The 70767-nt window shown below is 35.0% G+C and overlaps 8 protein-coding genes across 8 annotated transcripts in view; 5 read left to right on the plus strand and 3 right to left on the minus strand.

Moving 5' to 3' along the window:
• Positions 1 to 2769: 2769 nt before the first annotated feature.
• Positions 2770 to 5474, minus strand: LOC117922638 (ankyrin repeat-containing protein NPR4-like). The gene is made up of 3 exons (XM_034840813.1): positions 5001 to 5474; positions 4430 to 4845; positions 2770 to 4184 (listed from the first exon to the last, which is right to left on the minus strand). The coding sequence occupies exons 1-3, from the start codon at positions 5446 to 5448 to the stop codon at positions 2895 to 2897; spliced, it is 2154 nt and encodes a 717-aa protein (XP_034696704.1). The 5' UTR covers positions 5449 to 5474; the 3' UTR covers positions 2770 to 2894.
• Positions 5475 to 16353: 10879 nt separating this feature from the next.
• On the minus strand, positions 16354 to 19436 carry LOC117921978. The gene is given in 2 exon segments (XM_034839927.1): positions 16354 to 16955; positions 16958 to 19436. Coding segments are annotated over 2 exon segments (3081 nt in total).
• Positions 19437 to 25530: 6094 nt separating this feature from the next.
• Positions 25531 to 30935, plus strand: LOC117922560 (ruBisCO large subunit-binding protein subunit beta, chloroplastic-like). The gene is given in 17 exon segments (XM_034840706.1): positions 25531 to 25629; positions 26744 to 27000; positions 27095 to 27220; positions 27573 to 27606; positions 27609 to 27709; positions 27810 to 27905; positions 28143 to 28271; positions 28273 to 28386; positions 28526 to 28760; positions 28855 to 29024; positions 29102 to 29179; positions 29287 to 29358; positions 29485 to 29589; positions 29719 to 29811; positions 29957 to 30049; positions 30359 to 30482; positions 30577 to 30935. Coding segments are annotated over 16 exon segments (1827 nt in total). The 5' UTR covers positions 25531 to 25629; positions 26744 to 26757; the 3' UTR covers positions 30591 to 30935.
• A 14616-nt stretch (positions 30936 to 45551) lies between these two features.
• On the minus strand, positions 45552 to 46650 carry LOC117921669 (dehydration-responsive element-binding protein 3-like). The gene has a single exon (XM_034839619.1). It carries the CDS (start codon positions 46372 to 46374, stop codon positions 45679 to 45681), a length of 696 nt encoding a protein of 231 aa, XP_034695510.1. The 5' UTR covers positions 46375 to 46650; the 3' UTR covers positions 45552 to 45678.
• Positions 46651 to 53986: 7336 nt separating this feature from the next.
• On the plus strand, positions 53987 to 57620 carry LOC117922487. The gene is made up of 9 exons (XM_034840617.1): positions 53987 to 54178; positions 54832 to 54908; positions 55136 to 55364; positions 55515 to 55669; positions 55765 to 55810; positions 55910 to 56001; positions 56151 to 56247; positions 56825 to 56881; positions 57137 to 57620. The coding sequence occupies exons 1-9, from the start codon at positions 54029 to 54031 to the stop codon at positions 57308 to 57310; spliced, it is 1077 nt and encodes a 358-aa protein (XP_034696508.1). The 5' UTR covers positions 53987 to 54028; the 3' UTR covers positions 57311 to 57620.
• Positions 57621 to 59023: 1403 nt separating this feature from the next.
• Positions 59024 to 61865, plus strand: LOC117921632 (cytochrome c oxidase assembly protein COX19-like). The gene is made up of 4 exons (XM_034839581.1): positions 59024 to 59108; positions 59782 to 59870; positions 60067 to 60164; positions 61431 to 61865. Exons 1-4 carry the CDS (start codon positions 59099 to 59101, stop codon positions 61528 to 61530), a joined length of 297 nt encoding a protein of 98 aa, XP_034695472.1. The 5' UTR covers positions 59024 to 59098; the 3' UTR covers positions 61531 to 61865.
• Positions 61866 to 62351: 486 nt separating this feature from the next.
• Positions 62352 to 66858, plus strand: LOC117921982. Its single transcript, XM_034839929.1, has 13 exons — positions 62352 to 62394; positions 63077 to 63455; positions 63601 to 63692; positions 63950 to 64108; positions 64242 to 64578; positions 64852 to 64973; positions 65064 to 65136; positions 65213 to 65436; positions 65522 to 65774; positions 65903 to 66025; positions 66120 to 66290; positions 66513 to 66572; positions 66659 to 66858. Exons 1-13 carry the CDS (start codon positions 62354 to 62356, stop codon positions 66770 to 66772), a joined length of 2148 nt encoding a protein of 715 aa, XP_034695820.1. The 5' UTR covers positions 62352 to 62353; the 3' UTR covers positions 66773 to 66858.
• A 2758-nt stretch (positions 66859 to 69616) lies between these two features.
• LOC117922421 (probable disease resistance protein At1g52660) overlaps positions 69617 to 70767 on the plus strand; it is a 1959-nt gene continuing 808 nt past the window's right edge. The window contains exon 1 of the mRNA XM_034840558.1: positions 69617 to 70767. This exon is cut by the window's right edge and continues 808 nt beyond it. Within this exon, the coding sequence (XP_034696449.1) occupies positions 69617 to 70767 (1151 nt within the window).

Here is a 70767-nt window from a genome sequence, read left to right on the forward strand (position 1 = left end):
CATTTTCGATATTACTAGATCATAGAGAGAGAAAAAGAATTATGTCATGTTAAAAAATAAAATAATGTCATGTTCAATTTTATTTGTCTTCTACTATTTTTTAAAAATTTTCTAGGTTTTCCTTTTGTTTTTAAAAACTTGTAAAAACAACTTATATATACTTGTTCTCTAAGAATTGTTTCTTATTCTACTTTGTTTTTAAAAACTAAAAATAAAGAATAACGGCCAAAACAGGGTTATGAACTTTTAAAAACAAGTTTTTGTTTTTAAAAATAAAAAGTTATTTTTTAATCACACTTCAAACATACTCTAAATAGCTTGTTTTCTGCATTGTTGTTATTTTCTACATCGTCTTGAATTCAAGTTTGTATTTTCTTCAAAGAGTGGGTTATGTGATGCAATGTGCATAATTGGCATAGGGAATACGCAAAATGATTACACACATCCCACCTTAGTACTTTATCAACAAATTCAGTACTATAAAACTTGTCAAAATAATGTTATCTTCTTTATCTTTTGATGCATCTTTATATATTGTAGACTAAATTAAGCATTTTTTTTATCATTTATAATAATATTCATTTGCAGTTATTTATTATTTATCCAAAGTGATTGGCTCAAGTCCATCGCATGTGGACACTTACTAGTGAATCTAATCCGAGTGATCTTGCCCACTGCTAAAAACCATAAACAGATGAGAGGTGCAAATATACCATACCCAAATAAACATAGAAGGAATCGATCCTATTAATTTTGATTTTAGGTGGAGTTAGGGTAAAAACTGGTTGGTTGTGGATATGTTAAAGCAATTGCTGGAGTCGAGATTTTGTCAGTATTAAAAATCAAGACATCGACCACATTGTAATATATATATGCTGTATAGATGAGGTTGTGGATATGGACGAATGAAAACCTAAAACAGTAGAAAGATGATGAATGGGGCACTTAGAAAAGTTGTCTATCACATTCTGCTTGAAATTGTTAAAGAACATGATATACCTATTGAGCTTAAATTCTACAAGTTAAAGTTTTCAAGAAAATTGGTGGTTCAATATGGTATAATTTAGTTTGGCGTGCGAGAGGTAATGGGTTCAAGTCGCCTCTCCGCAATGCATGTTTATTTCCTCCATTTGTGTTTCCTCTCCCATTTTCCAATTCTTTAATATCTTTCCCGCTAATTTGTAATTCTTATAAGTGTTAAGGAGTATAATATACATATTGAGCCCAAATACTACAAGTTTAAACTTAAAAATAAAAAAAAATGGCAATTCAACATGTTGAGGAACATAATAAGAATATTGAGCCTAAATCCTATAAGCTTAAACTTTTAGGAAAATTGGTAGTTTAACATAGTATCAGAACTCGGTTTGGTGGGAGGTCATGCTTCAGAGCCACACCCCTCCATGATTTGCATATTTGCTTCCCCATTTGTTTCTCATCTCCTCTAATTTGCACTTCTTTACCTATGTATCTGTCACCTCAATTTGTAGTTCTTTGTCTGTGTTTGCTCTTCACCTGTCCATGTGTGGGTATGAAGCCACATGTGAAGGAGGTTGTTAAAGACCATGATATGCATATTGAGTCCAAATTCTATAAGTTTAAGCTTTTAGTAAAATTGGTAGTTAAACATAAATGATTGCTCACTTGAGCTTTTATAAGAGAGCAAGAAACTCCTACAAAAATCTGTAGACATCCACACATCTCCACACATGAACAAGAGATATTGAAAAAGCATGAAAGATTTTAAGGAGCATGATATGCATATTGAACCTAAATCCTACAAGTTTAAACTTTTAGAAAAATTAGTAGTTCAACATGTTAAGGAACATAATATGCATATTGAGTCCAAATCCTACAAGTTTAAACTTTTAAGAAAGTTGGTAGTTCAATATGATGTCAAAGTTTGGTTTGGCAGGAGGTCATGCATCATAGTCACCTCCCTGTAATTTGCAAGTTTGATTCCCCATTTGTTCTCCTCTCCTCCAATTTGCACTTCTTTACCTATGTATCTCTCACCTCAATTTGTAGTTCTTTGTTTGTGTTTTCTCCACATGTCCAAGTGCAGGTATGGAGCCGCATGTGAGGGAGGTTGTTAAAGAGCACGATATGCATATTGAGTCTAAATTCGGCAAGCTTAAACTTTTAGGAAATTTGGTAGTTAAACATAAATGACCCCTCACTTGAGCTTTGATAAGAGAGCAAGAATCCCTTAGACAGTAGACATCCACACATCTTCACACATGAACAAGAAATAGTGGAAAAGTATGAAAGATTTTACGATGAGAACTCTTGTTCATAACATGTACATAGCACTTATGTAGGAATTTATAGTAAATTCTAGAGATGTAATAAACCTTTGAGGATTATAAAGAATTATCTTAGAGCCCTATAAATAGGTGGTGACCTTATTTGGTCAAGGCACCAAGCCCTTGAGCTTCCAAAAGCATTATAAGGTCTTTGAGCAATAAAAGCTTTCATTCTTCAAGGATGCTTCCTTTGTTCTTCTCAAGTTTCTGAGTCATGTAGTTTAGTAAGATCAGAATGAGAGGAAGGCTGACTTAAAAACTTCAAGCAAGTTGAGTGTAAGTACCATTCGTAAGATTGCTTATGAAACACAAGTCTGTGGCATGCCACTGCCCTTTGTAGCAGGTAGAAGTGCTAAGGAGATATTTACTCACCCAGCAAAAGTAATGGAACAGTGATTTGGATGAAAAAATAGAGACCTTGAGAAGATGTTAAAATTAAAAGGTAGTCACTTGAAGTCTTGGACAATTTTTTAACTCTTACAAGAAGCAAGCATAAGGGATTTCCTTGAACTAGCAACATGTTTATGACCCCACAAATTAGGCACCAAATCAACTTCTTTTGGACCATCTGTTTTTTATGCATATTTTTTAGTACACATGATATCCTAGTCCTAGGCGCCTGGCACTATCAACATCAGAGTAACTGGATAATGTGACATCTTCAGATTTGTCATCAGCAGCCGCCCCTGCCTCTTCTATTTCTTTCATTGCTTTCCATTTGGTATGTTTTTCTCTCCAGTACTGACCGGATGATGTGATAACTTCAAATTTGTCAGCAGCAGCCGCTGCCTCTTCTATTTCTTTCTTCCCTTTTGATTTTGTATGTTTTTCTCTCCTCGTCTTCAACTTCATTAACCAGTGTCTTACCAACACTAGGCCTAGATAAACAAAAATAGTTCCCACTGTTCCAACAGAGAAACAGAATACAACTTCAAGTGTCCATGTGGTTCCCCTATCATGTGGTATAATCACCCATGTCGCTGCAACATAAGCTGTAGCCATGGATGATACTGCCACCCACATGATTTTGTGAGCAACCACCAGAAGCCTTACCAATGGTTTTCTCTGGAAGGGGATGATGCTGACTAGGACTATGACAATGCAGAGGGATGAGAACAATGCAATGTTGTTGCTTATCATGAAGACCTTAAAAGATGTTGTTCTGCCTACCGTGGACTTCCCTTTCATTGGTCCTTCCTGGTAGACACCGCCAGGAGGGCTTATGCCTGCTGTGAAAGTAACCGTGGCGATCAAAACTGCGACTAGTATAATTGTGTTCCTGGCATTTTGAAGCGCTTCTTTGTATATTTCATTTTGCCTATTCTGGCGAACTTTGTGAAGCTCAAGTAGATCTCTCCTGTGTCTTTGACTGAGATGCTTGTGTCTACACAAACAGTTTGAGGAATACCTTGTTCTATTCGACAAGGCTGGCCGCAGTTCAGACTGATTATCATCCTGAATTTCAGATTTCTCTTCAACTTGATGGTTGAGAAAATCAACCCCAGAATTCATTTCAATGTATAATGCAGGCAAGTGCCCTGTTGTGTGATTGTCAAGTTTGTCATCTGTAGACAATTCGAATCGGCTTTCTGAGTGTGTCCCAGATTCCAAAGGAATTTTGAGTTCTTCATCACGTACATCTTCAGGTCTTTCATCATGTGCCAGAGGCTGGGGACTTGTTCGCTCAATCACTGGCACTGGCATAAGAGACGATAATTCAATGCTCCTTTCACCATTGGCTTTCTCTATGATCATGTCTTTAAGATGCTTGTTTTTTGAACTGCTTCCAGCCTGGTCGAGGATGTCAAGAACGGTATGCCCTCCAGAGTTCCTGAAATTGATCTCCACCCTTGTTTTATTGATGATGTAGTCTGCTAGCTGGAATAAAATTGAGACAAAAGAGTTCTTAGAATATGTCCACGCATAATGAAATGGTCCAAGATGTATTCCAGCAGTGAATCAAATAGGCAGCATCGAATATTTTGTTATTATATGATTTGTAATTCTTGAGACTTGATAACACAGAAATCTGAAATAGTCATGGAAATCACTTGTCTTTGATCAGTCTGCAGTAAAACATTTGTGTATATGTGCATATGTTTGGCTATATGAAAGATCTTTACCCGATGGCGCCCTGCAGAGGCTGCGAGATGTAAGATGGTGTTACCACTTTTGTCAGGTTGGTGAAAGAGATCCGTGTCACCAAAATTCTGTGCCAACCATACAAGGGCATTGAATCGGTTGAATCTTACTGTAAGGTGAAAGACGGTCTCTCCCTCCCTTGTGAGAAGTTGAAAAGAAGTGGGAACCATCGCTAGGAATTCCTCAAGGATTGCATCTTTGGCATTCATGGCCGCCAAGTGCAGTGGTGTATAACCATTGTTATCAAATTTCACTGCAAGACCCGGGTCAAGCCCTAGAAGCATTTTTGTTATCTCCAGATTGTTCCCACTACAAGCATAGTGCAATGCTGAAAGTCCCATGTCGTCAGTCTTTGGAGCAAAAGTCGGGCATACCTCCAATATTCTTATAGCAACATCTGCAATATAGCTTCTGAATTTAATACTATATATATACATGTAGATTTTGGTTGAGCAATAGAAACTATTCACTGAAATGAGTTCTTCAAATGATTTAAACAGAAATCTCAGGAAACAAATTAAGATCTTGATGTAATGAAAGTTTGGAACCTACATGTGTGCCCTCTTGATACAGCGACATGAAGACAATTCATATCCGGATTGTCTTCCTCGAATTCCACCATCCAGGGTTGTTTCAAAATGAGCTCCACTACGTGAGGATGCCCGTTGTGGCAAGCTAAGAAAAGTGGGCTCTGGTCTTCATTGTTGAGCGCGCAACCAAGCCAGGGATTGGCGTCTAATAGCAGCATGACCACCTTGGGGTATCCATTCCGGCAAGCTTCATGCAATGGAGTCTCTCCCTTTTTATTACGGGCCTCAACCATTCTGGGATGCAGCCTGATAATTTCCAGCACTAATTCGCCATGTCCAAACCTTGAAGCCAGGTGTAACACGGTGCTCTTAGATTTAGCCGTTGTCTCAAAGGCATATCCTTCATTGATTAGCTGAATGAAGGCGGGCTTGTCGTTGGTTGCAATAGCCTTGAAAAGCGAGGTTCTCATTTTCTTGATTAGCGCTCTTGCTTCCTGGTGGATTCTCAGAGGAACGTCAGGAAGGAATATGAGAGCTGATGATACTCTCTGCACCTTCACTAGTCCTCCAAAACTGGAAGTAAATAGGGAAACTGCGTGTGAAGTGGGGATAACTAGTCAAAAGTCTTCTTCCTAGTGTCTTCTCGGATTGCATCTATCGACTGCTTATCATCTTCAAGGAAATCATCCATCGACTTCTCAGCATCCTCTTGGAAGATCATTGCTCTTGCTTCAGGATGAAGTTTACATTTATACAAGAAGGGTTACATTTTATGCCTAGGAAAAAAAATGTCCGGTTCTAAGAAGTACCACCCAAATAAAAAAAAATGTTGAGAAAAAATATTTTCTTGTCCTTGGTTTTACTATAAAAATTAAAATTAATTAGAAACTTATATATTTTAAAATTATTTAATTTTTATATAAATAATTTTAAATAAGTGAAGAATTTTTAGCATTGTATAAAACTAATTTATCGGTTTTAAATTTATTTTTATTTTTATTTTTATATTTTTATATTTTTCCTTTCTTTTACTTCTAGGTTATCTTTCTACCTCATTTCCTTCCATTTTCTTTAAATTTTCTAGAACCAAATATAATCAAGATTTGACTCTAACGTAATAGATGATGATCCCCTCGAAGATACAAGGAAGTTAAAAGATGCGTTCATAATAGATATAAAGAAATTGAGTAGAACCTAACATCTTAAATTCGAAATTGAGTGGAACCTATCATCTTAAATTCTTTATACCAAAAACAAGGAAGAATTTGCTTGTGAAGAACAGTCAAAGAAGAGAGGGAGAGCATGGAAATGGATTGTTGGTCCCATGAAATATCAATAATCTTCTTTGTATATGCAAAGGATTTGACTAGTCTAAAAATGATCCACTTGGGTCCCCTACGTAGCATCTTTTGTTACTTTTTCTTAGTGATCGTCCTTATTTTTATAGGTTGTTAACGCTATGTTTGGTTCTAAAAAAGTACTAATAAAAAAAATTAAAATATATATTTTTTTCTTGTCTAGTTTTATCATAAAAAATAAAAATAAAAGAGAATAAAATATAGTTAAAATTAGTTAAAAACTTGTACATTTTCAAATTATTTTCCTTTGAATAAGATAATCCCTAATTTGAAAAAATAACACCATTTTGATATGGTTGCCAAATACTTTTTTTGTAAAATGTGTGGACGTATAACTGAGAAAAAAATATTGATAAATTCTATTTTGTATAAAAAGGATATATTTCATGTTTTAAAAATAGAGATTTTTGTAACAATATTGAGATTATTTTATCTCATTTAATCAAATAACCCTTAGGTCATGTTTGGGACCTAGAATCGAAAATGAAAACAAGAAATTCATTCCATTTCTATTAATTCAATAATGTCTTTGGATCATTTTTTATAATAAGAATAAGAATAAAAAATTCATTGTTATGAAACCAAATTTCAATCTCATTAAGAATTTGTGTAAAACATTATATACTTTTGTGCTATTAGGACAAACTTGAATGTGATGAACGTATAAATTGTGTGTTTGTATGCATATACAAAAGGAAATGCACGGGTACATGAAAACAAGCAAAAAAAAAAATGTTAATTTACCAAGAAAAACTAATTTTGGAAATCATAGATCAAGACAAATTATTATATCAAAGAAAATCTTTATAGAAATTAAATACAAAAGTAAAAGTTCAAAGCATTACACTGTATTTGATTTCAAGAAAGTATTATAGAAAGAAAAAAATACGAAGAAAATTGATTTTTTTATATTTTGTTTTACTATGAAAAATAGTAAAAAAAAATGAAAATAATTAAAATTAATTAAAAATTTACACATTTTCAAATTATTTAATCTTCTTATAAAAGGGTTAAAATATAAAAAATAAGTTTAAAGTAGGGCTAAAACTTGAGAGGGTTGATCCGGTTTATGGCTAACCTAAACATAACTCAAATTAAGAAACAATCAACCCAAACTCAATTCAACTCAATCTTTAACCTAAAGTATTCAACCTTATTTTTCTAAACTCGAGTTGAACTCCGATTGGTTGAACTAAATTCAGGTCGTATGACTTAAAGTCCATACATAATGATTTTTAAAAAACTTGTTTATATATATATATATATATATACCAAAATTTAAATGATAAATAACATAAAATTTCAAAGTAATAATAAAAATAAACTTAAAAATAAATTTATAGATCTTTTTTAAAAAAAATGAAAAAGTGTATGATATAAAAGTAAAAGTACACTTGTATATCTTTTTTTTAAAATGATAAAAAAAATATGATATAATTATAATTTAGTATTTTTTTCTTTAAAATATAAAAAGAAAATGAATATTATCATACAAGATAATAAACATTATAAATATTATAAAAATATTAAATCAAGTTCAAGTTAGACTCAAGTTGTTTAAACCTTAATCCGAATCCAATCCAAATTAAGTTCAAGTTGAGAAAACTTAAACTCAAACTCAACTTAAGTAATAAAAATGTTTATTGAAACGCACTCAAATATCGAATTGAGTTTGGATCGGGTCAAACCAACTTGTTCAAGTTGCACTCCCAGTTTAAAGTATTATATAAAAATAATTTATTATTTTTTTCTATTTTTTTTTAAATATGTTAAATGAGTTTAAAGTATCATATAAAAATAATTTATTGATTTTATCTTTCTATTTTCTTTTCTTCATATTTCCTTTCAAATTTTCTAAAATGAAAGAGCTTAACATCATAGACAACAATGCTGCATGAAGATATTGGGAAGTTGAAATATGTATTCATAAGAGATACATGAAAATTCATGGGAACCTACTCTGAAGTTCTTTGTATTAAAGATAGAAAAGAGATGAAAAAAAGTTGACTAATCTACATGGTATTCCAAAGAGGCATCTTCTCATTCTGACATTAGTTTTCTGTAAATTAAATCATGTCAGCACCACTTGTTACTTTTTCTTGGCAATCTTCCTTCCTTTTATCATTTATTGATGCTATATTTGATTCTAAGAAAATATTAAAAAACAATTAAGGACAATGATTTTTTTTTTTATTATAAAAAAATTATCAGAAAAAAACATATAATTTATAGATTTTCAAATTATTTAATTTTTATATAGAAAAAAAAATAAATAAAATGCATTTGAAGTAGCATAAAAATAAATAAATAAATAAAAATTATTGAAGGATATTTTTGTAATTTCTTATTTTCAAAAGAGGAGGTCATTTGAATTTTATGTTTTCAATAATTTTTTTAATCAAATAATCCTTTAAAAAAAGATATAAATATTTCACCAATATTTTGGTATGATAACCTGTATTATTTTCTTTAAAAAAACTTAGTTTATATATATATATATACATATATTATTAATTATTTTATCATGCGTTATACTTCCTCCATTATTTTAATTTTTTTTTTTATGTTTATCAAAATTTTCATCGATAATAATATTCTTTCAAAGTTTCATGAAATGAAATCATCCATATTTCCATCGCTACTAATATTATCATTATTGGTATTAATTGACCAGTCTGCCCACTGTACAACCCTTTCGCCACAATTTACAGCGTAAGATAGGCCTGTGGCTGGCCCAACTAAAAGAACAAGAGCCCAGGACTACCAAGCTGAAGCCCACATTTTCAATGGCCCAACCCAAAATTCAAGATGCTGAGGCTAATTTGTTTTAAATATAGGCACCTGTCATGTGATTTTGTGCTTGGATTGCGTTTCGTTTAATTCATTTCGAGTTGGGTTTGCTGCGAATATTACCTAAAATTTTCCATCTACCCTCTGTTTGGTTGCTGAGAGAGTTCAGGGAAATAAAGGAAATTTTGAAAATTGAACTACAAGTGGGTTCAAATCATTATGTGAAACATGGTTGAATGAAGCTGTTTCCTAATAAATGCACTTCAGAGATTCTTGTTTGGAAGACTTGGTGGATATGTTGTCCATGTTTTGGACAAAGAGGTATAAATTATCATTGAGAAATGAATACTTCTACTTCTGTTATTGGACCTATTGGAGCATTAAAGAAAATATGAGTTATGATAATTTATTTACTACATATTTTCTATTCTCTTTTCATTTCATTATTTTGCTTTTATTCATGTAAGTTGAAAATTTAATATATCATATGTTTAATGTGTTTTGTCAATTTCTTTTACAAAAATTTCAAACATGTTTTGCTTTTAAAGCCTTTGGTATCTTGGTTTATTTAAGTGGGCATTTATTTTACTTGAGATGCATGCATTCATATTGCTAATGTGGTGAAGTATTCATTCATTGTCGTTGTTATGTCGGTGGAGCTTTAATATAAACAATGTTAGTTCAAGAACATAAAGATACACAAGATTTTAATATGGTTCAACCAAACATACGTACATCCACATATAAAAGAAAATTATTTCACTATATCGTAAAGAATATTGTAAATGAAAGAAATTAGATGCAACTATTGAGTTTTCGAACCATCCTATATTTCCTCACTCGTTATATCTATACCTTGAAATATGAGTTTCTCACTCTGTCGAGTATCTTCCATTCTTCCTCACATTTCCATTCACCACATATAATCTTTATAATCTCATCTCCATTTCATAATCTTTCCTCTCATAAACTAAAATATTTATACAAATATTTATAATAATTTTCTTTATTCTATAAAGAAATCTAAGACTACAATAACATATCAACTTAGAAAATATTCTATTTAATATTATTTTGTCTTTTTTAACTTTTGATTATATTTATTATTTTTGTATCCCCTGAATATGTCTCGCTTATTGTTACCATTAATGATAAAACTATCATCATCCCATTATACAATTGAATCAAAATTTTGACAACTTTGATACCTTCATCTTGGAAAGGGTGGTTCATCTTTTGGTTGATGAATAGATGAAGGATGTGCATGAATGAATATTTGTATGTATGATGAATTTAAAGTCAACAATTATTTACTGTTCCCTTTTAGTGTTGTCAAACCTCATTTGGGAAGAGAATATTGCTGCCTAAACCACCACCTCCCATATCTAAACATCCTTACTCCCATATAATCTTTAAGTCTATAGGAATTATTTTTTGTGCGCTTTTTTGTTATACACGATTGCATTGTTTAGTTAGCTTGTATATGCAATGTCTTGATACCTTTGCATATTTTAAATGAGTTTTGTATGTTCAAGGATTTTCTTTTTACATCATAGGTACAATTCGAAGAAGTAAACCTACGAGGAAAGGAAAGCTAAATTGATCGAAAGATAAATTAAATGCTTAACATAGCGGTCATTGATGATATGTATGTATGTATGTATGTATGTATGTATGTATGTATGTCATAAGACTATTGAAATTACACTCCCTCGATCTAATAGCTATGTGATGCAGTGTGCATGATTAATTGGCATAATGACTATGAAATGATTATGCACATCCAATAGTTGTACTCTGTCAACAAATTCAGTTCTATAAAACTAGTAGAGAAAACGATTTTATCGGTGCAAATGTTTAGTATACATGAAATCCTTGTCCTAGAAACAGAGCACTATCAACATCAGAGTAGCTGGATTGTGTGATATTGTTACATTTGTCAGCAGCAGGCCCTGCCTCTTCTATTTGCTTCGTATGTTTTTCTCTCCTCGTCTTCAACTTCGTTAGTAGGTGTCTTACCAACTTCACACCTAGATAAACAAAAACACTTCCTACTGTTCCAATAGACAAAGAAAGTAGAAGCTCAAGTGTCCATTTGGTTCCCCTGTCATGTGGTATAATCACCCATGTTGCTGCAACATAAGTTGTAGCCATGAACGATACTGCCACCCACATGACCTTGTAAGCAACCACCAGTAGCCTTACCAGTGATTTTCTCTGGAAGGGGATGATGCTGACTAGGACTATGACGATGCAGAGAAATGAAAACAATGCGATGTTGTTGCTTATCATGAAGATCTTGAAAGCTATTGTTCTGCCTACTGTGGATTTGCCTTTCAGTGGTCCATCTTGGTAGACACCACCAGGAGGGCTTATGCCTGCTGTGAAAGTAACCGTGGCGATCAAAATTGCGATTAGTATAATTGTGTTCCTGCCATGTTGAAGGGCTTCTTTGTATAATTCATTTTGCCTATTCTGACGAATTTGGTGAAGCTCAAGTAGGTCTCTCCTGTGTCTTTGACTGAGATGCTTGTGTCTTCGCAAACTGCTTGAGGAACTCTTGGTTCTATTTGTCAAGGCCGTCCTTGGTTCAGACTGATTATCATCCTGAATTTCAGATTTCTCTTCAACTTGATGGTTGAGTAAATCAACCCCAAAATTCTTTTCAATGTCTAATGCAGGCAAGTGCTCTGTTGTGTGATTGCCTAGTTCATCTTCTGTAGGCAATTCCAACCGGCTTTCAGAGTGTGTCCCGAAGTCCATAGGAATTTTGAGTTCTTCGCCATGTACATCTTCGGGTCTTTCATCATGTGCCAGAGGCTGGGGACTTGTTCCCTCAATCAATGGCATAAGGGACGACAATTCAATGCTCCTTTTACCACCAGCTTTCTTTATCATGTCTTCAAGATGCATGTTTTTGGAAGTGCTTCCAGCCTGATTGAGGATGTCAAGCACTGTTTGCCCTCTAGAGTTCCTGAAATTGATCTCCACCCCTGTTTTATTGATGATGTAATTTGCTAACTGGAATAAAATTAAGATAAAAGAGTTAGTTGTTAGAATAGCCATGAAAATGACTCGTCTTTGTTCAATCTGCAATAAAATATGTGTATATGAGCGTGTTTGGCTATATGAGAGATCCCTACCCGATGGCGCCCTGCAGAAACTGCAAGATGTAAGATGGTGTTGTTGAGGCCTCGTATTCTCCGCAATCCACGTAGTTGCCAAATGGATAAATATACGATCTCAACGAATACAAATTCCTGATTCAGCTGTTCCTGCAAAAGGCGTCCGGACAGGTGTCCGGACACACCCTCCGATGGTTTTGTCAGCCATGGAAAGAGAGATAAAAGCAAATGGCACAGTTGGCCTTTTTCTAGGTATTGAGAAGATTACCTTCTTCTTTGTGCGAAGGTTCATATATATACCATTCAGAAACTCTCTCTCCTCCATAAATGATGGAAGGCTTTTTGGTTTACCATGATTGCCACTAGGTGGTGGCAGGGACATCCTCATCCTACGAACGGCTGTCAGAGATCGCGGGAAGTGACTAGCTGTCACTTCCGTCTTTTCGCTCTGCAGGTATCGGAATATGATTTGTGACAGGATGTCAGAATGACGTAGTGAGGCACGCTTAGTTTGGCCAGTGATCCGGATGAACATATCCGGGTGGAATATGAAAGGTCGCCGGGTGAGTAATGGCGGTGGTCCGGGATGGACATATCCGGGTGGGATAGGAAAGGTCGCCGGATGAGTGATGGCGGTGGTCCGGATAGGAAAGCGCGCCACGTGTACTCTTGGGGAAATCCGGATGTGGATACTCCGGGTAGGATCACGTGCCACGTGTCGTCAGGGGACGTGTGCCACGTGTCATCAGGGATGGGTCCCTACAATGCCCCCCTTTTTAACTTGTCGATTTTGCCCTAGCAAAATGGGCGGGTTAAAAAAGAATGATTGCCTTTTGAAACCGAAGTTTACTTTTTGTTCTCATTGGGCCACGTGGCGAGCGGGGGCAAAGAGACAGGAGAGCATTTATGGCGAGCCGCCGTTTCTGGGTATTCCCTAGGCAATGTGTCGGTTTAATGATAGCGTTTTACTGAACGCTTGGAATACCGAGGAGCTGTCTGTTATAAATAGCAGCCTGTGGCCTCCCTTTGCATTTTTCTTACTGCGTTTTCTTTGCTATCGCTTCATTTGCCTGCTGTTTGTCTTCGCTTGTGAGTGTACCGGCAGCATTCAGGTGGTGACGGTGACTGTATTTGCGATTTCTGACCCTGCTTTCGAGTTTACATTTGGTACGCAACTCTATTCTTATTTCTTTCCTTCTCATTTCCTCTTTTCTTGGTTTGCCTTTGATTTGGTTGGGGAAGCTTTTTGGGCGAGTGACTGTTTGATGCTAGCTTTTCTGTGTTTTGGATATGTTTGGGGTTTCTGTTGCCCCCCTGCGCTTTTTGCTTTTTGGTGGGGTATCGAATCTCCTGTGGGGTAGGGTTTGAGGTTTTGTGGGGTCGATTCTGTTTGTTTGACTTGTTGGATTCCTTTCATGCAGATTCTGCTTCGTCTTTGGGCTAGAAAATGTCTGCTAACAAGGAAATTACCTCATCTCGCCCGTCTGGTGACGCTCGTGCTGAAAAGTCTGTGGAAAAGTTGAACGCGAAGGAATTTTGCGACCGGTTTTGCGTTCCCAATGGTGTGTCTGTGGAACTGTTTGATGGAGAAGGCGTGTTGCCTAAAAAACTAGAAAATAACGCGATACTTTTTACCAAGGAGCAGTTTAATGCTGGGCTCCGGTTCCCTCTCCCGCCTCTGCTCAAGGAATTTCTGCACTTCACCCAGATTCCTCCAGTGTATATACATCCCAACATGATTCGGGTGCTGATGGGGTGCAGCATCCTGAGTATGTTGTTTAATTTGGACCTCTCACTACTGGAGGTTCTCTTCGTTTACTCGATCAAGAAGGTGAAGAGTAATATCTTTAGCTTCATCGCCAGCCTGCCATCTCTGCAACTGGTGACAAACCTACCGGATTCGAATAAAAAGGCCGCCAAGGGACAGGTGCTGGTCAAGGGTGTATGGGCAGGTTTGTCTGAGCATCCGGATAGGCCCTTTGCTCCCAATCAATCACTGGAGATTCCAGGTATAGCTAAGCTACTTTCTGTCTTTGCATAGTTTGTAAGTCAGCATTGTTTTTTTTTTTTTTAGGCGGCTGACATATTTTGCTTGCTTGGGTGCAGACCAGGATAAGAGAGGAAAACTGGTGGAGTGGGTGGAGAAGGCTTCGTTCGACCGTTTGAACAAGCTCTTTGAGATAACCTCGGCCGAGCGGAGATGCGAACTGCTTCTTTCTGCGCAGAACCTCCGCTTGGTCGTCCAGCAGCCTCAGTCATATGTGCTGAACATACTTCCCAGGCGGCTGCCTGAAGAAGTGGTAGTTGGGGAGCATTTCATTCTGGAAGATCTTCCCTTCTACGAGGGGGTGCGAAAGGCGGATGCCCGGACACGCAAGGCCCGTCTCAACAAGCGGGAGAAGAAGAGACAAGAAGGGCTTCTGCGGAAGGCTCCGGGTGGGAAACGGTCCGCATCCTCTCCACCTGCTGGTGCTCCAGCGAAGAAGAAGAAGAAGCAGAGTAAGAAAAGTAAGGGTAAGGCAGTCAAAATCCCAACTCCCCCAAAGGAGTTTGTACCGCCTTCCATTGGTTATGAAAAGGAATGCTATATTCAAGAGCCGGAAAATCCTCTCCCGGCCTCTGTCTCAACCACTTTTGAATTTATTAGGGGCCTTAATCTTTCAGGGCCTTCGGTGGCACCAGACGTCCGGGTGGCTCTCCTGGCCGAGGAAGCGGCTTCAATAAATCAACCCGGATCAGCCCACCCGGATGAGGGTGAAGCCCGGGCCCCTGGTGTTGCTAATTTGCCTCCTGTGACACCCCCAACAGGAGAAATGGGGGCAGATAGTCAGGAGTTGCCTTTGCCTGATCCAAGCCCTCGTGCCTTTGTGCCTGTGAGGGGGCCAACTAGAAGAAGGTTGCGTCTGGTACGCGACTTGAAGTCTGGCCTCGCTGGGCGGCTTCAGGACCGGTTCGTAGAAGGCATCGAAGTCAGCTGTTCATCCGTCCCGGAGGGTCATCCGGAAGGCGATGCAGTGGAGATGGCGGAAGAGAGCCCAGCCATCCCAGTGCTGGTGCCGGCTGAGGTTCCGATGCTGGCGCCGGCTGAGGCTCCACCCAAAGAGGCCCAGCCGGTTGAGAATGCTGAAGGTGCGGCTCCAGAGGAGGAATCACTCTCCAATGCTTCCTTGGGAGAGGGTCCTGTTGATGATGCCACTTTCATCCCTGCTAGCCCTTTCAGCTATGCGGAGATGGAAGAGAAGCTAAATCAGATTCCTCCTGGCTCAAACGCTGGAGTACCTTCAGCCCTTATGTTCGAGACAGTAGAGACGGTATAATTTGCGTTTTGATTCCTTTGTCATACTGATGTGCTTGTGACATGATTTGTAACTTGATTTTTCTTTGTTTGAGTATTTTCCTGCAGCTGGTGAGTGGCCTTCGCGGTATGGCTCTTCAACGCAACCTTCTTTCTCACCTGTTGGAGACTGCTGAGTATACAAAATCCTTCGTGTCTCAGCGAAAAGGTGATGAAGAGAAGTTGCGTTTGAGGCTAGAGCAGGCTGAAGCCAGTTCATCTACTGCCCGAGAGGAGAACAAGGTTCTTCGAGAGGAGAACGAGGTTCTTCGAGAGGAGGTTGCTGAGGCAAAGAGCCGGGAGGATTCTATGGAAGTGCGCCTGTTTGAGGCGGAGGATGAGATGGCTCTTTTGAGGAGGGAGGTGAGGCACCTCCGGACAGAGGTGTCGATTGAGAGACGTCAGAGAGAAGAGTTACAGTTGCGCTTGTCAACGCAAAAGGAAGAGCTGGAGGGTGAGTTTGCTGCGGAGAGGGGGGAACTTGAAGCGAAGTACCAGAAGCAAGTTGATGAAATGTACTTGTTCGGCTACCGCTGCTGTATGAAAAAACATGGCATCAAACGGGACGTTCCTTCAATTCCTCCGGGTGAATTGGAGAAGCTGCACAGCAAACCTGCTCAATGATAGCCTTTTCCTTTTGTAAAAGAGAATCTGCTATCTTCTTTCTATGCTTTTGTAGTCCGGAGGCCTTTTTGTATATGATTTGTTCCACAAATATCAATAAAAATACACTTGTTCATTTTGCATTTCTATCTTTTGCCTCATCTTTCATTGGTAATACTGCTTTAAGTTAGATACATTCCATGGTCGCTGCACTGGGGTTCCATCTAACTTCTGTAGATGATAGGCTCCACTTTCACTTGTTTTAGATACTATGTAGGGGCCTTCCCAATTGGCTTGGAACTTTCCTGCCCCTATGTCAGCAGTATTTTCAAAAACTTTTCTAAGGACTAGCGTACCATTTTTGAAGCTTCTGGGCTTTACTTTGCGATTGTAGTGAGCCGATGCCCTTTGCTGATAGTCTGCCATCCGGATGGCTGCAGTTTCTCTTATTTCGTCCGCCCAGTCTAAATTTCTTCCTAATTCTGCATTTGCATCATCCTGCCTTCCTGCTTCAGTTCGGATAGTGGGTAGGCCAATTTCGGTGGGAATGATTGCGTCCATTCCGTATGCGAGGGCGAAGGGAGTATTTCCTGTTGGACGTCCGGGCGTGGTTCGATAAGCCCATAGGACGCCGGGTAGCTCCTCCACCCATTTCCCTTTGGCTTGCTCGAGTCTTTTCTTCAAGGCAGTGACTAGAGTCTTGTTTGTGGCCTCTGCTTGCCCATTGCTTTGAGGATAGCGTGGTGTAGAATATGAGTTCCGGATTTGAGTTCTGAACAGAAATTGCGGAAAATCTTGCTATCAAATTGTGGACCGTTGTCTGCTATGATTGTTTGGGGAATTCCGAAGCGACAAATGATGTTCTTCCATACGAATTTGGTGACATCTTTGTCTTTGATGCTAGCATATGTTTCGGCTTCCACCCACTTACTGAAATAGTCTGTGGCGACAAGCAGGAATTTCTTCTGGGCAGGTGCGGCTGGTAGAGGTCCTACTATGTCCATGCCCCACTGTGCAAAGGGCCATGGTCCCGAGATCGTTTTCAACTGTCCCGACGGCACGTGTGGTATGGGGGCGTGCCTTTGACATTTGTCACATTTTTTGACGTATGCTGCCGCGTCTTTTTTCATCGTAGGCCAGTAATAACCTTGCGAATGGGCTCTGTGTGCCAGTGATCGCCCTCCAGTATGATTTCCACATATTCCCTCATGTAATTCAGCTAATACATAAAGTACTTCTGAATGTTTCAGGCATCTGAGGTAGGGGCCTGTAAAGGATCGCTTGTACAGGTGCCCTTCGACCAGGGTGAAGCGGACGGCTTGCACCCGGATCTTGTGCGCTTGCTTAGATTCTTCAGGCAGGGTGCCTGTCCGGAGGTATTTAATGATATCTTTCATCCATCCTTCGTCATCCGTTTCATCTGCCTTAATGGCGTTGCAAGTGGAGGCTTCCGTGATGGAAGGTTTGGCTTGCACGTATATAGGCAATAGTATTGCTTCCTTGGTGGGAAGGGAAGCAGTTATACCTGCCAGGGCGTCAGCACGCGAATTTTCGGTCCGCCTGATTTTTTCAATTGTCCACTCGGTGAACCGCTGCAAAGTGTCTTTTACTTTGTTTAAGTATTGTGCCATACGCTCATCTTTGGCTTCGTATTCGTTTTGAACGTGTCTTACCACAAGTTGAGAATCACTATAGATTCGAAGTTTGGAGACGGATAAAGCCAGGGCGAGATCCAATCCGGATAGGATGGCCTCATACTCCGCTTCATTGTTAGAGGCTTGGAACCCCAGCCGGATGGCTTGCTCCAGCTGCTCTCCGGTTGGGGATTGCAGCAGGAGCCCTACTCCGGAGCCGGATAACCGTGAGGCTCCATCAACCCGCAATGTCCACCATTGTTTTTCACTTGGTTCGTCATGTTGGACGGGTCTTCGAGAATATTCCAACACGAAGTCAGCCATTACTTGGCCTTTGATGGATAATCTGGGCTGAAACTCGATTCCAAATTCACTCAATTCTATGGCCCATTGAAGCATCCTTCCGGTTAGGTCCGGCTTGTGTAAGATATTGCGAAGGGGTTGGTCAGTTAATACGACCACTGGGTGTGCTTGGAAATAGGGGCGGAGTTTCTGGGCGGCACTTCGAAGAGCTAAGGCCGTTAACTCCATCTTTGAATATCTGGTTTCTACATCTGCTAACGCTCTGCTGATGTAGTAGATGGGTTTCTGCTCCTTGGGCGATGGGCAGCGGAATAAGACAGCGCTAATTGCCCACTCTGAGACAGCCAGGTACATATACAATTTTTCTCTGGGGATGGGGCTGCTTAGGATGGGTGGTTGCATGAGGCGCTGTTTGATTTTTTCAAAAGCGTTTTGACAGCTGTCTGTCCATCCGCTTGGTCCTGCTTTGCGGATTGCCAGGAAGAAGGGTTGTAGCTCATCGGTGAAACGGGCTATGAAACGCCCTAGAGCGACAAGCTTGCCTGTGAGGCGTTGTAATTCCTTTTTGTTCCTGGGGGGTGACGTTTCTACGACTGCCTTGACTTGTTCTGGGCTCACCTCTATTCCCCTTTGACTGACCATAAAGCCTAGGAATTTCCCAGCACTCACGCCGAAGGCGTATTTGGAAGGATTCAACTTCATGTCGAACTTCCTTAAGAGGTGAAAAACTTCTCGTAAGTGGAGAACATGCTCTTCACGATTTTTGCTTTTAACCACGATGTCATCAATATATACCTCTACTGTGCGGCCAATTAGAGGTTTGAATATCTTTGTCATCAGTCTTTGATAAGTGGCGCCAGCGTTTTTGAGACCAAATGGCATGACTTTGTAACAGTAAAGTCCGTGTGGCGTTATGAAGGCTGTTTTTTCTTGATCATCTGGGGCCATGGGGATTTGGTGATATCCGGAGAAAGCGTCCAGGAAGGAGAGCATCCCTTGCCCAGCAGTGGAATCCACAATCTGATCTATTCGTGGCAAAGGGAAACTGTCTTTTGGGCATGCTTTATTGAGGTTGGTATAGTCGACGCAGACCCGCCATTTGCCTTCTTTCTTGGGTACGACTACTACATTTGCCAACCAGTCTGGATATTCCACTTCTTTGATGAATCCGGCTTCCAGCAGTTTGTCAATCTCCGTCCGGATGACTTTTTGCCTATCCGGGTGAAAACGTCTAACCCTTTGCCGGATGGGTTTTGCCATTGGTAAAACGTTAAGCTTATGCGAGACTATCGAGGGGTGAATTCCCCTCATATCAGAATGTGCCCATGCGAAAACGTCGTGGTTTTGCCGGAGGACGTCTTGAATGTTCTGGGTTTCTTCGGGCGTTAGAAGGGAACTGATATAAGTAAGATGAGAATCTTCTTCTGAAATTTGGATTGTTTGTAAGGGATCTGCTACCGGGGGATCTCTGTCCGCCGGACACAGTGACTGCTATTGGTCGAGTGCATGGGTGGACTCGGGGAGGGGTTCATTCTCCCGACTGGTCCCTGCTTCTCTTGCTATTTGATAGCATTGACGAGCGGCTAGCTGGCTGCCATACAGGTTGATTTGGCCATCTTCAGTGAGAAAGCTTACCATCTGATGATATGTGGAGGGGATGGCTTTCATGCAGTGTAGCCATGTGCGCCCCAAGATAACATTGAAGGGTGATAGGTCTTGTACTACCGAAAATTGAACGTTGAGAGTGACTGGGCCAGCTTGGACTGGCAGCACAATGTCTCCTAATGAGATAGTTGATGCCCCGTTGAATCCGGATAAAACCCTTCCAGGGTTTTCGAGACCGACTAAGTTGTGTCCCATGTGGCTTACGACTGATGCCTGCACCAGATCAGCTGAGCTGCCTGGGTCAATCAGGATGCGTCTTACGTCGAATTTGTCTATCCCCAAGGATAGAATGAGGGCATCACGGTGCGGGCGTAATATCCGCGTGGGGTCTACTGGAGGAAAAGTGATTGTCCCGTCTATGGGATGAGGGCCCCCTTCGGTTATCCCAGGCCGGATGGAATTGATACGCTCACGCACCATCGCTTCCCGTAACAACCTCTGCCTTTTTCGCTTGGAATTGAGCTCTTCATCCGACGGGCCTCCATTAATGTAGTTTATGACGGCTTTGGGGGCGGCTGGAGCCATGGGGGCCCCAGAGTCGCGGCCCCGGGAGGCATCTCCTCTCTAGCACCTGAACGGAGGTATTGCCTTAAATGACCCGCCTTTATAAGCCTTTCCACCAAATATTGGAGGCTTCTGCACGTCTCCGTTGTATGGCCATGCTCCTTATGGTAAGCGCATTTTTTGCTATGATCTCTCCTGGATGGATCCGATCCGAGGGGTCTGGGCCACCTGAAATCGGACATGTTCTGGATCATAGGGAGAAGCTTCTCATAAGTTATAGAGAGTGGTGTGAGGGGTGGCATTTCCGGGCGGCTTGGCCCTTCTTGCCTTCGATCGGATGGCCTTGGCCTGTCTGGAGGTTTAGTGCTCCCCTCTGTGCTACCCTTGGACGATTGTCCGGCAACCAATACTTGCTGGGTGGCTGCCCGTACGTCATCTTCAAGCATTGAGTATTTGTTTGCACGTCGAAACAAGTCGTCCATCGTCATGGGAGGCTTTTTAGCTAGTGACTCAAAAAATGGAGTGCCTGGACAGATGCACCGCTTGAAGATCTGTAGGACAGCATCCATGCTGCAAGCTTCCACTTGTAGGACAGCTTGGCCAAATCGCTTCACGAATTCCCTCAAGGATTCATTATCCTTCATTTTTATATTTTGCAAGGTGCTGATGTTTTGCTTATGCCGAGCGGAACATAGGTATTGTCCCACGAAAGCCTCTGAAAGGTCTCTGAAATTATCCACCGAGTTAGGAGGTAGGCGATGGAACCATGAAAGAGCTTGTCCTTGTAGACTGGCAGGGAATACTTTGCACAGCAGCGGGTCGTTGCCTATATCAAGGGTCACGAGTTGTCGATAGTGCATGATATGGTCGAAGGGGTCACTGCACCCATCGTATGTGGAGAACTTTGGTACGAGAAACCCCCTTGGGGGGGGGGGCTCGTAATGAATGATATGAGAGCAGAAAGGTGTGGAGAGCATGTCATCCAGCCTTTTGCTAATGGAGCCCATGGGTGGCTCGCTCAGGAGATTTTTCCCAATGGTTCGTACCGCTTGGTGCGGTGGAACGTTCTGCATCATGGGGGTGACCAAGGGGTCACGGTGCAAGAGAACGTTCTGTGGTATGGGGGTGACCGTAGGGTCATGGTGCACTCCCCCTGTGGTGGTCAGCGGTGGCTTGGGCCTGCCAGTTTGCTGGGGACCCAGTCTCGCACGCATGGCGCCCGACAACTGGGATCTTCTGTCACGTCGTCTTTTTGACGAGAAGTGGGTGGAATCTGAGCTCTCTTCACGGGGAGCTCGAGGCATAGGTGTGTGTGGCTCATGCGGCCTAGCGCTGCGTGTTTCAGGGATTGCTCCCGCTGTTCCCGGGTAGATTGACTCCAGATGAGGCCTTGAGTTGGCCACTTGGCCTCTGGAGTGCTGATGACGGGGAATTCCTGTCGACGATGCCTGGATACGTAATATTGCGTTTTCTTCTCTTAACCTCGTCGTCTCCTGGAGGAGAGTTTGTAGTTGTCGCTCGCTTGCTAACTGCCTTCTTTCGATGGCCTGGCGCCATTCAGAATTATCTTCCTCTCTTCTATCAGATGAATGGCTTTGGGAAGGTGTAGCCATTTTTGCTAGTTACTAAATCAGCGAAAAACTTTCCCACAGACGGCGCCAATGTTGAGGCCTCGTATTCTCCGCAATCCACGTAGTTGCCAAATGGATAAATATACGATCTCAACGAATACAAATTCCTGATTCAGCTGTTCCTGCAAAAGGCGTCCGGACAGGTGTCCGGACACACCCTCCGATGGTTTTGTCAGCCATGGAAAGAGAGATAAAAGCAAATGGCACAGTTGGCCTTTTTCTAGGTATTGAGAAGATTACCTTCTTCTTTGTGCGAAGGTTCATATATATACCATTCAGAAACTCTCTCTCCTCCATAAATGATGGAAGGCTTTTTGGTTTACCATGATTGCCACTAGGTGGTGGCAGGGACATCCTCATCCTACGAACGGCTGTCAGAGATCGCGGGAAGTGACTAGCTGTCACTTCCGTCTTTTCGCTCTGCAGGTATCGGAATATGATTTGTGACAGGATGTCAGAATGACGTAGTGAGGCACGCTTAGTTTGGCCAGTGATCCGGATGAACATATCCGGGTGGAATATGAAAGGTCGCCGGGTGAGTAATGGCGGTGGTCCGGGATGGACATATCCGGGTGGGATAGGAAAGGTCGTCGGATGAGTGATGGCGGTGGTCCGGATAGGAAAGCGCGCCACGTGTACTCTTGGGGAAATCCGGATGTGGATACTCCGGGTAGGATCACGTGCCACGTGTCGTCAGGGGACGTGTGCCACGTGTTATCAGGGATGGGTCCCTACAGGTGTTACCATTTCTGTCTGGTCACTGGAAGAGAAGTGTATCACCAAAAACCTGTGCCAGGCATACAAAGGCATTGTATTGGTTGAATCTTACGATGAGATGAAATACCGTCTCTCCCTCAGATGTGAGAAACTGAAAAGAAGTGGGAACTATGGCCAGGAATTCCTCCAAGACTGCACCTTTCCCTTTCATGGCTGCCAAGTGCAATGCAGTACAACCGCTGTTATCAAATTTCATAGCAAGACCTGGGTCAAGCCGAAGAAGCATTTTTACTATCTCCAAATTGTCCCCACAACAAGCATAGTGCAATGCTGAAAATCCCTTTTTGTCAGTCTTTGGAGCAAAGTTGGGGCATACCTCTAATATCTTCCTGACTACATCTGCAATATGGTATCTGAATTTGGTTAAGCAGCAGAACATTTTCACTTTATTGATTTCATCAAATGATTTAAATGCGGGAATATCAGGAGATCCCCATAAAATCAAAGAAAAACAGCAGCTGATCAAAGTTTGCAACTTACCTGTGTGCCCTCTTGATACAGCGACATGAAGACAAGTCAGATCAGACCCTTCTTCCTCAAATTCCATTAACCAAGGCTGGTTCAAAATGAGCTTCACCACCTCCAGGTGCCCGTTGCTGCAAGCCAAGAACATTGCACTCTGGTCTTCATGGTTAAGCACGCAACCAACCCAGGGATTGGTCTCTAATAGCATCATTACAACATTGGCATGCCCATGCCGACAGGCCTCATGCAATGGGGTCTCCCCCTTCTTATTACAATCTTCAGTCGTTCCAGGATCCAACTTTATAATTTTGGAGACCATTTCATGGTGTCCGAACCTCGAAGCCAGGTGTAACACCGTGTTCCTAGATTTGGCCGTCCTGGCACTGAGACAATCTTTGTCTTGAACTAGTTGGAAGAAAGTGAACATGTCATTGGTTGCAATCGCCTTGAAAAGGGATGATTCCATTTTCTTAGCTTTTGCTCCCTGTCCCTGATGAATTTTCAGAGGAGTTTCAGCAAAGATGAGAGCCGATGCTTCACAACCCTTCCAGAAACTGGGAATAAATAGAGAAATTGAGTGTTAAAGGTGGGGATGACAAGACCAAGTTTCTTCCCGGAGGGAAAGCATCTAACAGCTTCTCAGCATTTTCTAGGAAATCATCCATCAACTATTCAGCATCTTCTTAGCCATTGACCAAACTTCTACTTCATTAGCCCTTGTAGATACAATGACATACATGTTGACTTGGTCAATTGTTCAAGCTTAACCTATGACTTTGGTTTTAGATTTTACATAAATTAAATAGGTTGGTGGAATGATGATAAGAACTTGAACTATTGCATGGACCAACAATTCCCCTTCAACATTTTTTTTTTGTCTTCCTTTTTGTGTCCATGACAACCTCCTCTTAAAAAATAGATTTTGAAAAACAATTATGTTATGTTTTCTTTAAAAGAAAATTTTATTTGAGAATTTGTATTAATTTTTTAGAATAAATGTTTACTTGTGTTTTTAATCTTTATGTTTTCAAATATTTTTTAACAATAACTTTCAGATTTAGCGTTTTATTTCTAATCATATTTTATGTTTATATAATTATCTTTTAAAATTATTCTTAAAAATAAATAAAAATATTTAAAATATGTTTTCAAAATTATTTTATCTTCCAAATAAGTTTTTAAACAATCATTTTTATTAGAAAATTTATTAAACGAATTTTTCTGAAATTTCGATTTATTTTTAAGAACAATTAAAAAAAATGTCACAAACATTATCTTTTTTCATTTTTTTAAGAAAGATCCTTTAGCTATGTTTGGTTCTCGGAAAATTGAGGGAAAATGCAAAGAAAAGAAAATAAAGAGGAAAAGTAAAAGGAAAAAAAAAGTGAAAAAAAATAAAAAATAAAGTTAAAGATGATAAATTATTTTTATTTATTACTTCAAACTCATTTTATTTATTTTAACTCATCAATATAAAGATTAAATAATTTTAAAATGTATAAGTTTCTAACTAATTTTAATTATATTTAATTTTCTTTAAAATATTTTATAGGAGAACAAAAAATGAAAAAATCATTTTCCTTAACTTTTTTTTCCTTTCCTTTGTTCTTTCCGAAACCAAACATAACCTTAAGTCAATTTTAGTTTGATTTTCTTTCGGATCTTCATTATTTCAAAAGTTCTTTTAAGTTAATTTCAATTCAACTTTGCATTAAATCTTTGTTATTTATTTTTATGGATCGATAATTCTAATATTGATTTTATTTTTAAATATTTCTTGATAACTATTTTAAAATTTAATTTATATATAATTAATGATATTATCATACTTTAAAAGTAATAATATTAAATAAAATAAAAAGTGGTCAATATATTTATTAATTTCCACGAATTTTCAATATTTACAATAATATATTATACACAATACTTTCTAATATTGCTAAAAAAATAGTATATTATTATGACAAGAATACTTCTATAATTTCATTTGCATCTCCCCTCAAATTACAAATTTCATAAATAATAAAAATTTCACATTTTTAAAAATTAATTTTTTAAAAATTATTATATATTTAATGTAACTCATTAAATTTGTATATTTTATGTAGAATTTCCTGCTATCCAAACCCACGGTTGGTTAACACCAAATCAATTAGTTGCTATGAGTTTGATTAGTTGGATTTCTCTACCCCTTTTTAATCATCACCGCAAATCAAAATTATTCCTTTGCAAGTCAACAACATAGTCATACTTTGAACGGCTCACATCGTTCCAAGATATTAGTAGGAGCAGGTCCACCAAAACAACCCTATGCCATGAATCCAGGCAACATTTTCCCGCCCACTATATATACAAGATCCAGCATTTCTCTCCCTTCACTTGCCGGAGTTCCCAACGTGGATAGCGCCACACGGCTCACACCCTTATCCTCCCAAACCCTAAAATTAAAGCGCCGTTTTCAGGTAATTTTCCAGTAACTGGGTTTATCTTGTCTTCTGTTTTTTCCGTTTGGTTCCCTAGAAAATGTAGGGGGAAAAGTTGTTGAATGTTTCAACCTTTCATGTTTCATTGTGTGGTGGTTAGTTTGCCTAACAGAGCTGTAAATTCTGGCTTTCTAGAAGCTCCGCTATATTTGCCGTAGTTTCTTCTGTAACCAGACAGAAGGTTTGAGTTTCCTTTAGGTTTCTTATTCATTGAGTGAGATTTTGAGATTTTCAATGTTGACATATTCTCTGGCATTTTTTATATCTGTGATTTTGTGTTTGCATTGCGTTTAGTTTAATTCATTTCGAGTTGTGTTTGCTGCGAATATTACTTAAAATTTTTCATTTAGTGCTGAGAGAGTTAAGGGAAATAAATAAAGGAAATTTTGAAAATTGAACTACAAGTTGGGGTTGGTGCATTTTATATGTGGAACACTTGTTTTACCTTTGGAATTTCAATAAGAAGCTTGATTTCTGATTCATCATTATCATTTGGATGATTCCGGTGATGGCTCCATTTACATGACTGACTTGTGGGTTCAAATCATTATGTAAAACATAGTTGAATGAAGTTGTTTCCTTTGGCTTTTTCACATCCCCTAATAAATGAACTTTAGAGATTCTTGTTTGGAAGACTAGGTGGACATGTTGTCCATGTTTTGGACAAAGGGCTTGAAGTCCTTGACTGGTGTATGTGTGTTTTGTGATTTCCTGTCTTGTTTCTTGTGTGCAAGATAGTATACATGTATTTGCTGGTTAGTTGTTTCTGTTCTTTGATGAAACCCTTAGAGTTGTACTGTCTAATTAGAGCTTCTAATCGACTAAGAGAGGATTTGAAATCTGGGTAACATCCTAATGGCATAATGCCTACATATAACAAGATTTTAGGACTTGGGTTTTGAGATGGAAAATGACTAAATGGCATGTTTGACTGCGATTGACTGTAGATGAGGATGTTACATCATGTTATTGAGGAATCAAGGTCATTGTTGCTAAATAACATTGCTTATCTGCTCTTCCCTGTTCTTTTCTCTTTTAAATTATGTCGGTTATTCTTTTGGTTGGGATTTGAAGAGAAAATGATGTTTTTCAGGTTCTTGAAAGAAAATGGCATCATCTTTTGCCACCATGTCTTCTATTGGGTATTTCACATCGTTCAGCAGTCATACAATGGATAAGAAGTTTCTGGGTTCTTCCAGAAGATTGTCTTCATTTGCTTCCATATCTGCGAATTCTTTTGAAGGCAGGAAACAGAGTATGGTTTTGCAGAAGAGATGTTCTCCAAAGGTTAGGGCAATGGCCAAGGAGTTGTATTTCAACAAGGATGGCTCTGCTATTAAGAAGCTTCAAGTGAGTTTGCAACTGATAACATGTCAATTTGATTTCTCTTTGAAGTGATGTATTGGTGTGATTTATTGGTAGCTTATGTTTCCTTCCATTTCAGACGGGTGTTAATAAGCTTGCTGATCTAGTGGGGGTTACTCTTGGTCCAAAAGGGAGGAATGTTGTTCTGGAGAGCAAGTATGGGTCCCCGAAAATTGTTAATGATGGTGTTACTGTGGCAAGAGAGGTATAAATTATCATTGAATAATGAATATTTCTACTTCTGGTGGTGGGCCGACTAGAGCATTAAAGAAAATATGGGTTATGATAATTTATTTACGTATATATTTTCCATTCTCTTATCATTTCATTATTTTGCTGTTATTCATGTAAGTTGAAAATTTAATATCTCATATGCCTTATGTTTTCCTTTTGTAAAAATTTCAACATGTTTTACTTTTAGAGCCTTCAATATCTTGGTTTATTTAAGTGGGCATTTATTTTACTTGAGACGCACATATTCATATCGCTAAGGCGGTGAAGAGTTCATTCATTGTTGTTATCATTTCATAGTAACAAGGTTCCTGAACTCTTCATAGGTAGAGTTGGAGGACCCTGTTGAGAACATAGGTGCTAGTTGGTGAGACAAGCTGCTTCAAAAACCAATGATTTGGCTGGTGATGGGACAACTACTTCTGTTGTTCTGGCTCAAGGCTTGATTACTGAAGGTGTTAAGGTTTGTAAAGGTTTTGTCACTTGCTTTTCTTTAGGAACACAAATTAGCGTGAATGCTTGGGCCAATGCTTGTAATACTCACATGGCACTGATTCGTTCAGGTGGTAGCAGCTGGTGCCAACCCTGTTCAAATCACTAGGGGTATTGAGAACACCACTAAAGCCCTGGTGGCTGAGCTGAAGTTGATGTCAAAGGAGGTAAGCTAGGATCTTGTTGAGCCTGGTAGTACTGGCTTTTGAGTTCAGCTTCTTCTTTTTTTTCTATTTATAGATTTATTTATTTACATACTTGTTCCTACTCCCTAGTTATTATTTTGACTTTCATTACAAGCCTAGAACTGATTTTAGCTTCTAAGCTGAGTATTGAAAATTTTGCATTTGGGCTTTCCATGTGGATTTTGGAATGTATTTTTTGTCATAAATATAACTTTGCAGGTTGAAGACAGTGAACTAGCAGATGTGGCTGCAGTTAGTGCAGGAAACAACTATGAAGTAGGATATATGATAGCTGAAGCCATGGGTCAAGTGGGCAGAAAGGGTGTTGTGACTCTCGAAGAAGGAAAGAAGTGCTGAGAACAACTTGTATGTTGTGGAAGGAATGCAGTTTGATCGTGGTTATATCTCTCCTTACTTCGTCACAGACAGTGAGAAAATGGCTGTTGAATATGAAAATTGCAAGGTAAGAGGCCAAGACTTCAGCATTTTTTTTCCATATAGTCTCCAAGGAAATATGACCCTAAGTGTTACTTGTTACTGACTCTGGTTTTATCTCCCTTCGTTTTATTATATTGATTTTTTTGGGACATCTGTCTATGCAGCTGCTTTTGGTTGACAAAAAGATCACAAATGCAAGGGATCTCATTAATGTTTTGGAAGATGCCATCAAAGGGGGATATCCAATCTTGATAATTGCGGAAGATATTGAGCAGGAAGCTCTTGCAACTCTTGTTGTGAATAAGCTCAGGGGGGCATTAAAGATTGCTGCACTGAAAGCTCCTGGATTTGGAGAGCGCAAAAGCCAATATCTTGATGATATTGCTATCCTCACTGGAGGTTAGTCTATTTAGTGATGATTGTTTTGCATCTGCTATTGAGTGTTTCTTGTTAAAACTCATGTATAATACATTATTTTTACTTGGGTATTCAGGAACCGTGATTAGAGAGGAGGTTGGGTTATCATTGGACAAAGCTGAAAAGGAGGTCTTGGGGCATGCTGCTAAAGTGGTGCTCACCAAGGATACAACTACAATTGTTGGTGATGGCAGTACACAGGAAGCAGTAAATAAGCGAGTTGCACAGATCAGAAACCTTGTTGAGGTGCATATCTATATAGTCACTTTTTTCGACTGTCTATTGTGTTGCTACTCTCTTGTGATGGATGTATGAATATGCAGGCAGCAGATCAGGACTATGAAAAAGAGAAGCTTAATGAAAGAATTGCAAAACTTTCAGGTGGTGTTGCTGTCATTCAGGTAATTTTTTTTTTCTTAAATACAATGTAGCTGTTGGTTGATAGATGGAATTCTGAAAGTATTGTTCTTTTCTACCCACTATTTTAATTTTTGTGTTGCACATTCAGGTCGGAGCACAAACTGAAACAGAACTTAAAGAAAAGAAACTGAGAGTGGAGGATGCCCTTAATGCAACAAAGGTACTGTTTAATTAAACATGACCATCAATTTAGAAATACTCTGCTTTCTCCATTTGTTGCCTCACTGCCCTTTGCTCTTGCATTTAAGTTAAGGTGTAACTGGTTCAAAATTTTCAATATTGTTAGGCAGCTGTTGAGGAAGGTATTGTGGTTGGTGGCGGGTGCACATTGTTGCGTCTAGCAGCAAAAGTTGATGCTATCAAAGACACTCTTGATAGTGATGAGCAAAAGGTGATGCATTTAAACTTATACATATGATTATATTGTTTTTATCTTTTGGAAGGGGTATAAAAGTGCTTACACTTTTGCTTCTAACCTGATTCTTGATCTAATGCTTGGTTTACTGGGAATGATTGGCAGGTTGGAGCAGATATTGTTAAGAGGGCACTAAGCTACCCAATGAAGTTAATCGCCAAGAATGCAGGGGTCAACGGAAGTGTTGTGATCGAAAAGGTGTGCCGTCAGTTTAGATTACATTGTTTACAGAAGTTAAAAACTCATTATGTGCTGTCAGTTTATGGTTACATTTATTTCCTGAAGTTAAAAATTGTTTATCCATGAGCCTGGATCTTTAGCTGATGTTATATTCTTTATCTAGGTGTTGTCCAGTGACAATCCAAAATATGGTTACAATGCTGCAACTGGAAAATACGAGGATTTGATGGCTGCTGGTATAATTGATCCCACGAAAGTAAGTTTTTCTTGGATGGTGCTTTGACATGTAGCTGCAAATTATGTAACCTGTGGAATTCAAATTTCAAGCCTATATACTCAACTCCAGACCCTCTGATTATAGGCTTAGTAGTGGGCTAACAATGTGCCTTTTTTACTTCATCCTGATGTGCGTGTATCACTAAGCTTAAATCTTAACATATTCTATTTGGTTCATTTTTTCCTGGTCATTCCATGTGGGGCCTGTTAGATCAAAGATGTATGTGTGGGTGCATGTATATGTTTTGTTAATTTTTTTTTTTCCATTTTTTTGTTTTTGGAAAATCAGGTGGTGAGATGTTGTTTGGAGCATGCAGCTTCGGTTGCAAGAACCTTCCTCACATCTGATGCTGTGGTGGTTGACATCAAGGAGCCTGAACCCATTCCTGCTGGAAATCCAATGGATAATTCAGGTTTTTGTAATTCTAATATCAGTTTTTTCTGCTCGTCTTTTTAAATTTTTCTGTTTAATTGGTTCATTCAATGTATGCTGTTGTCTGTAATCAGGTTATGGATACTGAGCTGCTGCATCACATTACGGCAAACGATGACTGCAGTTTGTTGCTGCATCATATTCGGTTTATTGATGAATATGAAAGTTTGAGTTCTCTTCGAGGTTTAACATCGAAATGTTTATTTTAGAAGCAGTCCAGTGAGAGATCTCGGATCAATTTTATTTGTAATAAATTGAGCATTATTGGAGTTGATAGGGTTAATATTTATTCCACCAGAAGCAGTCTGGTGGAATTTGGAGTTGTATTGTGTACACCTTCGAGTGCCAACTTATAGATTTTGTGACATTGTATATGCGATTTTGTTACACTAGTCTCATGAGTAGTTGATACTTCATGCTGTTGTATGTTTTACTGATCCGTTAAATATTCTGCCCAACTGTTGGAACTTTAACATCTAGCAGTTGTTAAGACTAAACAGCGGTTGCTGAAGCTAGCCTGCAAAACCTAAGTCTCTATTTGAAATTATGCACTTTTGAAATCTAATGCTTAATATCACAGCCTTAGAAAAACCTTGTGTTTCCAGGCAAACATTAGGCATGTTACCCTTAGAATCTTCCTAGGTAGCTACAAGGAAGAGAAAAGCCATAACTTGGTAGAATGAAATCAGAACCCATTGCCTACATCAAAGGACATGGTCAGTCGGACTGGACATTTGAAACCAGCTAGAAATAACACTTCCAACGGTTATTAAGATGATCTCAATAAACTATTGAAGCAAATAACTTTTTTGTAGTTGTTTACTGTAGGCAATATGCAGTTTGCCAGTTCTTTGTACATAAACCTTTGTGATGATTTCGTGCAGTTTCAGTAGTTCTTCTGCTTCCATGACAAATTCTTCTGCTTGTGCCTCATAAAAAGCGGCAGCCGGTTGATGGATCATTACCCTGATGATATAACATAATAAATGATTTCTCTATTTCGTATGATGAGTTGAAGAGAAGAGATAAAGAATAACAAGAAAAAAAGATAGAATAGAACAACCGTACAGGCATCTTTTGCGAATTGCATAAGCTCTACAATGGAATTGACTTTTACCTGCCATCGAAAAATGTAGGATCTGTCAGATCTAGATCGGTAAACATGCTTATGATCTCAACAGGCCATGCATTATATTACACAGTCAACTTTTGTTAATACCCTTCTTCTTGTGCTGATTTCTGGGTCTTACAACCTCTTGCCCTTTTTATCCCCTTGTGCCAATCTGGGCCTTGGTTGGCTAAATTTCTAGCTTGGTTTTGTGGTAACCCTTTATCATATTTGTTTTACTCATTGAACATTGTAAAGATGTAATTTCCCTTATTTCATTTTCTAACAACACTTGGCTCATTCTAGAAGTTACTTTCCATGTGAAAGTAACTTGTTACTTGCTGAATCTTATACAATATCATCTAACAACACCTGGCTCATACTAGAAGTTACTTTCCATGTGAAAGTAACTTCTTACTTGCTGAAGCTTATACATTATCAAAGCGACTGCTAGTTAGTCTACTAACTTGTGCAATTTGTTTTCACTGCTTCCATGTTGTAGTTTCTAGTAGTAAATTCTGGAGTTTTAAGTCTTAATTGCCTGAGTTTCTATTGTTCACTCTTACCTGCAGCAGATAGTAATTTTCTTTTTCCAAAAGACTCATTTTGGTGGATGAATAAAACTTGGATTCATGTGGTCTTTAGTGATGAACATGACTTATCAAATACTCTTGTTTATTGATTCCTCCACATCAAACTTTTGTCCCCCAAGCAGGTTTTGGCACTGCCATTTTTGTCTATACAACATGTGAACTTTTCATGGCCATGGATTGAATGCTTTCTTATTTTAGATAAACAGACAATGATATCATGAAAATAACCCTCCCCTGTGAAAATTTGAATCATGTTGCATGCATCACATTGTTGGATTTAGATTTGATTGGTTGATTCCCCTAGTTAAAGTCGAAAAACTAGTGAAGATTTTTGAAGCAATAATTGTGATGGTGGGTCAACAATATAGACAATTAAAAGCCCCTGTTTAATATGAATAGACTCTAGAACAAACCCATTGATGTTGCCCTTTGACAATTGTATTTCAAATTTTCTCTACTCTATGTGCTATACTATATATGCTATTGCAATCCTTACAATGATGTGAGTATCCTGTGGCTGAAAATCTTACACAAGTGCTTCTCATTAATATCCTTAGAAATTTAGTTTTCTTTGTCTTTATACACCTCTTATGTATTTCAGCATGACATCACTCCAAAAAAATATAGTCTAAGATATCACATGTTTTTCTACTAAAATCATGTTTAGTTAAATAATGAGAAGAACCCACTACTTTAGGTCACTATCTCCCTATATTACAAACAACCCCCTCTATATAGATGAACTTGGAAAAAAAAAAAAGGTTGAATTGACTCCATGCATTGCCATCATCCATTATGGCATTATTTAGTGGAGAATCATGAGATAATGAAAAGGGGACACCCAAAATTGTCTTGTAATGGCACGTACACCTCTGCAAATTTTGTTTTGGTTCCTTTCCTTGGATAGTGCCCATAGGCCGCTATAGATTTCTGTTATTTGTGAGCAAAACAATATAATGATTCCTCATGTTTGTTTGCCTTTCTTTTCTTTGCTCCCTCAGAAATTTAGAAGAAAAAGGTCATGATCATGAAACCACTTATGTTATGGAATCTATGGAAGTGTGTCTTCTTGTGCAAGTGGTTTAGAGGGAAATGAGTATTAAACACAATTAATTGTTGCAAAAGACTACCTTATCATGATGGCTTGCAGCACAAAATGGGGTCATCTTCTTCGAATCATTTCTAGTAAAGTATCTTCATGACTGTCACATTTTTCTAAGCCGGACCCACTTTCACAAAGTCACATACTTGTCCACAAGAAAATATCTCTCCCCCTCTCTTCCTCTCCACACACATACATGATCTTAACACCTTACCAACTTCTTAATAGTAGGCTATGCTTGCTTTTGCTTTGAAGCAAACGTGCTTAAGAATTCTTGGACAATGCTTCTCATTTGTACCGTTGTTTATTGCTCAAAAGAACGCCTTGATAGGAAATGTGTGATTGGATTAAAGATAGATGTCATGATTATTCTGTTTGTTTAATGAATTTTATCCACTTAATCATGATAGTTGTTCGTTTTGGATTGGTGAGTCAATGCCTAGTCTAAAGTTTTAAAGTTTAAATCACAGGAAGGATTATTATAAAACTTGTTTGCCTCCAGGATGTGTCTTTCTTGACAAGGGGAATGCATGAAAAAAAGAAAGTGGTATACTGTTTGGAGGGGGAAAGTTGTTAAAAATGATTTTCCAAGAAAATATAGATGTTTAATGCACAGGTAGAAACTTACGTTTGGTGAATGGGTTTTCTGAATTTTCATTAATATTCTAAGTTAAGTAAAGAACAGTACAATATGAAGAAAAAACGATACTTGTTCTGATGGAAGTTTTTCAATTATTGTTTTCTGAGCACTGGTTTTTCTTTCTGAAGTATTCTGAAATGACTTACTGGTTCTGGACCCATGTGTGTTCTAACTTTTTGCTACAAGATATGGATCCACAGGATGATTCTAGGGATACCCACTTCCCAATTCTTGTTTATAATCCCTTTTTCATCTTCCAAAAATCAATAGAGGACCTCGACTGTATGAAACTTGTGTGTTCAGTACAGAACATGAATGGGTACTGCACTTGACTTATTGCCATCTCTTTGGACATTAATTCATCCAAACAAAGCCTTATGTAGATGGCCTCTCTGGACTCCATTATCATCTTAGGATCACTTTGATTAATCATCTTAACCACCAAATCACCTACATTCTATTTGGATTTTAGTAGGACAATAGAAACTGGCCATAGCAGATGGGGGAGTGTCCCATTTGCTGAAACACCTAATTGATTGACTATACATATGTGGTTCTGATCCCAATGCCTAATTATTTGAATTAAAAGACTTGCTGAGTCTTAATCTTTAAGTTAAAAAGGGAAAACGTTTCTTTCATCTTCCATCTTGAAAATGTCCCAATTACCTAGCAAGTTGACCCTTAAACACCATCATCTTTCACTCGCTTAAGAAATCTAATTTTCAATTAGGGTTGCAAACCTCACGATCTTTAAAATATGATTAGTCTTATTTACTTTAATTGCTTTCGGTGATTCCAAGTAAGAAAGATTACTTTCTCGAATATGCTTCCTAAAGATAATGTAAATAGTTCAAGGTCTTCTCTGTTTGTTTGTTTGTTTTTTAATCTGATGTCTTAACCTGGTTTCGAATATTCTCGTGCTTTTTGTTTTTTAATTATTTTAAATATAAAGTTTGAGTAATACCTTTTTATTGAATTTTTTTTAGAATTTGGACAAATTAGATCTAAAATTACAGATTAAAAAGGGTAAAAAAAAAAAAAAAAAAAACCAAAGGTGGTGTGGGCCAAGATGGTCAATCCTGTTAAACGCATTCCCACAAGATTGGGGCAACTCACATCAAATAAGGTCATTAGTGAAAGGGCATCCACTTCATTATTAACCTAAACAAAGACCCACCACAAAGGGTCCATGGGACCAATTCAACCGGCCAATTAAAGCTCATGACCTTGAAAGAAAAAGAATTAATGGTGGCAATTTCATATCGACAACGCCCCCAAGGCATAGGGTTCTCACGCCTCCACCTCTTCATTGGTTCCCATCAATTCCTCACCCAAAAGAAAAATGGAAAATAAAACCCAACTAATCATATGTCCATTATAATTACACTCCAAAAACAAATAATTAATTTGGTAAAACAATTAAATTCAACGGTTCTAACAAATCATACACGATTAATATAAAAAAGTACACAAAATCATAATTCAACTGTGTTACGATATTGACACGATTTGAACTAACTTGGAAAATGTTAAAAAACCTTTTTATAGGTCAAGGATTTGTATCAATTGATTTAATTTATGAACCGAATATTTTTTTTATATAATGAACATTTTATAATATCAATATTACCCTTTAAAAATTATAACTTAAATTTGATTATAATTTCTCTTTAGTTTTTACCTAAAACAAAAAATAATAATAATAATAAGAGTCTGTTTGACCATATTTTCTAAAACTTATTCTTAAAAACTATTTTTTATTTTTTAACTTAAAAACAAGTTTCGTAAAACATAGTCAAAGAGATTCATGTTTTCTTTTTGGTTTTGAAAAACTAGTGAAAACAACTCTTATTTTTCTCTAAAAATTATTCTTTATTTAACTTTATTTTTAAAAACTGTTTCTTAAGAACAATCGGTATTAAAAAAATTTAAAATGATTTTTTATTTTTAAAAACAGAAAACTATTTTTAATTTATATGCTCAAACGGACTCTAAATCTTTAATTAGTAATTAAGGATACATTTTCAATTAATAGAATTTATGTTCTTAGTCTAAATAGTTAGAATTACGTGGATACACACAGATTGATAGAGAATTAATATTCTTAGTCATTCGATTAATTAAATCAATTTCAATATGTTTTCTGTATCACTATCAATAAATGTAAGTTGTTATGCACAATGCTATTTTTAATGGGTCAAAAAAAAATTATTGGACCACTTGCATGGATTATTAATAAATGGCAACGTCCAATTGGTCCGATGTCCTGGTCAAGAAATATTGTTTTTAAGATTTTATAGTTATGATTTTTGTTCTCAATTTTTAATACAAAGATATACGAATACGTGTCACCAATCACCATAGAATAACATGGCCTATGGAATCCAATATATTCCCAATCGTATAAACAGACCATTGCTTTCGTGACAAAGACTTGTATAATACAATCATAAATGTTAATGCAATTAAAGACTTAGTTTTTTGACTTTGGGATGCTAATCCTGAGGTTACTTGCTTTAATCCACAAAGGGGAGTGGTTTGTTTGGAAGGGAGGAAAATTTCAACTTGGTGTAAGAATGAAATCATGTGACGTAGATATTATGAAAATTCAAATACATAAAAAATTATTTGACAACTTACACATTATAAAATTATTTAAATTTATATAAGAGAATAAAATAGAAAATAAATTTAAAAAATTTGGGATAAAATTAATTGAGTTTCATTTATATTTTATTTCTCTTTTTTTTTTTCCTTCCAAATTTTTCCACTATTTTTTGCTCTCCTTCTTTTCATCGACATTAAAGTCATGTTTGGTCCTTGAATATGCTGATAAAAGGGGAAAAAAAAAGTATAAAAAATGATTTTGTTACGTTTTTATACTATAAAAATTGTAAGGGAGAAAAGCAAGAAAATATTAAAAAAAAAAAATCACTATCTTTCTTAGAAAAACCATGGAAAATATGTGATAATATAATATTCCTTCGTGACTAAGGTTTTGTTTAGGAAGTATTTTTTTCAAATCAAAAAGTATATAGATCTTGCTTGGCGACTATTTTCAAAAATAATTTTAAAAAATAATTTTTACAATAGTTTTTAAAAACTGTTTTTTGATTTTTATAAAACAAAAATCTATTCGAAAATTTAAAATATTTTTAACATGTTTTTAAATATTTTTAAATATGTTTTAAAAATAAGTTTTATATCAAATGTTTTATTTTTAATTATTTTACATGTTTATAAAATTATTTTATAAAAACAATCCTTAGAAAATAAAATAAAAAAGTTTTTAATTACTAAATATGTTTTTTGTTCTAAAGAACCAAAAACTATTCTAGAGAACGGTTCCTAAACATTTCTATAGTTTTTTTAGAAAAGTTTTTAAAAATTATTCTAAAAAATAGTTCTTAAACATACCCATAGTTATTAAAAACTATTCTACTATGCTTCATCAGATAAAAGTTTTTTTTGAAAATCTAAAATATTTTTTATGTTTTTACATATATTTTAAAAATAAATTTTATACACAATGATTTACTTTTAATTATTCTCCATATTTACAAATTTTAAACCCAATATAAGAAGACAAAAGAAAATAACTAAAAGATATTTCCTAAAAATACCATGATTTATATTTTATACCTGTTATAATGTTTATAATGTTAACAAAGAATAAATAGTAATTTAAAATAAAAACAATCCTTCATGTATATGAAAATTAACAAAACAATAAAAAAATTCAAAACTTTAAATTTAAAATTAATTTATTTTATTTGTCTCCCATCTACCATTTTATTAACATTTTCTCATTGTCATGAGTTCATAGTTTGACTTATACAAACATGTTGATATCATCAGTTCAAGATAACTATGATTATGGGGGAGAAAAATCCTTTGGAGAAATTGATGAAAGAGACAAGAAAAAAATCCATTATTAAGTAAATGTCAATTTTTAATCTGGAAAGGAAGAAGATGAAGATGAAGATGAAGAAGAAAAATGTAAATGTCATTGTCAAGTGCTTGCTGTCTCCCAAAAACATACATAAATCGAAGGTATATGATTTTTTTAATAAACAGTTAGTTAATATGACAAATTCAAACTCATGTAAGCATTGAAATCAAATCATTCATCGTCCTCGTTCCAAGCCGACAATGGATATTTTAAGCTTATAGCCATGGGCATATCTTCGTCATCCTATGATCCTACCTTTCCTAGTAAGTGCTACACAGTGAACTACAAATTGAAGGCCATGAACAAAAAAAATTGATTTAGATGGTGTTCTTGTTTTTGGCCGATATTCAATTAAAAGTACGTGTTTACACCAACTAATATAATTAAAGTTAAGTTATTATTAATAAGTTAGAATTTGGTTACGTTGATGGATATAACATATTACTTTTAATTGAATAGAAAAAATCAAATATTTTAATTTTTTTTATTTAGTCAAGAAACAAATAGCATCTTTAGTCTCATTTAATATAATTTTATTTTTCTATAAATTCATTTAGAGTGGTTTTACAATATATTATGCTCAAAGTGATCAATCCAAACATTTCAAGAAGCACTATAAATGATTTACTTTTCAATTTTTTAAAAGGCCTTTTTTTATAAAAAAAATATATATATGAAATTAAGAGTTAAATACTTTGTAAAAGATTTATATGCTAAAGATTCCAATTTAAACTTTTTATAATATATTAAATAAGATTTTTGCCTTTACAGAATTTTTTTTCAAAATTTTACCTTCACAATATCTTATAACTATATCAAATAGGCTTTTTTGTAAATGAATTTTTGGATATTTGAATCCATTATTAGATTTAATTTGATTTTGAAAATATCATTTGACCTTGCAATGAAACAATTAAGTGGTTTTGAGATATTATAATATCATATGACCTTGAAAATATTGGATGGTGGTTTTGGCATTGGTGACTTAGATTTCCATTATAAATTATAAAAGTACTTCTCAAAGTGTCTTTGGCATTCTTTTATAATAAAAAATTGATGTTTTGAAGGGGTAATTATCAAATACTAATTTAAGAAAAATCTTATCTAATTTTTTAAATGTCTAGAAAAAAGTTAAATTTTGTGAAACAAAATTTTTCTAACACTTTCAAGCATTAAGAAGTACTTATATAAAGTATAAACTTATTCTCTTTCAAATAGGTTTTTAAGATGGAAATTTTAACTTATATAGATATAGTGACCTTGAGGTTGAATGAAGAGTTTTTGTGTCGTGTTTGAATTAACTTCTAAGAAGTTATAAATTCTTATTTAAATTTAATATGAACTTCTATATTTGTTTATGTTGGCACATTGAGTTTTTATTTTCTTTGTTGACAATTTTGTTCCTATTCATCCTAACTTATGAAACTTTTTAGATAGTGACTTATTCTCTACTAAAGATTCAAGCTTGTTGATTACTCAACCGAAAAGTTACAAGTAAGTTTAAAAAAGTTTGTTTAGTGGCAAGTTAGGTGGTTGAAGAGTTAGAGTGGATTGATTACTCTTTTCTAACTAAAATGCTTGAACTTATGTTTTGAAAAAACAAGGGATGCTTGAGTGGTGAAACCAAGGCTCAAGTGTTGAAATCACTCAAGCATTTATCTAATGCTCAAGCAGTGGTTAAGTGTATTCAAACAATCTTTTTAAATTTTCTAGAATATAACAACTTTTGTTTTTAAAAATTCACAAGTATTCCTTTTGGTAAATTCTAAATATAAATCCTCTAGGTTTGTGGACCTATATAAACCTTCTCTCTTAACTCTGTTTAGGGTTGGATATTTTGAGATCGAGAATCAACCTAATTACTTACCCTATTATTCCCAAACTCTAAGAAAGAATTCATAAGTTGAATTCTAGGTTGTGAAGAATCTAAAGGAGCATTGGAGGTGTTGCATCGTGGACATGAATCAATGTATAGGTGTTGGAGAATAAGTCTTTAAGATAAAGTGACCATGTAAATCTATATACTTTGATCACGTATAGTGGATTAGTAGATTAGAAGTTTTAAATCATATGATTTTTTTATCTTCACAGTTATTATAGGGGTTTTCCATATAAAATTTCAATGTTCCTTGCATGATTGTGATTGCTTTGATTATTCTTATTCTCACATAATTTAATTTTGGTTAATTTATTCAACTCTTATAGTGTAATATTTAAAAACAGTCATTCATCCCCCTAAGTGTTATCCTACTTGACAAATGGTTTTTTAGTTTAGTTAATTTTTACAAAGTCACTTATAATTTATTTTTATTTTTTTGAAAAAAAAAGTCTAATTTGAAATATAAGAAAATATTATCTTTTATAAAAGTTATATTTTGACATGTGCAAAAAACTACTTCTTATTAAATAAAAAAATTTAAAATATTAATATTACTTTAAAAATTATAATTTTAACTTCAACTTCAATTTTAGGTAAGTCCAAAAATACAAAATTATGAAATCTCTCCCTCTTTCTAATATCCATATTTTACTATCTAATACAACCCTCAAATTGAAAGTTTATCATAAATATTAAATGTTATGGACATATCCTTATGGAATAAAAAACAATAACTCTTCATTTTTAATTTAGTCGATAAAAAATATAAATAATCCCTTCGTGGTCTTTCTTTCAAATGATACAATTATCATTATATATCACCATTTGTGTTTGGATATTAATAAGAAAACATTTTCATTTTCTAATTATTCTTTATTTATTTTTCTTAATGACTTGGTGTTGAAATTTGTTTCAAATTCATAATAGGTATATATTTACTTTGTATGGAGAATGTTATACATAATATCATTAATATGTCATGTTAGATATTTTTATGGAAAAAAGAAATTTATTAATAATGTTCTTGTTATATAATTACCAAACATTATTTTATTTTGTGTTTTTTGAAGCAAAAATAAGATTAGAATCCTAAGCATAGTTAATATTTATAAAATTTAGAAGTATAGTTGTAAATTTATTTATGTTTTCTAACTTAAGTGTATATTAAATCAAGTTAAGGTAAATACTCAAGAACGGGAGAGACGGGTGAATCGGGGGGAAATCTCTTACCCTCAAATTGAAATTCCTATCTCCTCAACCATTTTGACAATGATTGTGTTGTCCAAATGCAAACCTATACATGCTCTAAAATCATTTTCTCCTCCTTCTTCCGGAAAGTGGGTGATTATTTGTCCATAAAGAGCTAGCATGAATTTTCTAAAAGAAAGATAAGATGGTTACGCATCACAAGTCCAAAAAATTTTATATCATTGTATGAAGTTATGAGCAAATTAGAAAACTTTGTCTTATTCTAAAATTGACTTTTTGATTGCGACGGCTATGAGCAAATTGAAAAACTTGATCTTGGTCCGAAATTGATCTTTTTTACTACAACAAGATTGTCACTTATTTTTTAAGTCTCTTAAATATCTTTAAGATACCATTACATTTTTTTTAGAATCATCAACATATTTTTTAGATTTCTTTCTTTCTTGATTGTAAGGAAAAACAATTTAGCAATTGTTCTTTACTAAATATGTGCACTTAATAAAAAACTTGACTTATTTATACCTTAACAAAATCAAATTTTTTTTTAAAATTCATTTGAAATAAAATAATATTAGCAATTATTAATTTTAAATTATTATTATTTATTTTTAAATCAGTTATGATTTTACGAGGTTGTTAGTATCCATATTTTTATAATATTTATAAAAAATATACTTTATGATTTTATTATGATATTATTATTCATATTTTATTTAAAACTATTTATTTGTAATTAAAAAATTATTTTTATTTTTAATAAGACTTTAATTGAATTTAGTTTATATTATATAAATTGTAAATAAATTGAATTTATAATTTTTTAGAAAATTAAAATAAAAAAAAATTAAAAAACACTTCATCCAAACAAGTTTTGGTTTTTTTTTTTTTTTTTTTGAAAAGTGCTTTTAAAAATTACTTGCATTAAGAGAATCAAAATACCTTCTTTTATAGATCAATTGAAATCTCACTTTTAAGTGAGATTTTATTTCTATTAGAATCATTTTTTATTTCATTCTCATTATCACTTGAATTACCCAAACACGAGAATGGATAATAAAAGAATAAGATGTCCATTTTTACACGTCCATTCTTACCCTCTCATTCCCATGTATGAAACATTGCCTAATAGTATGAGATGCAATACCTAATCATTGGAAAAAAAAAAAAAAAAAAACCAACAACCTAGATTAGTTAAGGTAGTGGTGGATGTACCTTCTCAACCAATGGTTACCGCTTGTAAGTATCGATAGTTGGATGTGAGTTAATAGGCCTAATCCATCTATAAGCTAGAGCCTAAACACCTTTGTAATGGGTCCACAATGAGTTGAACGCTTCTTGGGATAGTTGGAAAAGTAGCAATCAAACAAGACATATGAGCAATGGTAGAGCGTATGATGAATTCCCATATGAAGCATCCCAAAGGACAGTTTATTAAGGAACATCCGACGGAACCACCTAAGCCATAAGCCCACAAATCACAAATACCAAGGACCAACGTACCCATAAGCACATACGAGGAACTAATTCCAAAGCATAGAAATAAGAAAGTACCTTTACAAATCTACCATGTGTCGCTTGAAGTAAGTCAGACCAACTAACAACAAATCAGTAAAGGGGATACTTCCTAAAGGAAAGGTTGATTTGTGTCTCCACCAATCAAAGCTCGCAATTAAGGAAAACTATAAAGACAAACATCGAATTAGAGAATGGGGCAAGCAAAAAAAAGGAAGAAGACAGAGGAGAATTTAGGTGAAGTCCCCCACCCTTTGTCTTTGAAGCTACAAACACCCGAAGACACATGATATTCATCAGCCATTGATGTGAGACCTAGAGGTTATGTCGTTATAGTACTTGCATGGCAATAAAGGATTTGTAAGGAAAGCAACTCGAATACCTTAGGGGTCAATAATCAACATTGTCAATGCATGGTTTAAATCATTTCTAAGCCACCTTGATCGGTAAAACTAAACAATCGATCGATACCCCTTGAGTCATTTACGGTTTTGTAAATTTTTCAAATTTTAATCAAAATAGAGGAGATAAATCAACTATATAAACTCATTATTTTGAAGGAAAAAAAAAACTTTTTTAAATATTAACTTAATCAATTTGAGCTTAGGTTTTTTTGCAAAATAATGTTCATCTCATTTATAAAATTATAAAACCAATTTAAGTTCATTTTTGGATGAATTAAGGTGCATAAATAAAGCTATAATGCAATATGATTTCAATGCATCAATCAATCTTACGGAATTATATCATATGGTTTTTAATATGCAAATGTCAGCATGATTGCAAAAATAAAATAAAATTTAAAAAAATTAAAGAAAAAAAGTACAAGTGCAATCAAAGATACACTTTTTAAAAATAAACAAAATTATCCCAAAGAAAAATAACCTCTTTGAAAAATCTTTATCTCACACCAACTTTCAAACTCTGTAAATTAATTGGAACAACGCCGGTCCAACTGTGCCATCAAAAGTAAAGACAGACACTGACATCATGGCCAAATTCTGAATAAATTTCAGATTTCTACTCACTCAAACGTTTGATAAATTGATGAGAAAGTTGACGGAAATTTGAAAGCTTTTAAAACACAAACGCAGAGATGTACAAATTTGAGGTGGGAATTCAAAACTGCAAAGAAAAAGAAGGAAAAAAGACAGCATCTGCAACGGTACAATTGGAGTCGGTCACGTCAGTGGATATTCCGTAGCTTCCATTTTCCAACAGTACGTTACAATTTACAAAATCTATCCGTTAACGGATTTCATCATCCCGTAGCCAATCGGAGATGAGAGACAAATGAAAGTGTGACGCCGCCCAATCACTAATTGGACTCTTCATCCATTTAAACGTTGAAAATTGGCTTTAGCAACTTTTTGAATGTGAAAAGTCATTTTCCCTTTTTAATTCCTTTTCAAAATATTTAGCTTATGTTTGGGAAAAAATAAATGTTAAGAAAAATATTTTTTTCATGTTTAATTGTATTATGAAAATTATTTGAAAAATTAAAATTAATTAAAAATTATGTATTTTCAAATTATTAAATTTTTATATGAAAGAATTAAAATAAATTAAGTGAGTTTGAAATGATTAAAAAATAATTTATTGATTTAAAATTTGTTTATACATTTTCTTTTTAATTTTTTAAGTACCAAACATAATCTTAGACTTTATTGAAATTTTTAAAAAAAATATATAAGAAAAGAAAATAGAGAAAAAAAATATTATGAAATAAAAAGCAAAAAATAAAAAAAAAATAGACTCGGGATATGTTTGGTTCCCAAAAAATATTAAGAAAATAAGAAAAGTGTTAAAGAAAATTATTTTTTCATATTTGGTTTCTGTTGGTGCAGTGCCAACCAGATTAAGTTTGTCTAGCTTTTCTAAAGTTAGATGGGTTTCTTCCTTGCACAAAAAGATGTTCGGACAGGTGGTTTGGGCACAAAAAGAGCTCCGAAGCTTAAGTAAAAAAAAGAATAAAAATGGGTCTAATTCTTTCAAATGGCTTCATAAAAATACAAATGAAAATCAAATGTAATTAAATTTTGCCAAAATTTATATATTTTTAAATCATTTAATCTTTATATAATAAAAGCAAATAAATAAAATGAGTTTGAAGAAGCATGTAAAAATAATTTATCAAATTTAAACCTATTTTTTATTTCCCATCACTTCTTTTTTTCTTTTCTTCTTTACTTTTTTTCCTTCAAATTTTATAAAAACCAAACATGACCTTAAAGTCAATAAATTATTTTTATAATATTTTAAAATTATTTCACATATTTTAATTCTTCTACATTAAGATTAAATAGTTAGAAAATTATATAAAAAAAATAACTAATCTTAATTATATTTATGTGCATTAGTAAAATCAAATACCATAAAATAATTTTTTTAAATATTATTTTCTTAGTCCTTTATAAAAATGTTTAGGTCATGAAAAATATTAAGAAAATGAAAAAACTATACTAAGAAAAATAGTTTTCTTTTATTTAATTCATTAAACTTATGTATTTTGACCGCCTCCCTAGAAAAGGTCTTATCCATTCAATCTATTAAAAAACCAAGCCATCTATCTACCTATCTACCTATAAGCCCACGGTTTCATTCCAATGCTTTGATTAGTTACGAAGAAGACTCAAAGACGAAGCTATCTATCTACCTACAAGCCCGCGGTTTCATTCCAATGCTTTGATTAGTTACTAAGACTTGAACCTTTAAATAGAAAAATTCAAATAAATGAATATAAAAATAATTTATTAATTTAATTTCTTTTTTTTTTTCTTTCCAATATTTTCTCGAGGAATCCAAGATTATTTTGTCGCATAAAAATACAAACACTGCCAAATGCATTGTTTCTATTCGTCATGGGTTTAGTCTATGTCAGGTCACCGTGGGCAGAACGGCAAGGTACTTTGCAATCAATGGACCAACTTTATTAAATGTGATTTGGTGATTGTTGCATCCATATTTTCAATGTCTTCTACTATAAGCTTCATTCTTATCAAGACTTTATGAAATTATTATAATTTTTACATTTTATTACAATGGTGTCCAAAATTATGAAAAAATAAATAAAAAATTGACTTTGACAAATGAAGAAGTGAGAAAATTACTATTTTCACCAATGTTTTTATTTTACATGTTAGGTGAATAGTAATAGAAGTGGGGAGGAAAGAATATCACACTAATTTTCCCAAAAGAGAGTTTCAAAGCTGATCGGATCACCGAAATATGCACAAAAGTTTTCTTCCGCCGTCGCCGGCGGTGGATACAACCACCCCTCCACGGAGTCGGCCAATATAAACTCGTCCGAGTCAAGCTCGCCTTCTATATTGGGCAACTCAACGATCTGACTCAGTTCATCCGACGTGGACTCCTCCGACGAAGACGACAACGACGATGACGTTGTCGTTGTCGTTGTTGTTGTCGAATTTAGCGTCTCCATTGCCGCAGCTTTGGCTGCGGCAGCCTGGACGTCGCGCGGGGAGAGCGTCACCGGCCGGGGAAGCAAATGGGCGAGGTCGGGGAAGTTTAGGATCGCTGAGTCTCCCTTGATGCTCAAGGCAGCGGAGTCATGGGCTCGCGCTGCCATTTCCGGGTTCGGGAATGTGCCGAGCCAGATTCTCGATTTCTTGCGCGGTTCTCGAATTTCGGACACCCATTTGCCCCAGCTCCGCATTCGAACCCCTCTGTACACTGGGTGTCTGTTGCAGTCTCTCCCTCTCTTGGTCGCTGGGTTCTGAGCTTTGACTTGTTTGGATGTGTCAGAAACCAAGTTGGGAACAGACTGAGAAGACCCAGATGAAGATGGCGAAGATGGAGAAGCCGAAGCAGTACTGTTACTAGTACTCTCAGCTTCCGAACTTGGTCGCTCCCCCATTACCAAAAGGATAAACCCACCTCGAATCCTTCCAACAAAATGAATACAGCAGTACAGATGATAATGTAGAGACGTCTCAAAGAGGCCAGAGGTGAAGAGATGACTACAGCAATGGAGAGAGAAGCAAGTATGTATTGAGAGAGAGAGAGACAGAGAAACAGAGAGAGAGATTTGAGGGATTGTTGGTGTGTATTTGAGGTGGGAGAAGGATGGGGTTTTAAGGGATGGAGACGCTCCTTTTCACAGCGACACCCAACCTACCAATTTCATGTCACTACACTACCAAAACCAGAGTCTTAAGAGTACATACAAGAGAGAGAGAAAAAAACAGAGAGAGAGAGGGACCCATAGGAAGAATGGGTTGAGCCAAGAGAACTGTGGGACCAAGGCTGTGGCACAAGGCAGACCCCCACCTCATTAAAACGCCCCTTTTCTAACTCTTCACCTCCACTGCCCACGTCCACCTCCATTTGTCCGTTAGGGCATTTTCATTTGTCTCCACCCATCTCAGTTGCTCACCACCCTCTCTCCCACTCCCATATACCTACAAAAGGCTACAAACGTGGATCAACCCTCCTCACTGCTGCATTTTCTTCCCTTTTCACTTATTGGGAAAGAGATGGAGGTTGCTAGAATTTACTTTTTTTCAACCTTTTTCCATACAAGAGCTACCATATCTCTCCATCAAATCAATTCTCCTTCATCTCTTTTAGCAACAAATCTCCATGATTTTCCCTTCTTTTCTTTTCTATTTCACATTGTTTATGTTTCTTGGGGAACAACGTATCTTAAGTGTACTATTGAAATTTTAGCTAAATATTTATTTTCAACCAAGTCACTTGCCTTGTGTTGTCATTTTCAGCTTACAATGCTTATTTTAATTTCCGCTTCCATTAATTTAATGCCCAATTGCCTCCATGATTTGAACTCCAAAGCTATGATTCCATACGTTCATAATTCTCTTGGAGATCCATCAAGTTTTAGCATATTGGAAGATCAAGGGTCAATTTTACTTCAAATGACCACTCTAATAATTCAACCAACTAATAATTTAGTTCATAATTTTATTCATTTTGCTTAATAATACCAATGGGGACAGTGAAGCTTAGTTTAAGTATCACTTCAATCACAAAATCATAATTAAATAATGCTAATATTATATTTTTCTTTTGAAAATTTCAACTATCTTGAAGTTTTGGCCAATTTTGTTTTTTCATCTAAAGAGTATTAGACTTCAAAGATGCTTTATGCCATTAATATTTTAAGTCAAATCTTATTCCTAAATGTTTTGTATCATGATAAAAATAGAAAGTTTTAGATGTTGTTCGGTAATTGTCTTTTAAGAATAGTTTTCTATTTTTTAATATAAAAAACAAAAAATCATAACTAACAAGTAAGAAACAAAAAAAAAAAAGTAATTTTATGTATTTAAAAATAGAAAATAAGGTATTTTAGATAACATCTTTAAATTGATTTTTATTATTTTTTAAAGATTATTTTAAAAAATAATTATAAAAATATAAAAATAAGTAAAAATACAACATTACATATAAAAATTATTTTTAAAACATAGAAAACAAATAGATTAAGAATATTTTTAAGAAAAATGCTTTCATACACTGATACGAAAAAAACCATTAAATAGAAACTTAAATTTATAAAATATAAATTTCAAGTAATCATTTAAAAATAATTAACATTTCATATAACTTTTTGATCAAATGGATTATCTTTGAACATTTAGGTACTATATCTTAATGATATAAGTATTATCTTTAGTCATCCTAAAATGCCATATTTGACTGTTGAGTCATGAAACTTGAATTATTTTTAAAGGGCTTTTATTTTATGATCATTTTATGAAATCACACTTTTTCTAATTTTTTTTTTTTTTGTTTCCAAACATATTTTTATTGCACAAAATATTATAAAAAGGTTCTTTTTAGCTTTTTCTTTAATCAATTTTCATTTAAGCTTGACTTTTGATTTTTTTTTTTTTGAAAAAAATATATATTTTATTACCATGGAGATATACATTGTACCGCAAATGAAAGAGAAACGAAGAAAATGGAAAAGAAAAATGAAGCCAGGGATGGAGAAATTGAAGGTACGCACACATGGTCAAAAGGCTCATAGCACGAGGACTGTATTGATTCGTCCCAGCGCATGGTGGCAAAAGAACAACTCAGAGATTTCATCGATGGGTCCATTTTCATGAATTATGAGATCTTCACACGCCAACACCACCCAACTGAGATAGATCTTTTGTCTTTCTATTTCAATTTTTTATTGGGGTTTTTTCTTGATATTTTATTATTTTATTATTTTTATTTTTTGTTTGGATCGGTCGTAGCTGGCACTGAAACCGCTGAGAAAGTGAAATCTGTTTTTCCCAAATTACTTCATTGATCCATTTTTTTGTTTCCACTTTTGCTATGGTTTTCATGTTATTACATCTTGTTTCATATGATTGAATCACATGGTCTTATTTTAAGTTTGATGTCACGTATGCGGTTACAAGAAAAACAACAATTTTTTTTTTATAATATATTAATGTTTTTTTGTTTTAAATTAATACGTGATTATGTCATCTACCACCAAAGTTAGTTGTAAAATGAAAAAAAAACAAATAATATATTCATAATAAAAAACATAAAAGAAAAATCATATATTCACTCTTAAAAATTTTGAGAAAAATGAAAAGAAAATAAAATATGCTGGAGTTGGATTAAGATGTCAAAGGAGACTCACATGACCCGACCCAATAAAAGAGAGATATAAGAGAACAATTTCTCGAAGTTTTAAGACTATCCAAAAACTGCTATTATTAAAAGAAAAAGAATCTTTATATGAGAGCAGTTTCTTTTTGAAAAACCAAAGAAAAATGAATATGTTTTCTTCTCAATCATTGAAAAAAAAAACCAAAAAACAAAAAACAAAAAATACAATTCTTCTTTATAAAAAAAATAAAAAAATTTCTCTTGAATTTTATTTTCCTATTTTCACTTTGAGAAAGTCAAAGCTCTTATACTATGAAAATGATTGATTCTCGTATTTATAGTTTCATTCAAAACAAAAAATAACTCATTGGAATTCCTTGACATCTCAAAAGATAACGTGAAAGCTTTATTTTATATTAAAATAAAAAGAAAAAATAAAAGAAAATTATTATTTTTTTAAACCCATTTAACTTACTTCATTTATTTTATACGAAAATTAAATAATTTGAATATAAGTTTCTGATTCATTTTTTTTTTCTTTTTTATTTTTATAGAAAAACTAGATATGCAAAAATTCATTTTTATTATCTTTTGAATACTTTTTAAAACCAAACATATCGTAAAAGTTGTCCTTCTTTTTGTTTAAATTTTCCTATTTATGATCGTATTTTTCCTCACAAGAGGTTGTACCAATTTATTAGGATTATATGACTCTCAACGATCGTATACTTCTTCTGTCCAGTTTTTCTTGTCGTCATCCCTTTTGGGATACTTTCCCCCCAGCCATCCCTAATCCATGTTAAGGCAAAAGGCTTCAAGAAATAGACCTTCTAGAATGGATGACATAGAAAAGATTAGGTGGGTAGGGAATTGAATTAGTCATCTCAATGACTCATCCAAACACACACCATTATCTCCGCATTAATTTAAACCTTTTCACAAAGCTTTTATACCAATTCAACATGTCTAGAACACATCAAAATAAGTTGTACAGCAGTCCTTTTAGCCCATTATGATGATTTCAAAAAGTGCTTACAATTAAGATGAGGGGTTTGCAAAGTGTTGTGCAAATGAAAGCTTTTATGCCAATAATGTTAATTTAAGAAAATAAAAATAAAACAATCACATATATGGTACACGAGGTTTTAATATGGTTCGATTAACCATACCTACATCCACGAATGAGAGAGAATGATTCCACTATACAATAGAGAATATTACAGATGACAGAACCAGATACAATTATTGAGTTTCCGAAATATCCCATGTTTTCCCACTCCTTGTATCCTTCCCACCTCGTATAGTCTCTACAGGTCTATATCCATCTCATAACTTTTTCCCCTTATGACCTAAAATGTTTATAGAGATATTTTCAACAACCTTTTTTATTATTATAAAAGGAAGTATAATATTATAATAATATATCAACCTAGAAATATTTTATATAATATTCTTTATAAAAAGGAATCTATACTAATTAGGAATTTTGGACACTTTCTAACACAAAGCCTGTACTGAAACACCACATGAAGATGAAGGTTGGGGGGTGGGGTGGAGGGGGAGTTAATGTGGATGCAGGTACCCAGAAGGCCCAAATCTAATCATGCAACTTATCTGTCAAGAAGAAAATGGGCGATGGACCCAAAAGCTTTAATCATCTCCAGGATATGTGAGCTGTAATGTACAGTTAGATTCACCTTATAACTGTAGCTCTTAAAGACCCATGATTTGATCTTCAAATCTGCGTGCAAAGCTGTGTTTGTACAATGAAATGAAGGGTGAATGAGAAACATATGGTCTGTTCATGACTCTAAATCTAGCCCTTCTCTGCCACACAACTTTGGTTTTTTTTCTACGTTCCTTTTTTGGCGTGGAGGGAGTGGCCATGATAAGATGAAGAAGAGACAAACTAGTGATTGGAGTAAGGAGAAGGGTGTGAGCATTGAAGGGGTGTGGGATTAAGTCGGAAAAGAAATTTGAAGACGTATTTCGTTAGTGGCTTACTTTTGCTTGATGTGGATGGAATTGGGGACGTGGTGTGTGAGAGAAAGGACTTCTTTCCGTACCTATTTATTTTAGACATGTTCTTTCATGGTTTCCATCTTTCTTTTTCTCTCCCTCTTTCTTTTATCCCCTTTTTTTTTTTTAACTTTCCTTTCTCCTTCATCGAACTCATCAAATTTTTTGTCCTTTTTTGTTCGTTTTTGTTTTTTTCCTTCTTTATGGGAATATAATTTCATTTTTTTATTCATTTTTTTTCTCTATTAATGATTTTGTAAAACAAGAAATTTTGTATAAATTTTAAATATTTCAATTAAAGAAAAAATTTACTTATTAATTATATATTGTAAAATGATTTTCAAATAATATAAAATTGCGATAAAATATATTTTTAATTTTAAAAAATATCAAATATCCAAATATATTAAATATTAACATCTTTGAAGATATATTTATCTTTTATCTTATTCTAATTTCTATCCCATTTAGCAAAAAAGGGGAGTTCCACAAACCGACATCTTGGTGCACGTGTCAACACGAACGGATTTTGGGGTTCGTTCCGGATTCTGGAACCAGGCCTGAATCCTGATCGAGCAGCCAAGCCCCTGGTTGGATAGTTGGGACAAGAGTGAAATGCCACCAAAAGTCTAGGCCCAAGCTTTGTTGTCTACCATTTGGGTCAAAAAGGCCCAGTCCAGAACCCATTGGGTGAAAGAAAAAGCCCCATAAAGATTTGCGGGCCGGTAATAAGTCTTACAAAAAAAAAATTCAGTCAATACGTATAACATGAAATTTCTAAAGTTTCAATTTAGTTGTCGGGATTTACTTAATTCTTGGAAAGAAATTCTAATTAATACTAAAGGTGGTGTTTGTTTTTTTTTACTGAATACAAATTTACTTTACTTATGTTAAAGAGTGTTTGTTTTTTTGGTTTTTTACTCAAAGCAATTTGTTTTCAGAATTTAGGTTGTTTGTTTTTCTACTTTTTCATGACTTATTATAAATTTTTTATTGAATAGCAAAAACAAAAAATTTAGTTTTTTCTAAATATAAAAAATAATATATTAGTTTTTCTTTACTTTTTAATACTTAATAAAAATAAAATATTACAAAAACAAACAAATTAATATTTAACACTATTAAATATTAAGTTTCTATTTAGAATTAAGTGAAAAAACAAACATCACTTGAGTGAATGAGAAGTGAACATATGATTCAACTCCGGTGTTAGGGTTCAAAAGAGGCTCTCAAGGGGGCATTCAAGACAATTTTTATGTGAACTCACCCTTGAAAATCGACTGTCAAAGATCAGATGTCAAAATGTTTACAAACCCAACCATTCAGCCTTGGTTTGGTGATGTGGGACTCAACCGGATTGTTACAAAATGACGGACCCAAAACCATGAAACTTGGGCGGGTCTTTTGCCAAAATGAATGACCCAAATCTAACATATTTTGAGTATCCATTGATTTTGTAGAAGGAAGACCTTAATGCAATTTTCTTGTAGGGATTTTCACTTCACCATTGCATATAATGCTATTTTATAAGCATGAGTCCAAAATTGAAATCTTAGGAATTTCTTCCAGGTGAATGGAGTAGGGTTGAAGGAAAGTAATCTTATGAGTGAGTTTGGTCACCTAATGTACATGTTCTGTTCTTGTACTGCAACTAAATCTCAATCCCTCAATTTTCTAACAGAACAACTTCCCCCAAACAGCCCTCAAGAATGTCAATGTCAGATAGCCCAAAACTTGCTTAGTAGTTAGTTGGTCATGTTGAACACCAGCTTCACCATTTTTATTCACATTCAATCCAATTTTCTTTTCTCCTCTTTCTTTTGGTCAATCCCATAGTAGGAAAACAAAGAAATGTTGTTGGGTTGGGCCTCCTAAACCTCTTCCCTATCATAGGACCCACCAATGCCATCCAAGTAGTTTGTTTAAAAAAACTTTTGATTTTTAGAATAAATTTGAGGTATTTTTAATTATTTTTATAAAGTATTTTGAATAATAATTAAAAATATAAAAATTATTTTTATATTATATTTAAGTGCATAGTACTTTTACCGAGAATGAACCTACTAAAAAAACCATTTTTCATATTTGAGCTCTGAAATAGAATTTGATTTCTAAAAATAATTGAAAAATATTATCAAACAGACCCTTAAGCATTATCGTTGAGCTAGACCGTAGAATACAATTGTTAATAAAATGGTGATTCCCTCCATGCAACAAAATCCAATTTTGGATTTCCATTTACATGAACATGGGTGATTTCAATGGTAAATGATCTTTTGATGGTTGAGAAGATCTTCCAAAATTTGGGCTAGATATGAGGAGAGCACAAGGGAATGAGTGGTTGTGTTGCATGACAGCATCATCCACTTCAATACCTACTTGCTTCATTTCCTCTTCCCCACGCCACAAAACCAGACCCATCATCTTTCCATTCTTATTAAACTATAATTTAAAATCACTAAAATTCCCAAAATTCTTACCACTTGTCAATAAAATAATTAACACATATATTTCTAAATTTTTCTCTAAATAATTGCTAAAATTTTTTAATATATTTGTAAATATTTTTATTTTATGATATCATATTATTAAAACTTTATCAACTTTTTTGCCTCCTGTAAGTAGTATACACCCTTAACGTAACATAACATACTAAAAAGACCATAGCATAGGCAAATAGATATTTTTTTATGCCCTAATCATATAATTAATTAAATTTTTTTTTCATGAATTTAATGTTAATTTTGTAATTAAATTTATGGATTAACAAAAATATGAAAAAGAAATAATAATAATAAAGACACGTTTGCAATGTGTGAGTAGTATATATAAAATGTGTAGGCAAAAACACAGCAACGTAACTGAAACTGAACTCTCTTCTTCGTCTTCTTCATCTCAGAGTTTGGGATTTGAAAATGGACGTGTCAGAGAGTTTTGGTGGATACCGTATCGGATTGGACGAATCGTATCGGCCTCTTCCTTCTGTGTACTTGGCTTTCCTCTCGATCTGGTTCGTCTCCGCCTGTTCTTGGACCGTCAATACCTGGAAAAACCGCCATTTTCAGGTCATTTCTCTTCACTCTTTGCTTCTTGATTACATGTGGGTGGCCTGTTTGTTTTGATGGGAATTTTTTTCTGGGAAAGTTAAGTATTTGTTGGAGAAAAAGATGAGTTTTTGTGAGAACCAGAGGGGGGTGAGGAAAATTGAGACTTGCATGTTCAGTGATGGGTTTGATCTGATGATTCTGCGCCTTTTATTTTGATTAGACTTGGGAAAGTTTATGGTTTTTGTATTTTTTTTTTTTTTTAGGGATTTTTATGTCTTTTTTTTCTTCTTTCGAAGAATGCTCTTTTTGGTTGCTGAGAAAATGGACGAAAAGAAAATAAATTCAAGTTCTTGGTTTCTGAATTTTCCGTTGCTTCAAACCCCTCCAATCCACTGAATCCATAGAACTACTGGGGTAGTGGTGATTTTTTTTCCATTTTTGGAAACCAGAACAGAGCAACATGAACTCAAATTGCATTCTCATTTCTTTTTCACCATTTCTTCTCTCAATCAAAAGGAGGGTTTAAGCGATTTCCTTCAAAATTATTAGCCTGGATATTTCCTATTTATAATTTTCATTTTTTAATCACCTGTACTGTGAATTAGATTTTCATTTGATTGGATTCTGTTTTGTAATTGCTTCATTTTTGTGTCATTGTTATACTAGAGCAGACGAATAATTTGCAGTGGACACTTGCATCTGTTCCATTGATTAAAGCTCTGCAACTCGCCCTTTCCTTTATCTTCTGGTAAGCCTCATGATTAAACTGAAATGTGGTAGTGCCTATAATGAAAAAATTGAAAAGAAAAAAAATGAAGTTTCAAGGTTTTTCATAGTTCTGTATTTTGGATGACAACAGCTTTTGAAACGGTTCTTCGCTGTTTTCGTTTCAAATTATCCGAGTTCGATCATTTACCGAAACAATCTTAATATTGCATTAACTGTTTTTCATATTTCAAAGCACTGGTCTTGCAGGTATTCATGCTTTAATCTTCAGATATGCTCAGTGTGGATGTCATTTGGGGTGTATGTAACTGGGGTGCTCTTTCAGACTGCTTCTTTCGTGTCTTTCTTGCTCATTTCTCATGGTTATTGTATCATGTGTGAGCGTTTATCGGTCCCTGAACGACGCACTACAGCTGCACTTGGATGTGTCTTTTACTTGACTCTTGTTGGTTACCGAGCTTCTGTACCTTACTTTGCGGTAAGTTTCTAACTATCTAATGAAATATGATCTTGAATCTGTGGTCACATCCAATTTTTGTCGATGTCAATTTTAAATAGTGATCCCCATTTGCCTGAATCTATTTTTTCTACCTGAAATAGTAACCCCTTTTCACTTCCTATGATCCAGGTCCTTCTTCTGCTTAATTATTTTATTTCCTTCTATGTGATCTTCCACCATATATCCCGAAATTTATTATTGTTACGGGAACAATTGAGTTTCATAGAGGATGAGGAGGTTCATGCAATGCATGATGCAGTTTACACAAAGTATATCATGTTCAAGTATGTGTTTCTAGTACTATAAATGGTCTAGCCTTTTCTTCATGGAAGAATATTATGGTCTGAATTTGATCTGCCATTTTCTTTCGTATATATAGAAAATTTCAGGGTGCAATGCAGATAGTAGCCATGGCAGAAACCGTGGTATGAATTTCCTAATCTGTGGATTCTAATTATATTTACTAATATGCTAAATACCGAAGCTCAATCGATGAGACAGTTGAGCGTTTTTCTGAATGTCAGATATACATTAACGTGGATGACTCATCAGAAAAATACTGGCTTCGCTTGTTAGTTCGAGAATGGGCACAATTCTGCATCTTTCTGTACATTGGGTATGTGTTAATCACATGATATAGTCAAAGTCTTCAATAGAAACATTTTAGTTCTTAACGATTCACGAAGTTACTAATTATAGGTGTAGACAATGTCTAGAAAACACGACAAATTTGCTTACTGGTTTTAATCCATTTTGGTTTTGTAGATGGACCTTCAGGTCACAAGACTTGGCGCCACGCTTCTCTTTTATGCCAACCTTAAAATCTAACACGGAAGTATGGTTGCCTCCAGTGTACAGCATTGTAAGTTCTTAGTCAAATTTGAACACTTCAAGACTATTGAAATAACATTTTGGACCATGCCTAACTGATCAGTCTTCCTTTTCATAGCCATATGAACCCATCATGCACAATCATCTTTTGAGGATTTGAGAAATGACGTTGTTTATGATTCTTGTTGTCGGTCTTTTTGTGGAGAGTGGGTAAAATAAGTATCATGATCAAACCATTCTCAGTCTCCAACTTCTGATTCTTAATTTCATCATCCATGGATTCTAGTTTCATCGAATATGAGGATGTATTATACATCAATGAAACTCCTATTTTTGTATTTGCCATTTCAAACACCTCGACTCAGACTAGACTCTGCCATATCATACAGTTCTTAACTCAAAATTGTATTGGATTTCATTATTTGCTTGTTGAGCACTAACACGTCTTAGTAGTCGGTTGATGGCAGACCTGCTGAGATAGGCAGGGTCGGTTCTTATAAACAGAACCCAAGATGCAGGGTTTCTCTGTATACCTCTAGATACACAGTTACGAAATTAGTATTTTTTCTTTTCTTTTCTTCGGATAATAGTAACTCATGTTCCTGCAGGAAATGGATGCAACAGCTTTCAAAGATTTTAGCAGTCATGAATGGCATATTGGGGTGGTAAGTGATGTTAAACTCGAACCCCTTGCCTGTTTATGGTCTCATTTATTCAAATTTTTAGTAGTTTCTCCATGGATTGATGAAGCCTAAATATCAGTTATCCTATGAGCTTATTTTTTCCAAATGGCTGCCAGCATCCTTTCACAAAAGCTCTTCATTATCCTGTTTAGGTTCTTAATTTTGTGCAGTATTCAGTTATTCTGTACTAAATCTGAGTTGGTATTGTTACTGAAAAAGCGATTTATGCTCTTCCAGCCATCTTCGCTTTCCTGCAATGAACGATTTAACGATTCCGTTCTAGTAGTAATTCAGCATCCACATGCACATAGGCCAACTTCAGCAACCCCCTCTTCCCCAACTCCAGCTGGTGTAGCCTCTTCTGCAACTGACTCCAGTTCAGATTCATGTCCAAGCAAGAATCACGAGTAAAATTTACTCATAGAATAAACTACTGCAATATGCTCGCCAATGTTCTTCACAAAAAATTTCAGCAGTAAACGTTGATCTTCTCTCGTGCCTCCGATACCCGTAAACCTGACAGCAAGAGCTGCAAAAAGTGTGGATGGTGATTCGTTGGCTTAAGCTATAGAACTTGCAGTTGATTGATTTAGTAACTGTATATTCCTCTCCCCTTTGTGTCGTTTCTTGTTTGAAGTTGTATTCCTCCTGTAAATGTAATTCTGATTTTGGTTGATGTTTAACTACTAATTTTTCTAAAAAAAATCATACCCACAAGTGAAGAGACAAATAGAATTTGCATTTATATTTAATAGAGACAAACAAAACCCGAGACTTCTCGAACCAAACTCTAACATCATGTTGAACTACTAATTTTCCTAAAAGTCTAATAAGTTTATAGGGTTTAATATACATATTGTGCTCCTTAATAGTTGAAAAATTCAGGTCAACTATTTTGGGCTCAAGCCCATGCTTGCCAACAAAGCTAAAAAAACCTTGAGATTTCTTCATGTTTACTAATAAATTTTCAAAATTTAACTTTCACGATGTTTTCTTTAAGTATTAAAAATGGTAAGAAAAATATATTTTTTAATTTAATTTTTATTTTCAAAACTAGGAAATAAAAACAAATATGATTTAATTTAATTAAAAACTTACATAATTTTAAATTATTTAATCTTTATATAGAAAAGTTAAAATAAGTGAAAATTATATAAAATATAAGATTTATCAAATTATGGTACTTGTAGATGATATTCCATATTAATATATATCTCTTTGTAACTCCCAACAAAAGACAGATATCTGCAAATAAAATTTATTGTATTATCTTCCTACATTCTATTTTATTTCTTTTTGAGGATTTTTGTTTATTCTTCTTTCTTTCTTTTTCTCATTTTTTTATTTTACAATAAAAATGAACTAAAATATTATATAAAAATAATTTATTGATTTTAATTTATTTTTTTTTAAATTTCCTTATTTTTCTTTACTTTTACTTTTTCCTTTTTATTTTTTCCCAAAATCTCCTTGAACCAAACATAAAGATAACATAGTAACTTCAAATAATTAAAATATCTAAGTTCATATAAGATATCTTGATTATTTTCTAGAATTTAGAGGAGCTTTGAAAAAGAAAAAGGAAACTAATTTAGAAGGCCAAAAAAGGGAAAAATAATTTAGAAGAAAAAAACATTAATTAAGTAAGAGGAAAAAATGTTATCCGGGGGATTAAGACTACAACTTGAATGGGTTAAAAGACTAACGTGCCAAACCCAATCTAAGATCGAGTTGAAAATTGGCAACCCATAACCAAGTCCATGCCCAATGCGGGTTCTCATGGATTATTAAGTGATATAATTATTTTAATGTTCAATATTTAACATAAATAATAACCCACAAACTCAAATTTTAACTCCAAAAATATTCTAATAATTAAACAAAAATGATAAATATATTAGTTTTTAAGATGATTAAGAATTGACAAATCTTGATATTTTTCTAACCCATTCAAACCTTGGGTGGGTTGAACCCATCCAAGTTGCAGATGGGATGGGATGCAATATCCAGGCCCAAAAATCTATCCTACTCTCGAACTTGGGCCATCTCTATTGGGCTGGGTGTGTAGAGCCCACCCCGTGAATGAAATCCACCGGGAGAGCTTTTGCTCTTCTTCTCCGCAGCATTCGGGCTTTCGTGGGACGAGCAGTGAGTGCAGAGACTGAAGTAGCGTGACAGAACAATCCAAAGCCGACAAATATGAGTTCAGGTACCCTCTTATGGGGTTTGATTTTTTATTTCCAATGATTACTATGATCATGGTGTTTCACCTTCTAGTTTGATCAAAATGCAAAAAGCCTTAATTTTTGCTTTTCTAATTATCTGTTTGGTTGCCCAGAAAACGGAGGCGAAAGAAAATCTGAGACCCATAATTTTTGTTGGGTTTAAAAGAAAAAACCGAAATAATCAATAAAAGGAATTCCCTTTTAACTGTTCTGGGTTTTCTTCACTGCTTAATTTTTTTTACCTTATTTTTTAGCAACCCAAGGGAGTAGTATGATGCACAATGGATGATTTTCTGGATTTTTTTTAATAGAAGAGAAATTTTTTATGAAGGTGCTGTTGAATTGGTATGGAAATACAAGGCTTGTTTCCGTTAGTAAGAATTTAGGGTCTTCGAAACCAAACCCATTTCTAATAATTAGGGTTAACTTAAAAACCACCTGCATTTTGTTCTGGAGTCCATGATACATGTTTAAGTTTTTATATTAGATTGTTCTCTTTGTTGGGTGGTTTGATTCATGAACCAGATCAGACTGTAGAAATCATTACTGTCAACTTTTCTTACTTATCAAATCTGTCTATTGAAAAGAAATAAAAATGCAGTCAAGGATTATTTCATTCTTTTTTTCATTTTATTAGAAAGTTTTTGATTTTGGCAGGTGGTGCATTTGGTGGAGCCAGGGGTGCAAGGCCAGTGCCACCGGAAAAAGGAATATTCCCTTTGGATCGCATGCATGAATGCGACCTGGTAGAATTTCCCTCATGTTTTCACTAGAAATCAGTTTTTACTTATATTTATGTTCATATGTTTTTTATGCCCTTATATTAAGCATAACAAGTTCTTGAACATTGTGTGGTTTCAACTTAAATTTCGGGTGTCTTTTGTTTCTTTGGCGATTTTTCCTTCATTTCATAGTTGCTGTTGCTGTATTGATGTGTTTCAGGAGAAGATAGAATATATCAGCTGTCTCAAATCCTCTGGTAATAACTCTGAAAAATGTAGGCACCTCTCAAAAAAGTACCTCCAATGTCGTATGGATAAGTAAGTGGATTTTTGTTTTGCTTTTCTCTTTATTGAGTTCGGAGATAAGTTCCATTTGTTTGGAGAAAATGGAGTAGTTGAAAGGGTGAACCTGTGAATGGGATAAGTGAGGATCGTTTTTATTTTTAAGGTGAACTTTGTCATGACTCTACTCGGATGGTTAAAGCTCCATTGACATATGAATGTGGCCTTTCCATAACAAAACCTTGGTTCAAATGTGAAATTAGAAGGCAAACTCTTTGCCTTTCAAGGTTAAGCTGAATCAGCTTAATTTTAATTTAGAGCTGTCTCAGGGTATTAATTTCTGAAAGCAGTGTAGTGACTCTGTGCAGGTCTTAATTTACTCAACCAAGATGTTATTTGATCTCCTAATTGCATTTGGCACTATAAGTAGATTGTCATTTTTTGAAGGGTTCAATAACTAGAACTAAGTTGTCATTGATGAAGTTGCATATTGATTCTTTTTCCTCTTTTTCTGTAGAAGGAGCTTTTCTTTTTTTGCAGCACCTTCAGAAAAATTGCTTATTTAGCGATTTTGTAGTTAATTTGAAGGAAAATAAATCCTCATATTTCAGTCTAAAGGATTTTACTTCTTCCAAAAGCTAGCCAATGGGATGCCATTTTGTCCTTTTCTCCTTTCTCCTTTTTTGAGTCAACAGTAGTGTTATTGGAGTGAAAACATGTCTAATTGCTAAAATTTTTAACACCAAAATTTGGATAAGGAGTTCCATATGGATTTTAAAGAAACCCTATTGAGCGGAATATTGGAACTGTTGCTGAGGGAGATTTGCTGATACCTTGTCCCATCTGAGTTTGATACAACTTTCTCTCTAATTGACAAATATAAAAAATGTGTATGTTACAAACTTTGGGTGATAATTTTTCTCTCCACTGATTCTTTATCCTCTAAGATTGAGATGTTAGTTCATGCCAATCTTCCCAACTTAGGGTGTGTCTGTAAATATGTCCAAGGAAGAATAACTTGGATAACCATTAAAGCATATTCTTCCTAGTGTAATACTGCTTTTATATGTGGAGGATTGAATATAATGGTGAAAATAAACATAAAGTAGCTTGTTGGTAAAACTCACTAGTCTCTCTCTCTCTCTCTCCCTCCCTCTCTCTGAACACCACCGCAGCCTCCTAGCTTCCCAGTTCAAAAAATATAAAAAAGAATAGAAAAACAAAAACATTTCTCCTGACTAGAGTGGTTCTTATCTGAAATGCTGTCAGACTAAATAATAATCTTTTGATGGGATCTTGCAGGAACTTGATGGCAAAACAAGACTTGTCAGAACTTGGATTCAGAAAGGAAGCTGACACGGTATCTTCTGAAGGGAAAAATGATCTGAGGATTGATTCTTGAAGCCCATCACCATTTGTTTTGAGAGCATGACAGTAGTTTTGCAAAGTGGAAGACCATTTCCCTAATTTTGATTAGTTGTTAATTTTTTGTTCTTTTGATACAAAACCATGTAAATGACCTAAGAAATCTGAGGATTACAAGCTTTTTACTGTGACAGCTATGCTCAAATTTAGGCTAGAAACTACAAGGGTAACCCTTTACTATTTTCTTGAATTTTCCCTGATTTTTGTTTGGATCCAGCAACATTTTTGGAAATTGTTATAAATATGCAAATAAAGGATGCACTGAAGCCCATACTCTGGGTTTTAAATGGAAGTGAACTCTTTATTCTTGTATTTCTGGAGGATGATATTGTCTGGGATTGTTTGCATTATAAGGTGGATACTGAGGAAGCTCTTACTATTTTACTTTTGTGCCAATTCTTCTAGCATTGATGGGGATGAAGTATGGAGCAGACTGAAAAAGGGTCTTGTTTTGGGAAACCATTGTGTTTTGAAGCTCGATATGCCATTCTTGATAATAGCCTACTTTCATGGAATTCTTTAAAAAACAGTTTTTCTTCTGGTTTTAGGACAGAAGAGACATATGAGATAGTGTGGGAGATTTGGGTTTGAGCACCTATACACAATAAACTTCCTTTCCAATAAACAAATGACAGTTCGTGTACTTCAAAAAATTTTGGGCTGGCGGGAGACAAACCCAAGAAAAGAGACAAATATTTTAGTAATTTCTTTATTATTTTCCAACCATTTCTCTGTGGTCGCCCAACCTCTCCATTTGTTTCTGCACTTGGTCCTTTCCTTCTCTCTCTCTCTCTGGTTCCATGGCTTTCCTTCTCTCTCTGCAACTCCCCCATTCATACTCGTAATATCTCTCTCTCTCTCTCTCAAAATCTCACTCACTCTTTATATATATATAATGAAAGTTAATGAATAAGTTCACTTTTCAACTTCTATACCAGTAAATGTATGTCTCAATTGATTATCAGCCTTTTATATTTGTAATATTTAGTCTGTTGTGTATCATCCATCTGTTGAATTTTGAGTTAAAAACTGCTCTCAGAACTTTGTTTTTCCAACTGGGTGTAGTGTTCATGAACTTTCCCAAGTTTTTGAGATTGCCATAGAGTTTTGAAATTCTGGGGAAAATTTTAATGTAGCTAGCATTCAAGTAATTAGGCTTGTTCATTTTATTACTTATTTAATTTTTTGGAGAGAGGGAAAAATCATAGGCAGTATGTTGAGATCTCCATTACTTACCTAGTGTATATTTCTTGAAGTTAATTGGTGTACAAAATTTTCATGACTTGCTGATGGTGATTCAGTTGGAACTTCTCAACATCTTGGTTTGGTGTTCCATATCTATATGTAAATCAACTACCCAGAAAGGTAGGAAGGTTGCAAAGATGTTTTTATATCCAAACATTTGGTCTTGGACTTGGAAAAAAAAAACGAAGCTTCCATGTATTTGTGTTAATTGTAGCATTACATTGCCTTCTGAATTCCAGGACTAAAAGATTCATGATTTTTTTTTTTTTGTGCCCCAGAAACTTTGAATCAGAGGACAGAAGAACAGTAAGGAGCAATGCACCTTATTCTTCAAAGTTCAATGGCAAGAAGAACAGAATTTTGTTTACATATTCCACTTATTCATCAAGGTGGTTTTCTTCTGGGGTGCCATCATCCATGGTTTCTTCAGCTTATTCTGATCAAACCAATAATGAGAACGTGCCTCCTCCGGTTAAAGCTATCAGTACCAAAATGGAATTCAATCGGGTGAATTGTCTTGTGTGGGTATTGCATGAGTCTGCTAGGAGCTTTTCCCACACGGTTGAATCTTTTGAATTGGCTAGATGCGGTCCAGAGCTAGCAATGGCTTGGGTGGGAGTTGATGTGCATGCCTGGCATAAACGCATTGCCCATCAGGTATGCACTTACACAAAAAACATTAGCACTAAGTGATTAGGGTTCTTCCTCCATAAACTGATACAGAGTATTATGCTTGTACTTTTATGACTTTCTTGTTGGCAAGATAAATTTAAATAAGAATTATACCATTGTGGTAGGACAGGTAGCAGTGTATGCTTTGTTAAGAACTGCAATTGAACTGGAATTCTTCCTTTCTCATGGACGCTGCAACAATCCTTCTCTAGTTTGTGAGATGTAAGTTCTAAAAGCGTCTTTTAGAAGTCTAATGTTAATGGATTTGCTTTAGTCCTGGAAGTAGTAGTTGGTTAACTAGTGAAACTTGCACATGCTATGCCTGAAAACATCTTTTTGAAGTTTTGTTTGAACTTCCATACATGTTGATATTCCATCTCTTGTGGCTCAGTTTTGATGTCTCTTCCTCACTTCAAAGGCAAACGGTGATTGCAACCTTGTATGCTAGGACTAAAATTTTGTTCCTTCATTTCATTCAGCTTGTCCCCAATAATAAACTCGGTTGAGCAAAACATAGAAAGCCAGCTGAAGGCAAGGCACCCAAAATTGGTTGAATGGTTTAGAATGGTGGAACTGCCACGTGTAGCAGGATTTTTCATTCCATTGTTGAAGAAGTGGTCTATGGAATATGCTGGAAGGTTAGCTCACAGAATTCTCAGCTTTTAGTATAACATTGTTGAATCTTGGACAAATTCCCACTGCTTTTACAAGTTTATTTTTTCACCTAGTACCTTGAATTGGGAAAATAGTATAAAACACAATAATTTTCAGTGGTGTTGCAGGGATTATTCTGGCTATAAGCTGCTGTGTGGCAGTAGGAAAATTGGGTTCTGGCCATATTTCCTGCCCCTTGTTTATATTGTCTATTGAGGAAGCATTAATAGAGCTCATGAATTTGTCACATAGTCTTGTTTCAGTGGATAAATTGCACCAGTTAGCCACTAAGGCAGGTTTTGAACAGGAGTTCCTGTATAATTTTGGTACAAAGATTCTGCCTAGCCAGAAAAGTGAAGATGTAGAATTTTGGATTGGTTTGGCTCAAAAAAAACTCGCTAAAGCAATTCGCAGAGAAAGTGTATTTTCAGGCCTTCAGACTTTTCAAGACAAGGTCAGTTCAGTGATTCATGTAATAACCTCCTGCCCTTTGTCATGGACACTCTTGGACAATCCCTAGATAATTTCATTTTCAATTTACTGAACCATAAGAGTTTGTTCTAAAGGATTCTATCAAAGCTAAGTGTTCAAGTTCTACAAAAGCAAACATATAGTTATCATCCCAAATGTCAATCCCTCATTCAGAATTGTGAATATTTGAATGCTAAGGGAAGTATTTCTCATGTTCTAAGCCCTGGTCTTACCTTTCTCTATTAATGGTTGACAGGTTCAAGAGAGTAATTGTCTGGCTACTCTAGGAATTTTTGCATTTCTGGGAAGAAAAACAAGATTATTTTTGTTAGGAATGGGAATAAAGGATCTTGATGAGCAGGTTAAGGACTTCCTCAGGTATATCACTCTGCATTTTTTTTTTTATAACCCTTTTAAACTTCTCAACTTTATCCTTAGACTCCAGTAGGTTCAATGCTTTGATTTCAGTTACTTGGAGTGTGGTAGCCTTTTCATTTACCCCAAGTTTTCTTCACTCTCTGTGTATCAACTTTTCATGGAGGTTAGTTAGTTTCAACACACTTACAATAGGGAAGGTAATATATGAAAATATTCTAATATTCAAACTCTCTTTACAGGTAGTAGCTGATGAAATTGGATGGCTTGATTTTTATGCTGCATTTCCTTTCGGATTCAATCAAGAGAGAAGGAGGTCCAAACAGCATGCCATCCAAGCAGAGAAAGAGATTATTTTACATACTGTTTTTACGGTTTGCTATGATGTTTTCTCTGGGTTTGCACATTTCAGCAGTTCAACTCAGCAGCCCTTAAATGCAGACTTGTTGGCATTCTTGCTCCGAAGGTAGTAAGCATAATCTCAATTTTAAATTTTCTTTCCTGGAGTTGCCATGATTGTTGATTTATTTTACTTTTTATATTTTTTTCAGTCAGAGCCTGCTTACTAGTTGTTTGGAAGACTACTGGGCTGCCTATGATAGATCAGGGTATGATAATGCCGATTTCTCAAGCAGTCAGCTGCAGAAGATTGCAGAAAGAAATGCCCTTGACCAAACACAATCCACTGGAACTAAAGACACTACAAGTTCATCTGTAACCTTGGATGCACAACAGAAGGTGACTGACTTAATGGCAAGGAGAAATCTAGAAAAAATACCTCAGTCTGGAAATAAACTGAGCAAGGTATGAGTCCTCAATGGATAGATGGACCCAACAACAACTGTGAAGCACCATTCTAAAATTATTCTTTGTAAATAAGTGACTGCACCACACAATTTTAGGCAACAATTACAATAATTTGCTGCTGGCAGGCTAGCTGCAAAGTGGGGACAGAGACAAGAACCCTGGTGGAGACAGGAAGGACAGCTGAATCAGAGGCTCTGCATCAAAATTTACTCAGGAAATCCAGCATGAAGTTGATATCTACAAGCTCTGTAAGTCCAATGATCATCTGACTCGATGATTGGTAAAAAAAAAAAACCATGTCAAAGTTCAGATGCTAATGCTTCAAATTGAACTGTGTTTAAGGATATATTGATGGGCACTCAGCTGCTCTTCATAGACATCATGGCTTCTCTGGAGCTTCTGCTAAAGCAAATGCGTGGCCGCAGGGTTACAGAAAGGGAAAGAAAGAAGCTAAAACAAACACTAGCTGATATTGCTTCACTTATCCCAATTACAATTCTAATGCTACTCCCTGTAATCACCTACTCATCAACTCTTTATTCTCTAATTTTTTATCTTTCATCATTGGCTGAAGTAGCAGTTCGCTCTCTCTTTTCATATCCATGTTTGTGACTTTTGATCAGACAAAATGAATTATAATTGCCATAGAAGACAATTTATCTGGGCTTGCATCAACTGTCAAAATAATTATAAGAGAGGTGCTTTAAAATCCTTTTATCTTTTTCTGTGATCCAGGTATCTGTTGTAGGGCATGCGGCCATCTTAGCAGCTATAAAAAAGTACATGCCATCCTTGGTAATTCTTGTCACCCTTTCCCTCACATTTATGGTCTTATCCTTTCTTTCTGCTAATCCTGTTTCATTGATGATACTGGATATTAGATCCCATCTCCATATTCCTCCGAGCGACTGGATGTTGTAAAACAACTGAAAAGAAGCAAGAAGATGGAAGTTCAGACACTGAGCAACCAAGAGGATGCATCCTCTGCTATATAAAAAATAAATGGTTGATGCTAACGTGTTGTCTATTGATCACCTGAACATGACATGTATACATTTCTATGAACGTGTGGATGCTTACATATATTCATTGGTGATGATCAAATTCGTAGGGTCAAAGACAAATAATTCTACTATTCTAAAGTAGATTTTAATTAAACAAATAGCTTTAGGTATTGTTCACTAGGATGACAAATATATTTAGTAATTAAGAAAGAATATTGTGTGAATTGAGATGGTGATGATCAAAAGGTGAGATGGTGAAAAATCATATACCAAAAAAATCGGTTTCAAATGAAGAAATGAAATTGACCAAAATTAGAACAAAATTTATTAATGAAAAAACATTCAGATTTTGAATCCACTATAAATCAATTTCGATATTAAAAAAGTCAATAAGATCTTTAAGTTATCAAGTTAGGTTGAAGACATTAAAATTTCATCTAAACTGATATTTAATTTAACTTTAAATTTAAATCCATTAAAATATCAAATTATAAATCTTAATTGCTTTGATCAATTATTCACAATTAAGCTCAATTTATCTTTAACTACCTTCTAATAGATCTTATAATGAAACTTTATAATTTCATCTTATCAATATTAAATATTTGGCAAATTGATTAAGATTATTATATTCTTTATTAAAGGAAATTAAAAGATATTATTTTTCTCAAGTTAATCAATTTATTCAAGACTATCTTTCAATCTTAGTTTCAAGCTATTAATTCACCATGTATCTTGACTCTAAATCCTTCCTCCTTTGATAAAAATAAAATCTAGTCACTCATGTTTGTGAGATTATACTCCATACAATATGTTTAGTTAATAAGAAAATGAAGGAAAATAAAAAGAAAATATAAAAAAAAATTATTACAAAACTTCATTTTAAAAAGATATAAAAATGGTCAAAAGATTAAAAAAAAAAAAACTAAAAGATAAAAAAACTAAAATGAAAGTTTCTTATAAGTCATTTGATCTGTTAGCAAGTATATGCGAAATTTCCATGATCATATACAATGATGAAAATATTAGTTTTTACTAAAATATACAAAATAAATATCACTAAGATGAGATTAAATTGATAATAATACATATTATATATATATATATATATATATATATATATATATATATATATATATATATATATATATATATATATATATATATATATATATTTGTCTTAAATATGCTTAAGAATATATATCCACATAGCAAGGGAGATTTGCCTTCAAGTTCTAATCTCTTCCAAATAATACATATTATATATATATATATATATATATATATATATATATATATATATATATATATATATATATATATATATATTTGTCTTAAATATGCTTAAGAATATATATCCACATAGCAAGGGAGATTTGCCTTCAAGTTCTAATCTCTTCCAAATTTGTAGTTTTGACTCCTTTGGCATGATAATAAGAAATTGCAGTTTCTTCTCTTTTAAGCATTTTTCAATTTTCACCCAAGCTATCTCTTCTCTTTCCAACAATTTCAATCTTCTTACTAGACAAATAGACTTCAAATCAAGAGAACTTATTGCCTTAAGATTTGTAAACACGTTTATTAATTTTTAGCATATAATTTGGAATTCAAGAAATAATTCAATTACCACTAAAAATTACAAACTAAAACTAGTTCAAAATTAATATTATTTCTTCTCTATACTCCATTATATTTGTTATAAATTTTTAAACTAAACAAATGAACTTCAAATAATGCATTAGATCTATTAATGAGTAAATTTTTAAAAATAATTTGGAACTAAAAAATATGTCCAATAAATACCAAAAAGTGATAGACCAAAACTAATTTAGAATAAGTCACAATTTTATTAGTGCATGTAATTATACTTTTATGAATTTTTTTGTTAAAAGCAAATAAATTCAAAGTGAAGTGAGATTTAATGTTTTAATTTTTTAAAAATAAATCTATTAATTTTTAAGAATAATATAAAATATGAAAAATTTATCCAATTAATTACATATTGAATCAAAATTAGTTTAAAATACTGTGTATGAGCACTAAACATTTATATACAACGAAAATTTTCACTTATGTATAAAAAAGTTTATTGTCAGTTTTTATTTTTCTATTGAAATCTTTATATTTAGTTTGGATCATGAAAATACATAAGCAAAGGGGAAAACACATCATTCATGCAACTTACAAGTCACTTGAGTTCAAAAGAAAGGATAAGAATTGAAAATGGAGCTTCAATGATGAAAGCAAACAGTAGGGGCACTAACATGGAAAAGATGAAAAAGAAGAAAAAGGGGTGGAACCCAACGTAAAGTAAACATCTCCTTTACAGGCTGCTGGCCACAATTTACTGCCTGCTAAAATGTCTTGCATAATCCATGAAATTAATGTTCGTCTAATCTCCACAATTATAGCTGCAAAAAATTTCTTTCTGGGTACCAAAAATCTCTCTTAACAATTGATGTTCAGGTGTCCAGAAAATTAATCATAATTACCAAAAGGAGCAGAGCATGACTGGTCCGAATCTTTTCAGGCTAAGAATGAAAAAAGAAGAAGAAAGCAGCATATGTGGGACAGGAGAACCACCACTCCCATCTATCCCTTTGGATTCCCATTACAGATTGTCTACCACAATGACCCACCAACGCGTCTTGCATAATCTACCCACCAAAAAGTTTTGATGCGGGAATATTTTTTCTTTCTTTTTTTCTTTTCTTTTTTGGTGGGCTGTTAAGCAACTGTTATTCATCAGATCCATTACGGCAACTCACCCATCTCCTCTTTTGAGTTCTTCAGTTGTCTTTCAAACTCATCTTTTTCCTGTCATCCCCTGAAGCAATGGATTGTGTGAGCCCAATCCTGGACGTCGCCACCTGCTTGTGGGATTGCACCGCCAAGAGAGTAGTTTATATTCGTAAGCTTGAAGAAAATCTCAAGTCTTTGGAGAGCTCAACGGAGGAACTGCGCAACTTAAGTAAGGATGTGATGGGAAGAGTCGAGCGTGAGGAGCAACTACAGAGTAGGCGTACGCATGAAGTGGATGGTTGGCTCCGCGCTGTACAGGCCATGGAAGCTGAAGTGGAAGAAATATTGCAAAATGGGGATCAAGAAATCCAACAGAAATGTCTCGGAACCTGTCCTAAGAATTGCAGGTCAAGCTACAAGCTGGGGAAGATTGTGAGAAGAAAGATCGATGCTGTGACTGAATTAAAGGGCAAAGGGCATTTTGATTTTGTGGCTCATAGTTTGCCTTGTGCACCGGTGGATGAGAGACCGATGGGGAAAACTGTGGGCTTAGACTTGATGTTCGAGAAGGTTCGGAGATGCCTGGAGGATGAGCAAGTAAGAAGTATTGGGTTGTATGGAATTGGGGGTGTTGGAAAAACCACCCTCTTGCAGAAAATCAATAATGAGTATTTTGGTAAAAGAAACGATTTTGATGTTGTGATGTGGATAGTGGTGTCGAAACCAATCAACATAGGAAATATTCAAGACGTGATCCTGAATAAATTAACGGCCCCAGATGACAAATGGAAGAATCATAGCAAGGAAGAGAAGGCTGCAGAAATATACAAGTTGTTGAAAGCCAAAAACTTTGTGATATTGCTTGATGATATGTGGGACCGACTCAATCTCTTGGAGGTGGGGATCCCTGATTTGAGTGATCAAACTAAGTCCAAAGTAGTACTCACTACCCGATCTGAACGAGTATGCGATGAAATGGAGGTTCATAAGAGGTTGAAGGTAGAGCGTTTGACACGGGATGAAGCGTTTTCTCTGTTTCGTGACAAGGTTGGTGAGAATATCCTGAATTCACATCCAGATATAAAAAGGCTTGCTAAGATCGTTGTTGAGGAATGTAAAGGATTGCCGCTTGCCCTCATAGTCATCGGGCGAGCAATGGCTAGCAGGAAAACTCCTCAAGAATGGGAGCAAGCAATACAAGTGTTGAAGAGTTACCCAGCAAAGATTTCAGGTATGGGAGATCA

The sequence above is a fragment of the Vitis riparia genome, chromosome 9 (assembly GCF_004353265.1).
Source record: "Vitis riparia cultivar Riparia Gloire de Montpellier isolate 1030 chromosome 9, EGFV_Vit.rip_1.0, whole genome shotgun sequence".
In the NCBI taxonomy this organism is placed as follows: Eukaryota; Viridiplantae; Streptophyta; class Magnoliopsida; order Vitales; family Vitaceae; genus Vitis; species Vitis riparia.

What these genes read in the sequence shown, in the direction of transcription:
- LOC117922638 (XM_034840813.1), bottom strand. Translation starts at nt 5,448, where the DNA reads ATGAGAACCTCGCTTTTCAAGGCTATTGCAACCAACGACAAGCCCGCC. An exon ending in TGTATCAAGAGGGCACACAT is followed by an intron (nt 4,846 to 5,000) that starts GTAGGTTCCAAA and finishes GCTATATTGCAG; the next exon opens with ATGTTGCTATAAGAATATTG. An exon ending in CCTCTGCAGGGCGCCATCGG is followed by an intron (nt 4,185 to 4,429) that starts GTAAAGATCTTT and finishes ATTTTATTCCAG; the next exon opens with CTAGCAGACTACATCATCAA.
- LOC117921669 (XM_034839619.1), bottom strand. Translation starts at nt 46,374, where the DNA reads ATGGGGGAGCGACCAAGTTCGGAAGCTGAGAGTACTAGTAACAGTACT.
- LOC117922487 (XM_034840617.1), top strand. Translation starts at nt 54,029, where the DNA reads ATGGACGTGTCAGAGAGTTTTGGTGGATACCGTATCGGATTGGACGAA. An exon ending in CTTCTGTACCTTACTTTGCG is followed by an intron (nt 55,365 to 55,514) that starts GTAAGTTTCTAA and finishes CCTATGATCCAG; the next exon opens with GTCCTTCTTCTGCTTAATTA. An exon ending in ATGAATGGCATATTGGGGTG is followed by an intron (nt 56,882 to 57,136) that starts GTAAGTGATGTT and finishes ATGCTCTTCCAG; the next exon opens with CCATCTTCGCTTTCCTGCAA.
- LOC117921632 (XM_034839581.1), top strand. An exon ending in GCATGCATGAATGCGACCTG is followed by an intron (nt 59,871 to 60,066) that starts GTAGAATTTCCC and finishes GATGTGTTTCAG; the next exon opens with GAGAAGATAGAATATATCAG. An exon ending in CTCCAATGTCGTATGGATAA is followed by an intron (nt 60,165 to 61,430) that starts GTAAGTGGATTT and finishes GGGATCTTGCAG; the next exon opens with GAACTTGATGGCAAAACAAG.
- LOC117921982 (XM_034839929.1), top strand. Translation starts at nt 62,354, where the DNA reads ATGGCTTTCCTTCTCTCTCTGCAACTCCCCCATTCATACTC. An exon ending in TCTATGGAATATGCTGGAAG is followed by an intron (nt 64,109 to 64,241) that starts GTTAGCTCACAG and finishes AATAATTTTCAG; the next exon opens with TGGTGTTGCAGGGATTATTC. An exon ending in CAATTCTAATGCTACTCCCT is followed by an intron (nt 66,291 to 66,512) that starts GTAATCACCTAC and finishes TCTGTGATCCAG; the next exon opens with GTATCTGTTGTAGGGCATGC.